At 40.7% G+C, this 72,089-nt stretch overlaps 1 pseudogene across 1 annotated transcript; it reads left to right on the top strand.

The window, feature by feature from the left end:
• The first annotated feature begins 47,064 nt into the window (after positions 1-47,064).
• Positions 47,065-48,745, top strand: LOC138834583 (WD repeat domain phosphoinositide-interacting protein 4 pseudogene; annotated as a pseudogene). Its single transcript, XR_011374209.1, has one exon. The product of XR_011374209.1 is annotated as a WD repeat domain phosphoinositide-interacting protein 4 pseudogene (transcript).
• The last annotated feature ends 23,344 nt before the right edge of the window (positions 48,746-72,089 follow it).

The following is a 72,089-nucleotide window of genomic DNA, read 5'->3' on the forward strand; positions in this document are numbered from 1 at the left end:
CCCTAGAATGCAGGAGAAATCACTAAATAAAAAGCACCTGCATACCCTCCTATCCTCCGGCGGTCACTTAAACATTTGTATGAGTAGTTCCTACTGAGCTTTTCCTAATGGACAGGTCAATTGTCTGGCACAGGACCAAGATGGCCACATTGCCAGAAACTGTTGGGGTAACAACTTGGCCACCACAGACTTGGAATGCCAGCCCCAGAGAAGAGACCATGGGCAAACACAGAGCAGGCCCAACTCTTTGCTTCCTCTTGGATCAGGGAAGCCATGACACCTAAGTGTTCTGTGGAAACCAAGGATCCCCAGTTAGAGCCAAAACAAGACAAATGTAACAGTAGAAATATGAATTAGTTTTGACCCACTCTGCATTTACTCATTTAACTATACCAGACAGATCTGTTAGAGGCCAGTTAGACTTAGCTAGGATTCTTAGGAGGCTAAAGAGTAAGCAACATCTGTGTTCCCTTTGCATGGGGCTCTCAGAATTTTAAATTAAATTACCAATTGGGGAAGTATTTATATAATAGAAAATAACAGTGTTGGTGGGGTTGCTTTGTTTGGTAGGGGAGTCCGATGTGGTGCTTCTGGGAGACTGATATTGTCCAAGGGCTGTCTTGGCAGAAGCCTGGGGAAATAGCAGAGCACTAGCTGGCATCCATCCAAACACTCAAAGTTACCCAAAACAAGGAAAGTCTGAGCTTTATGACAATCAAAATGTACCAAAGGAACATGACTTTTAAATGTTATGTAGTATACTAGCTGGTAACATGGGACTGAAAAAAGATATTAAGGGAAATAATAAAATATGACTGAAGTATACAGTTTGCTATTATTTTTAAATAGTTGTACAAGGACATTTTCATTCAACATGTCAATTTGAGTACAATGTATCTTGATCAATAACACCCCTTCCATTTTTCTCCAACCCCATCCATCCCTTCAATTTACCTACTACCATTTTCACATGTGTACATTAAATATTATGACTATATTTTCCCATCCTTCCTTTCTCCATTTGTCTGCCCTCCTCCTCTTGACCCCACCTCTAACACCCCAAGTACCAGCTTTCTGGTATTCATTTTGTTAAATATAGTTTACTATTAAAAATATCTACTGACCAAAATAAAAATCAGAGGCCTTAAGGAAAACACAAATAAGAATGAAGATACTAATAGATGACATTTGTGGAACATCTGACAGAAAGAACTTACATCAGGACTGTGATGAACAGGAATCTAAGATGGCCCTAAAGTGCCCAGGCCACAGGGGCCATGCCTCTTCACCAGTTAGTCACGCAGATGAATGTTCAAAGCACTGTTTCTAGTTGGTTCTGGAAGAGGATGCCACACATGTGGTCTACCTAGCTTGGAAGAAAGCCAGCACTCACACACTGAACTGCCTGTGGGAGTCAGATAATACGTCATTGCTTGTGAGCTCCTCAGGCAAGAGCCAACAACACAACACAAAGCTCCTGGTGGAACAACAGAGCACATCTTGCTAACAACCAGTGAGCCTGAAAGGGGACCCAGGACTCAACTGAGAACTGCTGACAGTGACAACAGCCTCCCCATCCTTGAGTTGATATCCCAGCCATCCCTACTGCCCTTCTGATGAGCAGAACCTGGGAGATAAGAAGTGAATAGCCATAGAACAAAGCCATCCAAAAAATGGCATTTCATAAAGGAGAAAGATACACATGGTTGATACATTTCTGAAAAATATATTTAGTCTATTTTCTAGTGCAAATTGTCATGATAAGGAACCCATCAGTACCAAGAACAGAAGATAATGTGAGTGAAGAATCTCTCATACATTGCATGTGGCAATGTAAGTTATTAACATACTCTTTTGGAAAACAATATAGAATTTGATTCTGTATTGGTTGGCTTTCCATTTCAGTGACAAAATACCCAAGAAAATCTGCTTAAAAGAAGAAAAGCTTCATTTTGGTTCAGTGTCAGTTTATGGCCAATTGGTTCCCGTTGTCTTTGACCCTGTGGTGAGGCAGAACATCAGAATACAGAGTCCGGGGTAGAGAAAAGTTTCTCAGCTAAAAATGATCAGGAAGTAAAGAGAGAGGAAGGGGAGGGTTTTCTCTACTCACTTAAAAGGCACACTTCAATGACTGAACTTCCTTCCATTAGGCCCACTTCTAGACTATAACACAAGAGCTTAGGAAGATATTTCACATTCACATTCAGATCCATATTACATCATCCCATGATGTTGTATATTCACATATTCCACTGTAACCAGGAAATTTTATTTCTGAGAAGCATCCCCAATAAGCACTTTTGAAAGTACATTAGGAAATGCATTTAAGTTTATAACAGCACTGGACACTAATGGCTCACTCCTGTAATTCTAGCTACTCAGGAGGCTAGGATCTAAGGATTGTCAACCTTGGTAGAAAAGTCTATGAGACTCTTATCTCTAATTTACCAGCAAAAAGCCAGAAGTAGAGCCATGGTTCAAATAGTAGAGTGCTAGCCTTGAGTTAAAAGCTCAGGAACAGTGCCCAAGCCCTGAGTTCAAGTCCAAGACCAAAACAAAAATAAATTATATTTTGTAATAGCATCAGAATGATAAAACAAATTTGGGAAGAGTAGTTTCCAAAGTGAAGGGACAAGCAGAAATTTGGGACAGAAAAGGAGAGGGGAAGATATACATGGCTAGGAGATACATGACTTAAGTAACCTCTAGGAAATTTCTAGAGAATAGAATCTCGAGTCTCCTTATGTCAGAAGCTTTTGTCTATTTTTTAGGCTCTCATTTTGCTCAACTCAAATTGCTTAGATGATATCCACACTAATATAAAAACATTTAAGGAAATGCATAAAGAAAAATAACCAATTACCCCACTACAAAAACAAAGTGATTAATTTTCTGATGGGTGTCTGTGTTCATCATATATCAATGAAGTTTTGCAGAGTTCAATTATGTCAGTAATTTACTGGCCATATTTTCACTCTCTTCATAATAATAATTTGCACAGAAATTGAGCCCACAGCCTCTGATGATTTACAGTGAGATGCTGGTTAGAGTAATGCAATATCATGCTGTGTATCAAATTCTTTGGAATAAATGACTTAGGAAATCATTGACTGTTTTGAATGAATCAATCTTGCAATCAAATTTAGATGATAGACACTGTTAGGTACTTTAATAATTTGTCAAAAGTAAATACAGAACATCGTATTTGTGTGTGTAAAGAGGTTTCATAAGTTACTTTGCATTTGTTCCAAAGAATTATAGCAAAGCTAACTGCAATAAATTGTACACGTTTAGGCTGACTGGGCCTCCAAAGACCAGGACTTCCTATGGACAAGTGAGAAACTGGTTTTGATGAGATGTATCTTCTTGGCATCTTCTTACGGTATCTCAGTATTATATAAGCTTGATAATGAAAATGAAGGCTTACAAGCAAACTAAAGCTTATTTGGAAATGGTTTTTACTTTACTTTTCAGGTTGAGGTGTGTGTGTGTGTGTGTGTGTGTGTGTGTGTGTGTGTGTGTGTGTGTGTGTGTGTGTGTACTTGAGCTTGAATTCAAGTCTTGGGCACTGTCCCTTAGTTTTTCACTCAAGACAAGTGCTCTACAGCCTGTGCCACAGCTCATCTTCTGGCTTGGGGGCTGGTTAATTGGAAATAAAAGTCTCACAGACTTTCCTGCCCAGGCTGGCTTCCAATTACAGTTCTCAGACCTCAGCTCCCTGAGAAGGTAGGATTACAGGCATGGATGACTAGCATCTGGCAGTCTGGTTTAATTTTTGTTGCTCAAAAAAAATAACACATTTAATATAAAAGGGAACAATGAAGCTTGTTGAAATTGATTTAAGAAGAAAGAAGGAGATGAGGGAAAGTGATGGAAGGGGTGTGTGTCTAATCAAGGTATATTGCATAAATACATAAACATGTCAAAGTGAAGCCAATTTGTACAACTGATGCTAATAAAACAATGCAAAAAAAGACATTTAATTCCAAACCAGTACTTTCTAGAGACAGAATATTATACATCACTACATATCAAAGTCTCATTATTATCTTTATTTTTGGTAGTGCCAGAGATTGAACAGGATCTCACTTATTTTCTTGCTCAGCTAATGGACATGGTCCACACCTCCAACCCGGCTTTTTGCTAGCTATTTTGGAATTTCATGGAATTTTCTTCCTGCACTGATGTCAGTGATCTTCCTGATCTCAGCATCCTGAATAGCTAGAATTTCAGGCATCAGCCAGTGGCCTCCAGCTCTTATGACATATTTTTAAATTGAAGAAAGAAAAGGTAAGCCAAACTAGAACACTAGATAGCTACAGAATGAGAGTTTATCCATTAGGAGAAAATATGTGGGAATATGCAAATAAGCAGCCTGCAAGAAAACTGGCTGAGCCCAGAGATACAGAAGATGTCTTCAAACATGTGCGATATTGTTAGAAGTAAGAGAAATCAAACTTTATGTGAACAGAGGCAGATCCAAATAAAGTGCAAGGATTCGATAGAAAAATTATGAATGCCTATTAATTATTTATTTAGTACCAGTACTGGGGCTTGAACTTAGGACCTCACAGTTTATGTTGGCCTTTTCTGCTCAAGGCTGGTTTTCTACCACTTGAGCTACAACCCTGCTTCTGGGTTTTTGCTAGTTAAGTGGAGATAAACGTCTTTCTAATTTGTCTACTGAGGGCTGGCTTCAAACCATAATCCTGAGATCTCAATCTCCTGCGTAGTTAGAATTATAGGCACAAGCCATCAGTGTTCAGCATGAATGTCAAAAAAAATTGACTCTTCAAAACATATAATTGCATTGTTATTATTAATTTTATTGTTATTGTCTTATTGTTATTATATTGTACAGATGGGTTATGATTTCATTTCATTTTAAAATTCTTCTTGGAAGCCAGGCACCAGTGGCTCATGCCTGTAATCCTAGCTACTCAGAAGGCTGAGATCTGAAGATAGCGGTTCAAAGCCAGCCCAAGCAGGAAAGTGTGAGACTCTTACCTACAATTAACCACCAGAAAACTGGAAGTGGAACTGTGGCTCAAATGGTAGAGCGCTAGTCTTGAGCTGAAGAGCTGAGAGACAATGCCCAGGCCCAGAGTTCAAGCCCACAACTGCCAAAAACAAACAAACAACAACAAAAATTCTTCTTGGACATTGTCACCTTTTTGCTTTCACCCAGGCTCCCTCTCCCATCCTTGCCCACAAGTTGCATAGTTCATTTATTGCATAGTGTATATTGAATACAGGACTGCATTTATTCACCCTTCTCTCTCCATTTTGACCCCTTCTCAAAAGGACAACAAAAATCCAAAAGCAAAAACAAACAACACAATAATACAAACAACAACAACAACAACAACCATGTTTCCATTTCCTGGAATTCATTTTGATAAATAGTATTTTAAATGTTCAAAGGAGTTATGCCTTTGAGTTCTTCCCCTAAGAGTATCTTCCTTTAGTCTGACTGTGTATAAATGCCTAGAGTCCTATATAGATCATCATGTCCAGTTGTATTTTAGGTCTAGCTTTCACATATGAAAAAAAAAATGTGTTGTCTCTTAATTTATTATCGTTAGGAAGCTGTACAAAGGAGTTACTATTCAACAAAGCAGTTTGTGAATAATGGTAAATAAATTTGTAAAAAGAATCCTTAAAACTAGTTCAAAAAAGCAACTCACTTCCCATGAAGCAAAGTAAGAGAAGATGCGTCATCATCAGAAATCGCAGAGAACTGTTTCACTAGAAAGGAGTGTGATGAGATGATCAGAGTTCCTTCTTATGCTAGGACTCACTTTTTTTTTCTGGTTGGAATACAGTCAAGTTAGAGAGAATATTTAACTTACCTTGCTTCTGCTTAAAAATTTAAAATATTACTATTTTTATAAAGGTGATGTGCACAGGGGTTACAGTTACATACGTCAGGTAATGAGTGCATCTCTTTTTAGACAATGTCACCCTTTCCATCACTCTCTCCTAGTTTTTTCCCTCCTGCCCCAACCCACAAGTTGTATAGTTCATTTTCAACATAGTGTCTAGGGAATATCACTGCTGCTGGGACATGATAAATTATACAGGTCTCTAGGCATCCACCTATAGTGAGACCAAAGGAGGATATTCTTAGGAAAAGAACACAAAAGCACAATACCTATGCACATCTGATCATATGAGATCATATTTATCAAAATGAACTCCAGGGAATGGAAACAAGAGAATTTTTTCTTTGTTACTGTTTTTGTTTTCTTTTCCTTTTGTCTTGCTTGTTCATTTATCTGTCTTCGGAGGGCAAGAAGGGACACAGACATGGTAGGACAAGGGTGAACTATTGTTCATTTTTTGAAGAACCTCCTACTATTTCACATATGGCCTTAGTATTTTACATTACTATGAGCAGGAAGAGGCAGCTAGCTTTCTTAGCCCTCATCAACATGTATCATCTTCTGTTTGGTTTTGTCTGTCTCTGTCTCTCTGTGTTTCTGTATCTTTAAGCTTCTGTATCTTTCTCTGTATATGTATATGTATATGTATAAGTTTATGGGCATGTGTGTATGTAAGCGAGTATATGTATTTATGTGTATGTGTGTCCTGTATACCTTTCCTCAGTGTACTGCAGTCTTCAGTCCATAATTCTTTTACCTTCATAGATAGGTTCAGTCCGAAGTATTTTGATGCTATGATAAGCAGACTTAATTCCTAATTTCTTCTCTAGAGTGTTCATTGTCTGGCTAGGACTTTTCAAGTACCATGTGGAATAAAAGTGATGACAGTGGGTATCCTCACCTCCTTCTTGCTCTGGAGAAAGTTCTTTACACTTTCATACTGTCTGTGTCACCTGAGGCTTTCCACACATGTCCTTCATTACATTGAAGAAGTTTGCTTATGTCTCTAATTTCTTCAGTGATTTCTGCTTGTTGTTTTGGCAGTATGGAGGCTCGAACTTCAAGTTTTCTTAGCTTGCTTGCTTAGCTGGTACTCTACCATTTCATTTACACTTCCAGCTCTGCTCTTTGCTGGTTAATTGACAATTGGAATCTCTTGGACTTTTCTGCCCAGGCTGGCCTCAAATTAATGATCTTTCAGATACTCAAAGTTATCCTATTTTCTCCATTTTTTGAAAGAATTTGATGATTTGAGTTAATTCTTCTTTAAATGTCTTATAGAATTCTCTAGTGAAGCCATCTATCTTTGGGATTTTCTTAGTTGCAAGTTTTTTTTTAAATTACTGAAGTCAATCTCCTCACTAGGCATAGTATTTTCAGATTTCCCATTTCTTCATAATTAAATTTTAGTAGATTGTATAACTCAAGAAATTTCTGCATTTCTTGTAAGTGGTCCAATTTGTTCATCTATACATTATTCATAGTAGTTTCTTACCATCTTTTTTACTTTGTGGCAGCAGTTGTAATGGTCCCTCTTGCATTTCTAATTTTACTTATTTGAATCTTTCTTTTTTCCTTTAGTTAACCTAGCTAAGAGATGTAAGTTTTTAAAAGCAGTGTTTCAAAAGCCTGATGCTGGTGGCTTGTGATTGTAATCCTATCCACTTGGGAAGTTCAAATCTGAGAAGTGTGGTTTGAAGCCAGCCAAGGAAGAAAAGTCCATGAGACTCTTACCTCCAATTAACCAAAAAGCCTAAAGTAAAGCTGCGGTTCAATTGTAAGAGCACTAGCCTTGAGTGAAAAAAACTAAGGGATGGCTCTCACATCCTGAGTGTAAGCCCCAGAATTAGCATACACACCAAAAAAATAAGTGTCAGGGTACCATAACTATTACCACCTTTAAACCTAACATAACAGGAAGACCAGGTGATTAGAAGCAATAAACAGTGTTTGAGAACAAAAGCCACTTTTGGTGGAAAAACTCAGTCTTCTTGAATGTTTCTTCACTTTTTTGAACAGCAGTGAAGAGAACCTAACCTTTTATTGGTCTGTCAGAACTGTGGAATGACCATCAATTGGGAGAGATCAAGCAGTGCTGGAGAAGAGAGCAGAAGACAGGTCGTGAATTGGGAACACTGAAAACCTTGGTAGGACATTTTTGACTAATTTCCTGTACAATATGTCAACTTGCCTTTTAAACTTGACATCTATTACAATTCCTCTGATTTCTCAGCTATTCTGATGGGAATTTTGTCCTTTTTTTCCTTCTCATTTGTTATTATTAAGCTGTCAAACATAATCTTTAGCTGGGCCCAGTGACACACATCTGCCATCCTCGTTACTTGGGAAGTTAAGATCAAGAGGATTGAAATTTGTGGCCAGTCTGAGCCTACTACATTCAAGATACCTTCTCAAAGAATAGCTGGGTGGGGTGGCATGTGCCTGTCATCTCAGCTACATAAGAAGTAGAAATCGGAGGATTGCAGTTCCAGGCCAGCCCAGGCAAAAAGTAAGAACCTATCTGAAAAACATTTAATAAAAAGAAAGGGCTGGGGGCATGACTCAAGTAGCAAGTCTAACAAGTAGGAAAGCCTTGAGTTCAAGCTTTAGTATTGACAAAATAATAAGTTAAATAAACTTAAAATGTGCTCGTCTTAGTCACCATAAAAGAGAGAATTGTGTTGAGTTTATTCAAGTTTTCTTATGAGTACAATTTGCTTGGTGCTTTCTTTTCCAAACTTGCTTTTGCAGAGAATCCTTGTGAGGTTAATTTAACATTTATCTCAACAGCTTTTGAAAGGTAGCACTCATTTTAAGACTTCCCACAATTCAGTTTTTAATTGCTCTTGCAAAGGCAGTACTGGAAAATCTTCCTAAGGCAAAGACCAAATGTGCTTCTGTGTGTGTGTGTGTTTCTGTGTGTGTGTCTGTCTGTCTGTCTGTCTGTCTGTCTGTCTGTCTGTCTGTCTGTCTGTCTGTCTGTCTGTCTGTCTCTCTCTCTCTCTCTCTCTCTCTCTCTCTCTTCTCACTGAAATTGAAGGCAGAAGGAACCCAGGATGAGGGAAATGCATGTTCAGATTTGCTAAATGATCATGCTCTTTAAGGAGACCTTAGAGTTGCTCTGTTTTCCCAACCCAAGTGTGTTCTTTCTGGTGGGTGAACTGGGCCTTCCTTTTAGTACCATCTTCATCTTCTCCATACCCTGCCATGAACATAAGCATTTTGAACATGATTTAGGTCTTCTTCACATTCATGAGACAAACAAGTAAAAATCTATGAAGGAAAAAGTAGCTCTCATATTTTGAATTCCTATAGCTGCCTTATTTGTACTCCTTCATTAATAGCAATGATAACAAAAGTTTTCAGTGGGGCACTGGTGCCCAGTAATTAGGATTGTAACTAGTTACTCAGCAGGATGAGATCTGAGGATCAGAGATAAAAGTTAGCCCAGGAAGAAAGTCTATGAGATTCTTTTTTTTTTTTTTGGTCGGTCCGTGGGGCTTGAACTCTGGGCTTGGGCTCTGTCCTGTGCTCTTCAGCTCAAGGCGAGCACTCTACCACTTGAGCCACAGTGCCACTTATGAGATTCTTACTTCATAAAATATACTGTCAATAATAGCATGGTGAACAGTTGTCTATTAGATTCAGTTGAGGATAAGAAAAATAAAAAAATTGCTTTACCTTTTATTTCTTCAATTGTTTTCCTTTCTTTATGCAGATAAAAGTCCTGACCTGTGTCATTTTTCTTCTCTCTAATGATTTTTCTCTTAACATTTCTTCCAAGATATGTTTTTAGTGGCATATTTTTCTCCGTTTTTCTTTGTCTGGGGAGACTTTTATTTCTCTCACTTAAAAAGTATCTTTTGTAGGATTGCAAAGGTATTTCAAGTGACTCTATCAGTTTATGAGCACACCACATCTTGATCAATGTCATGTCTTCCATCATTCTCTCTCATCTCTCCTTATGGTCCCAGTTCCCTCTCTCTCATTTTTGAAGGACAGCTGTCCTAGATAAGGAACTTCACAGACGAGATGCCTGTGTCTAGCACATAATACTAAATTTTGCCATCTTGTCACTTGCCTATGTTTCCAGTATCAATTTTCAATATGACCTGACTTAAATATTAATAAAAATGCAATGACTGCTGTTATTGTGCTTACATATTATCACATGTTCTCTTCTTAGTTTTAATATTTTCCCCACCAGAGACATTCTTACACAGTTCAAGCTCCAGCTCAAATAGTAACAATGTAGATGATTCTCTGGCCATCCATGCATCTGTAAGTGGAAAGTTTGGGTGGATGTTGAGCACGTAACTAAAGGGGAATGCTTAAAGAAAGGCTACTGGAGATGGAGAGAACAGGAAGCTTGTTTTCTGTATTGTTTTGAGAATATCTTTTCTGATTCCCCCAAGGGAAATTTATAACAGAATTGGTGTTGAAATGATTCTCTATTTATGTATCAATATTTTAAGAAAATAAAGTTTTCAGTTATCAGTTGCCTTTTTAGTAAAAATCAGTACTGGAGCTTGAACTCGGGGTCTTGTGCTCTCCATTCACTTTTTCATTCAAGGCTGGTATTCTACCCACTTGAACCACATTTGTACCCCCAAATTCTTGATGGTTGACGGGAGATAAAAGCCTCATGGACTTTCCTACCTGGGCTGGCTTCAAGCTTCTTCTGTAGATCTCAGCCTCCTAAGTAGCTAGGATTATAGGTGTGACCACCAGTACCACATAAATTATTTTTATACAGTAGTTTCACTCTTATTCACAAGGGATATATTCTAAACCCCTCAGTGAGTACCTGAAACTGCAGATAGATATGATATGTTTTTTTCTGTATATAAATATCTATGATACAAGTTTAATTTATTAAGTAGGTATACTAAGAGTTTACAATAATAACTAATACTAAAAGAGAAAAATAACAACACTAACTAAAATAAATGTTACTTGACTACCAGCCCTACAACAGTGACTATGATATAGATAATGAGAGGTAGCATATACAAATTGAATATATTGGACAGAGGAATTTTGCATCCCCTAGGCAAGACACAGAGAGATAGCTCATGGGTTCATCAAGTAGTTCAGAATGGTGGATTGAAACTAAACATAGAACTGTCCTATGATCCAGCAATACTATTCTTAGGCATTTATCCAAAAAATTATAAGTGAGGATACACTGAAGACACTTGTATACCCATGTTCATTGCTGCACTATTCATCATAGCCAAGTTATGGGAACAATCCAGATGTCCTAATAGAAAAGTAGACCAAGAAAATGTGAGATATAATAAATGGTATAACTCCTTTGAACAATTAACTGAAAATTTAACAGAATAAATAGCAGGAAGCTGAGATATGACTTATCTGAAAGAGCTAGAGTTTTAGAGGAAGGAGAAGACAAATGGAGAGAGAAAAGGTGGGCAACTTCAGTCATAATACTCAATATATATGTAAAAACGGAGCAAGGTAACTTGAGGGGTTGGATAGGGTTGGGAGAGATAGGAGAGATTGGTGGAAGGGGTGACATTGGTCAAGATGCATTGTACTCATAAAATGGCATGTTGAAATGAAATCTTTTTGCACAACCAGCTAAAGATAATAATTTAAACAAACAAATAAACAAAACCCTCTCAGCTGAGGGCCCATGGCTTATGCCTATAATCCTAGTTACTCAGAAGGCTGAGATCTAAGAATTATGTTTTGAAGCCAGCCTAGGCAGGAAAGTCCATCAGACTGTGATCTCCAATCACCCAGCAAAAAGCCAGAAATGGCACTGTGGCTCAAGTGATAGAGTGCTAGCTTTGAACACAAAAGCTTAGGAACAGTGCCCAGGCCCCAAGTTCTCTGCAAGACCATCATAAAACAACAAAAACAGAAAACAAAAAACAAAAACATAAACAATCTATGAATTGCTTGCTTCTGCAATTCTGCATTTCATATTGTCAGACTGCAAATGATCATGAATAACTGAGCCCATGGATGAGGGTAGAATGCACTGTATAAATCTCTTCCATTATAGGAAGAGCCCCATGTACTTTCTCAAGGCAGTTACTTGCATTTTTGCAATTCTAGCATCCTGTCAACTTAGACAGATGTTTTCTATACCTGATGAGTGGATGAGGAATCCATAGAATCTTGTCAGAGGCTTAAATTTATCCCCTTTGGAATGATGAAGGGTGGGCAGGAGACTCAAGTTCATGCTGTAGAGTGAGCACAGGACAAACACATAAATCAACAAGGAGGAGTCCAATGAAATCCTCTCAGAATTTGGTTTATATAGAACAGGGCTCCTCTTATATCTCCTCTCCAGGGCTTTGTACTGATTGCTCAATGGCTTGTACCTGCACCAACCAGGTTGTTTTTATTGGCTGAGCATAGACCCAGGGCCTTATGGGAAGAAGAAGCATTTGAGCAGGAGCCTGAGACACTATGGAAACAAGGAAGGCCATGATGAGACATGTTATCAGCCACATGTTATACCTACCACTTTTTTATCCTACTTACCTAGCATTCCCCATTAATCTCTCAATAGACTTTTTCTCTGATTCACTTTAACTAGCTTGGGGACCATTCCAGAGCAGGAGTGGCAAATCCCCTAGTTGCCTTTCCCAGACTGTACACATCTCCGGGCCTCTTGAATACTTAATGGAGGCATCTCCTATCAGCCTCTCTTTCCAATAGGCCTCCAGCCAGGAACTTAATGGTCTTCAAGGAATTAATTGATGACATGACCAGCTTTCAGAGTTTCCCCACGGCTACCAGGAGAGCCAAATTGCTTTCATTGTCTGCCACCCTGAATTTATAACCAGTGGCCTTTCTAAATCAAAAGAAATGATTTAGTGACAGCCCAGCCTGCAGCCGATATGAATCTGAATTTTACGCCATGCAACAGATGCCAAGGGAGCTGGGTTCATTTCCTCCTTGTCCAACCAATAATATGTTGTTGTGGAATGAAGGACAGAGGCTGGTGAGTTCCTCTCAGTTGCTGGGTTATGCAAGTTGTTTGAATACAGCAATAGCCATGAAACAATTATCTCAGAATCTGGACATTTTTCCTGACTTTTAGTGTCCACATTGAGGCAGGTTAGCTGTAGGAAAGAATACCAAAGTTGACCACATCTTCTAGGCATACTGAGGAGATACCCAGGAGTTTTTCCTCTTTCCTCTACACTTTCTTTTAAAATTAAAAGGGACCACTGGGGACAAGGGAGGTAGGCAAGCAGACAGTGAAATTCATTTTCCTTCTTCCCTTCCTTCCTTCCTCTTTCTCTCTCTTTCCCTTTCTCTCTTCCTCTCTTTCTCTCTTCCTCTTTCTCTGTCTCTTTCTTTTTCCTTCTTTCCCTCTCTCTATCCCTCCCTTCTCTTCTCCCTCTCCCTTTCTTTTCTTGTGCCAGACCTGGAACTTCAACTCAGGGCTTGGCACTGTCCTTGAATTTTTGTTTCCTCTAGGCTAGCACTCTATCACTTGAACCATAGTTCTACTTCCAGCTTTTTGCTTGTTAATAGGAGATCAGAGGCTCGTGGACTTTAGTGCCTGAGCTGGCTTCAAACCTCAAATCTCAAAATTCTCATATCTTAGCCTCCTAGGTAGCTAGGATTACAGGCATAAGTTACCAGTTCCAGGCTATAAAATTATATTAATTTAAATAAATATGAAAGGACAGAAAATTGGAACCAGGAAGCAATTACCTCTCCTCTATTTAAATGCTAAGTTACAAGGTCTGGGAGACCTATGCAGAACTAGCTTTCTCAACCTGCCTTCCCCTTTGAAAGGGTAACAATTTGACAACTCTCTGGGAATGGTTAAAGACTGTACAGGGAAAGGAAGTCCTAAGGCTTACCCATCTGCACTTATTGTGTTTTGGGTAGACCCAGAGACATCTCCATATTATAGAACACTAAATAGCACTCATACTGGCTACCAAGAATCATTGCCTTTGGGTTGGGGGTTGCTAGATGTGTATTTCCCCAACTCAGAGAGAAGGTAGCATGTAACAGCTGCCAGTTTTCAGTCTTTAACTTCCATTTCTTGCATGGGAAACAGGGAGTATTTCTTTCTCCCTACGTTAACCTTGTCAGGCTAAAATAAATCTTTGCTAAAACTTTCACTTTGTGAAATTCTCTTGTTAGATATCCTGTTTTTCCCCCTATTGATCTCAAGGACCTGTGGTTTTGTGTGGAAACTGGGAAACTGAGGAAAGCCCTCAAACATTCGTTAGTGATACATGCATCATGATAACTCAGGCAGGCCCACAGCTGTGTTGTGTGCACACTGTGCATGCCTGGTACACTTTTGGAATCTTTAAACTCTGACACTGGCAGGCTCCAATGTGATTGTGCATTCTCTCTCTCTCTCTATCTCTCTCTTTCTCTCTCTCTCTCAGTCTCTCTCTCACCTAGTCTTCTTCCTCCCCTCCCTGTCCTTTCCCCCTCTCCTTCCCCTCTCCTTCCTACTCCCCTTCCTGCTTTTCTTCCTCCTTCTCCCCTCCTCCCTCACCAGCTGTGTAACAGTTTCCCCACAAATTACATTAAGGAGATGGATTAGATGTGAGAGGCAGGTATTTAACCCTAGTTAGGCAGTTAGGGATAAAAGGCAGCTGGGACAAATTCCCACATAGCAGGAAATAAAGAAAGAACATAAAAGAAAGTTCCTGCCAGGGGCTGCAGGTTCTAAGTCATGGCATGGGTACTTAAAACAGACTTAAAAGCAGAAAACAGGCCATTTCTCCCAAAATAGGGTGGGTCCAACTGAACAAAAACTTATCTCCAATCAGAAAGGCCTTTGACAGTGAGTGACTACTACTTAACAAATCAATCCAAAGATATATCTCTCAAAAGGGAGGGGATTAGGGACCAAATATCTATTGGAAACAGACAAGGAAACCTTGAATTTTCCCTTACCCAGTGACAGAAAGATCCCTTCCCTCTCCAGGAGTCTGCTAATTCTTTCTACCGTCTTTGATGGCTCTCCTTTCACCTTCAAATAAATTTGCTGTGTTTACCTTAGACATTTTCCTGCCCTTTCATTTTTAAAGGGCAGAGAAAAAGACTGAACTGCCCCTAGAAAGTACTAGTTTCTAAATCCAGCTCTAATTCTGACATTTGATCATTGTAATCTGTTAATAATGTGGAGGATATTGTTCAACAAGAAAATGCATATTAGCTTTCTAACATATTTAGCTTTTTTTGGCTCTCTTTTCTAAATTTTTATGGTGCTGTCTCTAATAAAAAGCTGTCAATTCTGTTATCAATCCTGCTTTCAGTCTAGGGAAGAAAGAAAACTCTGGGCTTCATTTCTTTCCAATAAAATGTCGGTGGTGACATTTGAATGTCTGGATGTGTGGATATGTGTGTAAGACTTAGCATCTCAAGCTGAACAGGACTCTAGGTAGAGAACTAGGGACAAGGATCAAATTCATAAAATATTCAGCAATAAGTAATTAATATCAAGTGCAGGGTAGATTTTTAACTTTTTTTTTGTAGTTACCAGTACTGAAGCTTGAACTCAGAAACTTGAGCTTGCCTTTGGCTTTTTCAGTCAAGACTGGTGTTCTACCATTTCATCTACAGCTCTACTTCCATGTTTTGGTGGTTAATTGGAAATAAGAGTCTCCCAGACTTTCTTGCCCTGGCTGCCTTAGAATCATAATCCTCAGATCTCACCCTCCTGAGTAGCTAGGATTACAAGCACTTTCCACTGCACCTGGCTGGAATTTTAGACTTTCAAATAAATATAAAAAGAGATGAGACAACAAACCACATGGTTAACAATAATCATAAACACATCACACACTCATTTTGAACAGCTTGGAAGCCAAAATGATAGGCTGATTTTTTGGTTGATTTTCCTAGCTTCCCAATGGTGTTAACTTCATTCTATTGTGTAAAATCCATTTTGATGTGATTATAGTGTTGATTATTGGACCAATATACCTTTAATTTTTTATTGTTATTATAAATGTGATACACTGAGGTGTTAAGTTATATAACTCAGGTAAAGAGTACATTTATTTTTGGACATTGTCACCCCTTCCCTCTGTCTCTGAGTATTTCCCTGTCATCCCCACCTACCCACAAGTTGTAAAGTTCATTTTCAACATGGTATCCAGTACAATATAACTTTTCTCTATTTATATTATTTCCATACATGTTGCTGCATACCCTACCTATGCAAAACACTGTTGTGATGCACAAAACTCACCAAAATGACAAAGACAGGTCCATGTCTTCCATCAGAAAATTCCCTGTGAGCTTGAGGCACGGCTCGAATAGTAGGATGCCTGCCTAGTCAAATAAACAAACAATGCTTCTCATAGTCCCTGCCTCTATTTTTCATCTGTCTTTGCTCTAAACTGTACTTTCCTGCTATCACCTATAGCTGCTTAGATTTCAGGAAGGACAAGATGAATAGATTACATCTTCTGAGGTAAGTTGAATCTACTCTGTAAGCCAATGATTTTCTTATCGTATCCAGGCCCCTCTTTACCATTCCTGAGATAATAACTAACTAAATCATACCTCTGATGGGACTTTTTATTTGTTTTTAGATTTTTTTAAGTGTATATTTAGAATTAGCCAGCTGGACTTATTCCAAGTTTGTTGGCAATATCCAAAGCCTCATAATTAGGTGCCTATCAAAAGTAGTGTTTTCTTTCCATCAGGTCTGATCAGGGTATTGACCTTGGCCACATCACTCTAATAGAGGTTGTTCATAACATGTTTGCCCTAGTGCTGGTTGGCCTTCACCTTCACAATGAATACAAGTGAGTTGTTGTCCTCTATCTCCTTCATGGCTGACTCATTGGTCAGGAGGAACTTGATGATGGCATCATGGCTAAGCTTGTTTCTCCTCAGTTTACTCTTCCAAAGGATGAGGGAAGGGATAGTAGGGGGAAAACAATGCTAGATAGGAAATGGACTTATTACCTTACTCATGTAACTGTATCCCTTCTGTACAGAGGGGGAGAAAGTAAAACAAACAAATAAATAAATTCCACTCTGGAATAAGGCCAGAGGAGACTTCTTCTTCTCATTGCATAGCTTAAGGAAGATGAGATTCGTGCTTGGCCACCATTATAACAGGCAGTCATAGGTCATCCTAACCAAAGAAATTTCTGTGAAGAAGGAAGACAAACTCATTATTTTGATCTCAGTTGGGAATGAGAGAAGATCACATGGACACAACAGAAAGTGAGTTTAGTCCATCACTGTTCCATGGGTAATAGAGACTAATCAGGGTTGAAATTATGCAAAGAAAACTTAGTAGATTGAGGAGAATCATAGGAGTGGAGGGTGTATTACGTAAAGTGGTTGAAGAAACTGAATCAAGGTGACAGAGATGAAAGTTATAAAGTAGAGAAGTTCCATGACCGGGAAGTCTGAATGGTTTTGAAGAGTTGGAGTAGGGGTATTAGAAGGAATAAGGTAACTCTGCGGGTGGGGGCAGTGTTGAAGTTGGGACTTCGGAGCCAGAAAATCTAAATGTTTAATGAATTATTCATTAAACTTTAAAAGTATCAAGAATGATATTTTAAACTAGAGACCCTAGTATAGTACATTTACAGATGATTCATGGAAGGTCTACTTTTTTCAAATAATTTGTAAAACATTAATTACATAGGGCTGGAGTTTCTTTAAATCTTCTTCTGTTTCAATAGAAAATGTCTAATTACCCCCACATAAATATTGAATCTGCAGGTTATGTTTGTTGTGATTGTTCCTTTGCCCCATAAATGAGTTTCTCATTTAAATATGTGGCTAGAATTACATGTATTCTTCATCTTTATTGTGACACAAGCCATGATATTGATGTTGCTATGAACTTACTGACCACCATGAAAAAAAATGTGGAACTATTGCTATGATAGAAATAATAGCCACTGGAGACAAAGGGACAGCAAGAATAGGGCCTGGCCCTGAGTCAAGATCCCCATGATGGCTGTGTGACCTGAGAAATCCAGGCCAGATGGAGCATAGTTGTGAAGCTCCATCCTGATAGGGAGAAGAATCCTTTGGGTTGAAATCACAATTTAGCTTGCTGCTGGTGAGAATGAGGTAAAGAAAGAAGAGAAACAGCTCACATCCCTGGTACAAGTGCTGGTAAGTATTAGGAAGACTGATAGAAACCCAGATGGGTGTTTGGGAGATGAGGCTAGAAAGTACTTTGAGATCCGAGGTAGTTATACTTCATATGAAGACTGAGAAAAAACCCTAGCTGGGTTTTTCTCTAACTATTCAGAGCCTGAGATCTGGCAATCATGGTTCAGAGCCAACCCAGAACAAAATTCAAGAGACTTATTTCCAATTAACTGGTAAGAAGCCCAAGGTGGAGGTGTGATTCCAGAGGTAGAGCACCATCTTTGAGAAAAAGCCAGGAGACCCCAAGTTTGAGTCCTAATAATACTGGTGTGCATGCACACATACACACATGCATGCGCATGCACACACAGAATGAGGAGAACTAAACTTTTCTCTCCAGCACTAAGAGAAAGGTTATACTTCTCTGGCCAGGGTAGATGTATCAGATCATACATTTATGACTGCATCCTCCATTGGAGGAGGCAGTGAGCATATGTGATGAATTCTGACCCCTGTAGATGGATATTTACTTCAACCTATTTATTTACCTGTAAGGCTTAGAAGAAGAGAACACAAATAATGATGAAAGCTTGGGTATGATATCAGTTTGTTTAACATCTAGATGAAAATAGCACAGTAACACAAAATCCACATCTTCTGGCATCAGTGAGACATGCCTCTTTCTACTGAAATATAATAAAAACATTTCTTTTCAACAAAAGCACTCATGCTTTATGTAACTATGTTTTCGACAACATCCCTAATGCATGGTAAAGCAGAGTTTTTTCCTTCATTTAGGATTACTTTTTATGAATCACTGATTAAATATACCAATAAACTTTACAATGGGCAAAAGTTGGTATCATATAGAAAATCTTTTTTGAAGAACTGATACCTATTCCGTGCTTGGGAACTTGATTTTTTGGACATCTGAAATGCTCAGGAACAATCTAGCTATAGAGTACATGCCAATGCTAACCAGATGGTTAAAGAAATGTAATAAAAGTTCCTGGGAGTTCTCAGCTCTTAGTGCAATGAAAGCAGCCCTGTATTCTCAGTTTACTCCAACATTGCTAACTCATAGTTACATGTTTGCTTGCTTGTCAATGGCTCTGATTAATACCTAGAAACCCACTTACAACCAGACTCATGATCATATTTATTCTGATCAGGTTTTTAGCTCCCCTGGGAACAAGGACCTGACCCTAAAGTAATGAACAAATCCTTACTGAGTGAATAAGTTATAGGTTTCTAGAAGAGACTGTTCCTTTGAGTGAGCTTATCCTCACAAGTTCACCCAGGGATGAGGCTTTTTCTTCCCTCCTCCACACCACTCCCAGCCTCTTGTTTTATTCATGGCTGAGTTCTATAGGGTACCAGAAATCTCACTCATTCATGGTGAGACCGCACAACCCCACCAGCCTTCAGCAGAGATTTTTTTTCCTTTCATATTGCATAAATCCACCCCCAGAGAAATCCTAAAATATCAGGCAAGTTATATGCCATTTTCTTTTACTTAAAATCCATGTTATCAGGGATGGTGACAGGGGAAGTTTGTACTTTAGATGAGATTTGCCATCTCTAGAGACCAGCACTGAGGGCTTCCAGTGTCACCACTGTTTGCAACAGCAAACACGAAAGTGAAAACTTTCCTATTTCCAAACATTCAACTACTACAGTTCTCACGATAAAAGTTTGCTCTGTGTGTGTGTGTGTGTGTGTGTGTGTGTGTGTGTGTGTGTGTGTGTGTGTGTGTGTGTGTGTGTGTGTGTGTGTGTGTGTGTGTGTGTGTGTGTGCGCGCACGCCTGGGCTTGAATTCAGGGCCTGGGTGCTGATCCAAAGCGTTTTTTTAATCAGAAATGAATCTCTGCCAGACACTAGTGGCTCACTCCTGTAATCCTAGCTACTCAGGAGATCTGAGGATCACTGTTCAAAGCCAGCCTGGGCAAGAAAGTCCGTGAGACTCTTGTCTCCAATAAACTATTCAGAACACTGGAAGTGGCAATGTGGCTCAAGTGGTAGAGTGCTGGCCCTGAGCTGAAGAACTGAGGGACAGCGCCCAGGCCTAGAGTTCAAGCCCCACGACCAACCAAAAAAAAAGAACAAAGAAATGAGTCTCTTGGATCTTTCTGCTGGAACTGGTTTTGAACTGTGATCCCTGGATCTTAATCTCCTTGAGTAGCTAAGATTACACAGTGAGCTACCAATGCCATGAGGTGCTATTTTCTCTCTCTCTCTCTCCCTCTCCCCCTCTCTCTCTCTCTCTCTCTCTCTCTCTCTCTCTCTCTCTCTCTCTCTCTCTCTCTCTCTCTCTCTCTCTCTCTCTCTCTTTATTTTATTTATTTATTTATTTTTTGTCAGTCGTGGGGCCTGAACTCTGGGCCTGGGGGCTGTCCCTAGCTCTTCAGCTCAAGGCTAACAACACCCTACCTCTTGAGTCATAGTACCACTTCCGGCTTTTTTCTGCTTATGTGGTGCTGAGGAACTGAACCCAGGGCCTCATGCATGTGAAGCAAGTGCTCTACCACTGAGCCACCTTCCCAGCCCAGGCCCCACTCTCTTGCTGGGCTTTTTCACTTCAGTTTGGCACTATTCCACTTGAGCCACATCTCCATTTCTGGCTTTTTACTGGCTAATTGGAGATAAGAGTCTCATGGATTATTTTTGCCCAGTCTGGTATTGATCCTTAATCCTCATATTTTAGCCTCCTGAGTATCTCGGATTACAGGCTTGAGCCACTAGTGCTGACACTCTCTGAAGATTTTTTCAGTACAGCCAATGTTTATATATGCTTATCCTACTTGTGGCAGTAAGAAAATTAAAACTCACAGAAATAAAATATATTTTTCCCAATCCAAAGATTTGCAAGTGACAGAAGATTTTAAACATTTGCTGTCTGATTCCAGTATATAGGCCTTAAAGTTGGCCTGGACATTGGAATCATCTCATCCAAACTATCTCCCTGGCTCCCAGTACTCTGGAACATTCTACCTAAATCACTGTAGGATTTTGCTGACATGGATTGCACTCTGCAAGTTTAAGTCTGACAGTTCTAATGTCAAGTGCAAGAAAGACCTGGCTGCCTTTGAGCATTCATCATGCAGCTCTAATGATGCCCAGTATCAATCAGTGACAGCAAACTTTCCATGCAGCGCTCTCGTGACAGCAGCCACGTGACATGGAAGTGAAGCGAGTCTCTTCTTTGTTCCACACCAGAGCTCAGAGACCTGGGATCATGATTCAGTTCACACTGATGTCCATCCATCCAAGTGTCTTAGGGAGATGAATTATCTGGTCTTGGCAAGCATAGCCTCTCACTATACCATGAGCTGATTCTGACTTCCTATCTCCTAGTGAGAGCAGAAAAAAGAGCTCACCTAGGCAATCAGGGCAAAGCCACTCTCTCCCCACCCCCCAGAGTTTCCACATCCCTCACCACAGCTTTGAGCAGTCCCATATGCAGGGGACCTAGACATCGCCATGGCTTTCAGTAGTCACACAGCCCCCCTAGACCCTGTGTCATGGTCCATTGCCCCTGGATGACTTGCCTGTGAACAACAGGCTGACTGGACACCAGAGGTGTCCCCAGGAACAGGTATCCAGTCACAGAGGCTAAACAACACATGGAGACCTCATGCAGATTGCATGGAGTCTCTGATTGGGTTTGGACATCAATATGGCCTGCAAACTGTCCAGTGATATCGACAGTCACATAGCTCTCTCCTAGAGACATCTTATTTATCATTGCACATGTACCCTCCCTTGGGATGCCTCCTGCTTAGTGGGAGCTCAACTCATCTTTTTCTTCAACAAATCTTTGCTGTTTGACTATGTTCATGGACTCATGATGACAGCAAAAGATCTGATACAGGGGCTGGGAAGGTGGCTCAGTGGTAGAGCGCTTGCCTTGCGTGCTCAAGGCCCTGGGTTCAATTCCTCAGCACCATATAAGCAAAAAGAAAAAAGCCGGAAGTGGTGCTGTGACTCAAGTGGTAGAGCGCTAGCCTTGAGGTGAAGAGCTGAGGTACAGCGCCCAGACCCAGAGTTCAGGCCCCACAACCGGACCCAAAAAAAAAAAAAAAAAAAAAAAAGGATCTGAAACAGGCATTGTTTTGTGACTTCTCATTTGGGATGATCCAAGTGAAATTCCCACCTATCGTAGTGGAAGTTGTTTGTTTTTAAATTTCGCACATGTGCCTATGAGTGTGTGTGTGTATGTGTGTGTGTGTGTGTGTGTGTGTGTGTGTGTGTGTGTGTTGGTCTTAGGCTTGAACTTAGGGCCTGGTTATTGACCTTGAGCCTTTCTGCTCAAGGCTCGAATTCTGCCACTTGAGTTACACCTCCACTATCAGCTTTCTTTTCTTTTTTGAGTACTCAGGACCTCCCATTCACTAGGCTTGCTTGCTCACAGCTGGTATTCTACCACTTGAGCCACAACTCCAGCCTGGATTTCTGCTGATTAGTTTGAGATAGAGTTTCAAAGACTTTTCTGCAGGGCTGGCTTCAAAGCTCAATCCTCCAGATCTCAAATCTCCTGAGAAGCTAGGACTAAAGGAATGAACCAACAGCTCTAGGCAAGTATCATTCTATTCTTAAGGAAGGTAGGCTTTTTGTTCTGGGAAGGATGTGAGGCAAAGACATGCTTTATTTTGATGTAATGAATGTAGTGCTAATATATATATATATATATATATATAAAACATATATATATATATAACATATATATTTACATATATTTTACATTTTTGTAACCCCATTTTCTTTTTAAAAAATTTTTAATGTAAAGATGATAGAGGGATAATAAGGGATAATAGTTATAAAAATTAGATATTGAATACATTTCTTTTTGAACAGCATCACTTCTTCCCTCCTATTCTACCAGATTATTCCCTCCTGACCCCTTCCCACACAAGTTGTATAGTGTCCCAACCCGCAGGACTTCAATGAGGGCAATGAACCTAAACGAGAAGCAATGAAGGGACAAGAGACATGAAGAATGACAGCAAGACAAGGATTCTGATCAAGCTGCAAATTTTTATTTTTCACACAGGGGTATTTATATGCTTGGAATAAGGAAGCTTTTTCATTGGCCGTTAAAAGGAAGCTTTTTCATTGGCCGTAGCAGCTGCAGGATGTTTCTTAGGGCAGGGTGAAAAGGTTGTGGTTAGCAGCTGCAGGGTGTTTGCTTAGGGCAGGGTGAAAAGGTCGGATTCTGTAAACTCAGCCTCAAGATGTTCCAGTGAGATAGTCAAGCCTATTGGCTCCGGACAGTATAGCTCATTTTTAACAGAGTAGTGAGTATCACAGATGAATTAGTTCACCCTTTATCCCACCATTTCTGTGCTTCCCCTTTTCCTCCCCAAATCAGATGAACTTATATACAAAACAAAAGGTACAGAAGTCAAAAACAGTGGCAAAAGGGGGACAAAAATAAATAAAAAGTAAAATTTAAAAACCTCTTGTTTCCATTTCTTGGAGTTCATTTCTATAAGCCTCATTTTATAGATCATATGTACATAGCTATTGAACCCTGTCCTAAGAATATTGGTCTTACTGTGTGAATGTTTAGAGTCCTGTTTCATTTATGATGTTCAAATGTAATTTTTTGTCTCTTACTATCCATTGAGTAACTCCATTTTCCGAGATGTCTTATGACTCCCTTCCTATATAGAAAATAAGAATCTAAATTCAGAGAGCTTATATACTAATTATAATTTTAAAAATTTTTTGGTACAGTGTTAGCCTCCATCATACCGGCTAAGCTTATATACTAAAAGTTTAGAGAACAAACTAGGTGCTAGTGGCTCACAGCTGTAATCTTAGCTGTAGAAAGATTGTAGAAAGATCTGAGGATTGTGGTTCAAAATCAGCTTGAACAAAAAAGCCAAATGAGAGCTCACAGCTCTGCATTCAAGCCCCAGAATGGGCAATCAACCAATCAATAAGTGTAAAGAAAACAAAAGTTATGGGCAGTTATGTGTTAAAAGTTATTGATTCTATCTGGCTCTGGCAGCTCATGCCTATAATCCTTCCTACTGAGAAGGATGAGATCTAAGGATCCTCATTCAAAGCCAGCCTGGATAGGGAAAGTCTGTGAGATTCTTAACTCTAATAACTCAAAAAAATAATGGAAGTGGAGTTGTGGCTAAAGTGCTAGAGTGTAAGCCTTAAGTAAATACACTAAGAAAGAGCACAAGGTCCTGAGTTCAATACTGGGGCACGCACATGTACAAATGTATGAATTTATTTTGAAGTGAGTATAAATATCAGTTTAAAAACCTAGCTCTGCGGTAAATAAAACTTTATTTGCTTTTTAATAAATAGCTCAACTTAAATTTCTATTTCAACGTAAAGTGTTGTCAGGATGTGGGAATTCAGATTTGGCCTCCTTCTGGTTTGTTGGCTCCCTCTCAGGTCTTTTCGGGTTCAGTTTCCTCCTGAGACTGAGTCCCTATTGCCTCACAGTGTTGACTCACTCCCACTCCCTAGCCATTCTTGGGGCAGGACCCCTCTGAATGATGCTCCCAGTGCACCTGCTTCCAGAACCTCAGAGATGAAACACACAAGTCCTTTCTGCTGGTGTGGCAGGACTAGGTCTCCTCTGCTTTCTTCACCCCAGTGCTATCCCTATGCCCTCAGAACCCTGAATAGGGGAGTTAACATTTCCTTCACCCAAATGGCTGCCAGGAGATGTATTAAATCTCACTACTCTGAGCATGGCATAGCCACCCACTCATTCATCTAATAAACAACTTCTGAGGGTCTAATAGTTTACAACTGTTTTTTTTTAAAAAATAAAATTTATATTCTAATAAGGGGAAAAAGTATGGTGAACCAGTGTGAAAGTAGTAAAATAAGACTGCAATAAACACTATGGTAAGAGTAATAGTCATTTGATAAAAGCTTCTATAATCTTTATTGATTTTGCATAAATAATGTTGAAAACATCAGGAGTGTGTAGCCTAATACATTTTCTTTTTTTTTTATGTCTGTCTCAGACTCAATGGTCCTAAAGCTGACTCAACCTTGATTTAGAGGTAAGAAAAGAGGGTAATAGGAAAACCATAAGCTATTACCCCCAGTGACATCCATACTAGAAACAACTTTGTCAAGGTAACAAAAACAATCTAAATGTAAATAGGCATTCCATTTTCAAAGTGCTGACTTACAATTGTAAGTGGAGACTTAGCTTAATATTTTTTATCCTAAAATAATTTTTGGAACCTTTCAACTTCTCAGTAACTCTTACTCTCCATTGCCATGCAGACTGATTCCCTAAATAGGTATTTTCTCAAACTACTTCTAGCTTTCTATTCTTCAATTGTTCACCAGGATACTTCAAGTAGGCTACTAATTTCACCTCCCAGCTGACAAAAAATCCTGTGTGTGTGTGTGTGTGTGTGTGTGTGTGTGTGTGTGTGTGTGTGTGAATACTGGGGTTTGAACTGAAGAGTCTCAAGCTCTCCGATGACTTTCTTGCTCTATACTGCAGCTCTACCACTTGAGCCATAACTCTATTTTCAACTTTTTACTAATTCATTAAGAGATAATAGGCTCAAAGCCGGGCGCTGGTGGCTCACGCCTGTAATCCTAGCTACTCAGGAGGCTGAGATCTGAGGATCGCGATTCAAAGCCAGCCCGGGCAGGAGAGACCGTGAGACTCCTATCTCCAATAAAACCACCAGAAAACCGGAAGTGGTGCTGTAGCTCAAGTGGTAGAGCGCTCGCCTTGAGCTGAAGAGCTGAGGGACAGCGGCCAGGCCCAGAGTTCAAGCCCCACGGCCGACAAAAAAAAAAAAAAAAAAAAAAGAGATAATAGGCTCAAGACTTATCTTCCCCAATTGGCTTCAAACTGGGATTCTTAGATCTCAGGATTACAGGTATAAGTACCAGAGCTGGCTGGCTAAGAAATCACTCCTATCCGAAGTACAAATAATACCTGTGTTGTTGAATACAATGTGACCTGCCCTATTTGATTTTATTTGATGCTCATCAGCCCTTGTCACACCCTCTTCTCAAGAACTTTCCTGTGATATCGAGAAGCTAGCAGTTCAAAGGTATCTGCTTTCCTCAACTCCCTTGACATAGTATGGAAACCTGTATCCTTAGAACAAATCCTGTTTGTTAAACAAAAACATATTTCTTGATACATCTTAAAACATTTTATTTTCTTTTGTTCTGTGTTATGATGAGTATATCATTATCTTGAGATGCCTTCTACTGCATGAATTTCATCTATGTAACATATGTTCTTTGACCATCTTAAGGATAGTGTATACATCCATGGATGCTGAGTTTCAGTCTGAATTGAAATCCTGTCTTCTTCAGTTCCTGGACATAAGAACTTGGATTCACTTCAATTTCTCTTCATATGATAAAAGGAACAAATTCTGTGTCCTAAGGTTGCTTGGAAAATTAAATGAATTTATGCACATTAAGAATCTGTAACTGGTGTGTGGCCAAATGTGAGCACTGTGGTTATTCTCAGTGTGTCTCAGCAACTTTATGACAGTAATTGATTTAGTGCCAAGCTCTGTTGGTTTCATTAAGCCAACAGCTGGGGGTTGTATAAGGATTGTTTTTCTCCATTTGAACTTGGTTCCAAAAACTTAGGAAAGTAAAAGAAAGGCTTCAATTTACTCAGTTCTTGAAAAGCTCAGTCAACAAGGAAGGGAAAATGATGGCTAGGTGGGTATCATCAATCATTTGTGCACATACGCAGCTCCAGGTGTTTGAAGGAGTAAAACCACACAAATATCCAGACCTTCAGGGAAACAGTCTTCCATGTATACCAGATCCAGCCAGTAGACTATGTCACTCACTGTCTTTGGCTATACAGGGAAAGTTTATTTGCTGCAAACATCACAAAATGCTGAAATAAGAATACAGGATGACCTATTGTAACAACAAGATGTATAATACACAATTGAAAATGAACTTTACAACTTTGAGGGTGGAGGGTAGGGGGAGGGAGGAGTTGGGGAGATGGGGAGGAAAGGGATGGTAGGGGAAAAACAAAGGAGGGGGTAACAATGCTCAATAGGAAATGGACTCATTACCTTGCTCATGTAACTGTAATACCTCTGTACAGTATCTTTACAATAAAAAAATTTAAAAATCCAATTTTTAACAAAGCTACAAAAAAACGATCTTCTTGTATTTTGATAACAAATTGGTAAAATATACTGACACTGCATGTATAACTAATAGAATCTTCCACAACCCCCACAGATACTAAAACCCAAGGATCATCCACCTCCTTCCATAAAAAGGTGTTTATTCAGAACCTTTACACATCCTCCTGTATAATTTAAATCATATCTCGATTTCTACTAATACCTACCACTATGTAAACATTATGTGAATAGCTGAAGATTGCATTGCTTAGGAATAATGACAAGGAAAAAAGGACTACAAATTCCTTATAGTGAGAACCATTGTGGACCAAATTTCCTTTTCGATTCATGGGTGGTTGAACTCATTGCTGTGGAATGGGCAGAAATGGAGAGCCCACTAGATGGATAAATGTGAGAATGGAGCAGAATGTGTGCAGGACAGAGCTGGCTGTAATGAATACTCTCTCTCTTTGTAGTTGATGATTTGTATCAAGTTGAGAATTCTGTGGTAAGAAGAAATAGCAGAAGCATTTCCCAGGCTGTCAGCCACCAAGGTCTCAATGTAATTATTCTAATGGGAAGTCCAACAGTTCCCATTTGCTGATATCCTCCTCTCTGCATTCTGCTTGTCAGGGGGAATTCTGTTAAACAAATGAAGTCATAGAGAACACAAAGGACACATTTCATACTTGTGCTGGAGAAAGAATTTTTTTGGATTAAAAAAATAAAAGATCGATAGTAGGAGAAAAACAAAAGAGGGGGGTAACAATGCTCGGCAAGAAATGTACTCATTACCTTACTCAGGTAACTGAAACCCCTCTGTACAGCATCTTTACAAAATTTAAAAACAAAATTTAAAAAATAGAGGATTTAATAATAAAATTCAGTGAAAATAGCTCTACTTCCAGAAGACCCTGAAAGCTATGCTATTATTCATTCATAGATAGCTTGTATCAAAATACTTTGTGTGGGGCAAGAGAGATATAGGGCTCCAGGCCTGGGCTCTGTTCCTGAGCTTTTCTGCTCAAGGCTAGCACTATACCACTTCGAACCACACCTCTACTTTGGTTTTGAGGTGGTTAATTGTAGGTAAGAGTCTCACAGACTTTCTTGTCAGGGCTGGCTTTGAACTGTGACACTCAGATCTCAGCCTCTGAATAGTCAGGATTACAAGCGTGAGCCACCATTACCTGGCTACCATTTTCTTTAGTTAAAAAGTCATGTATACTATATTGTTAGACAAGAGGAAAAACGTTGTTTTGCGTGCTCTGAAGTCACAATGAATGATCACCCTCTGAAAGCTTTCCTCCATCATTCACAACAGTTCTTACATGTCAACCCTGGAGGAAGAAAAAGCCAAATGAACATGTAGCACATTGATTTTCAGGACGAGGAGAGACAGTGCATTTGTGTGTGTGTGTGTGTGTGTGTGTGTGTGTGTGTGTGTGTGTGTGTGTGCATGCGTGCGTGTGCTCACCAATAGCAGGGTTTGAACTCAGGGCCTTTCTCTGTTACTTAGGTTTTTATTGCTTGGGTATGCTGTTCTGGGTCTTGAACCCAAGGAATGGGTACTGTCCCTGAGCTTTTCTGATCAAAGCTAGCATCTACCACTTGATCCATAGCTCCACTTCTGGGATTTTGGTGGTTAATTGAAGATAAGAGTTACATAGACTTTCCTGCCCTGCCTGGCTTTGAACTATGATCCTCAGATCTCAGCTTCCAGAGTATCTAGGATTATAGGCATGAACCACCAACAGTTGACCTGCTTAGCCTTTTCACTCTACCACTTCAGTCACATTTCTACTTCTGGCTTTTTTGTTGGGTAATTGGAAATAAGAGTCTTGAAGTTATCTGCCCAGGCTGGCTTCAAACCAGGATTCTCAGATCTGACCTTCTGAGTAGCTAAGATTACAGGCATAAGTCGCCAGCACCCAGATAGACAGTACATTATTAATGCTACTCACTTTCAGGCCTCACAAAATCTAGATCCTCTCCATAAGACTCAGATTTTGCAGCAGCTCCACGAAAGCTCTGAGCAGGGGCCTAACACCATTGCTATAGCTTTGATGTTACAGATAACTCTCCATACAACAAGTAGGCTTCCTGCCAAACAATCTATGCACAAATATTAGTATTATTTGTAAAAATAACTGCAATAACAATAGTGATATCTAATCCATAAAAAGATAAAAGTAATGGAAAAAGAAGGAATTATTCCAGTTGTCTTGGAAACAAGTCTAACATTCCTATGCTTCAGGAGTTTAGACATTTATACCTGACATAATTTCAAAATTTTGTACTATAAGGTATAAAAAAAAGTGTTTCTACTTCCAAATGAGAAAAGAGAAAAACAAAGGCAAAACCACTATATTGGTTGCATTAAAAATTTAATAGTTAAGGGCTGGGAAGGTGGCTCAGTGGTAGAGCGCTTGCCTTGCATGCCTGAGGCCCTGAGTTCGATTCCTCAGCACCACATAAGCAAAAACAAAAAAGCCGGAAGTGGCGCTGTGGCTCAAGTGGTAGAGCGCTAGCCTTGAGCTGAAGAGCTGAGGGACAGCGCCCAGGCCCAGAGTTCAGGCCCCACGACTGGACCCCAAAAATAAATAAATAAAATTAAAAAAAATAAAAAAAATTTAATAGTTAAAACATTAAAAAAAAAACCTTTCAAACAGTTGAGTGCTGGTGGCTCACATCTGTACTAGGTGTTCAGGAGCCTGAGATCAGTAGGATCACAGTTCAAAGCCAGCTTCTGCAAAAATGTCCATGAAGTTCCATTTCCAGCCAGCAAAATGCTGGGTTGAAGATGTGGCTTAAGTGGTAGACTACTAACAGAGCAAGTTTAAGACCCTGAGGTCAAACCTTGACACCAGCACAAAAGAAATAAAAATCTTGCAAACATGTAGTAAATAATGTAATATTATGATACTGAGGTAAAAGATAGCTTGATAAACAAGCTACCAATAATATAAAATACTAATAAAATTGATTAAAATTCAATTTACAATTTATCTCCTTAACACATGCTGGACACATTATGTTCAATAATCATAATGTCACAAATGATGAGAAACTGTTAATATCTATAGCATTTAAAGGAATTAATATGGTGCAGTAAGAAAAGGAGAAAACCCAGAAAAAGAAAAAATGATGAGTGATTTCACATGAAAATGTAGCTGAATGTCAAGGAACACATCAAAGGACTTTATCTTATTCTTCATCACAGTCTCACTAGAGTCCTGGGGAGAGCCTTTTCTCATCCATCATGGCAGCCAGTAAAAACCAGCTGGTAAGTCTGGGAAATACTTGGACCCAGCTGCTAGAAATTAAAAGACATGGTCCCTTTGGAAAACCATTTGGGTTACATAATAGCTTCCCTTGCACTTTGATATCAAGCTAAAGTACAAAAATGCTCGGCTATCTGCACATATGCTGAAGAAAAAAAGGATCTGCTCTGGGTAATTTTGGTGCAAAGGGAATAAGAATATTGTGAAGGTAAAGGAACTGAAGAAAAAGTCTTCAGAATGAGTGTAAGTTTACATGCTCCCAGAAGAGAGAGAGACAGAGACAGACAGAGGGAGGGAGGGAGGGTGAGAGAGAGAGAGAGACATGTACTGCAGAACTCAAGAGGCTGCAGCAAACATTCCAGGATCAGCTGAGGCCAAAGCTGGGCCTCCTCCCACCAGCTCCAGAGCCACGGGATCAGACAAAGGACCAAACCTCTGCAGCACCCCCAACCTCCATGAGGACAGCAAGGCCAAGCCTGTGGAAAGGCAGGACACAAAGACACTTCCCTAGTCCACTTTTTAATGGAAGACTCTGTGTGTGTGTATCTGTGTGTGTGTGTGTGTGTGTGTGTCTGTGTGTCTGTGTGTGTCTGTGTGTCTGTGTCTGTGTCTGTGTCTGTTAAATCTAGGGTATGTTGCTCCTGCCCTGAGGTTGACTGCAAATGGCATTTGTAGAAAACAAAGCTAGCAATGCAGGAAACTTACAACACATGGAAAAGAAAAAAATGTCATTAACAACAACATTAACAGAATGAAAAAAAACAAAACCTATACACAGAAGGGAATTTCCCTCACCCTGAGAAGGGGTATCCACATAGAACGCTCAAAGATTGTCCTTAGCAGTACAGACCTCCCTTTGGAACCAGGAAAGAGCACTGGCTGCTATGGCTGTCATTGTACTGGGAGCTCTAGTCACTGCAATAAATAAAGCCAGAAACAAAACAAAACACAAAGATAAAAAGACTGAAAAGGAAGAAGTGAATAATGTTCCTGTCTACAAATGGCACCATGAGCACCTAAAAAAATTCTAATAGAAATCTCAGGGCAATGGTTAGAAATAATAAGCAAATTTATCAAGGTTGCCAGGATATATAATCTCCATATATATCATAATTACATTCCTACCTACTAGCAACAAGTGACTAGAATTGAAATCTTAAGAAATACTATTCACAATAACAACAAACCTGAGAGTAAACTTAAAATATCTCCAAGATCTATAAAATGAAAAACTATGGTAAGTAGCAGAGAGAAATTAAAGAGAAATAAATTGAAAGATATATCATATTTCTATTTTGGAAGGTAAAACATTGGTAAGGTTTCAGATACCTCAAATTAATCTATAGTTGCCTCACAGTTCATTTTGTTTTGCTAAATTCACAAATGGATCTATGCTTTTTAAAATTACATATAGTCTAAAGTAGACAAGGCAATCTTGAAAAGCATAAACTTAAAAAATATATATTACCTGATTTCAAACTTACTCTGATGATAAAGCACTCATGACAGAGTGACATTGGTAAACAAACATGTAAGAAGGTAAATAAGACAGAAAACAAGATATATACTGGTAACCAAACAGCTTTGAAGACAAAGGCAGCATGTAAAAATGACTTTTATAACAATATTTGTTACAAATATATTGCATATCTACTTATGATAAAAATAATGTATGTGAATAGATTGCATTATACTTTTTAAGTCTGCATATATACATTATTTGATTTTTAGCAATATACCAAAATAACTTAATGAATAAAAAGTTTTCAAGAATTAATTGGATGTGCAAAACTAACAAACTTTGAACTGAAAGCAGAAGTTAACTGAAAATCAATCACAGGCTAAATGTTAAAATAAAAATTTGGAGGTACTAAAAAATTTATTTGTAATATGGTTGGGAATGTGGCTTAGTGGTAGAGTTCTTGCCTAGCACACATGAAGCCCTGGGTTTGATTCCTCAGTACCACATACACAACAACAACAACAAAGCAGAAGTGGTGCTGTGGCTCAAGTGATAGAGTGCTAGCCTTGAGCAAAAGAAGAGTTCAAGCACAAGGACCAGCAAAAAGAAAAGAAAGAAGGAAAGGAAGGAAGGAAGGGAGTGAGGGAGGGAGGAAGGAAAAGGAAAGGACAGATGGATTTAAATGAAACTAAAACTACTACTCATCAAAAGCCACCATTTAGAAAATGAAAATCAAAAGCAAAGACATGGAAAAAATATTTTCAATACATAACATAAATGCTCTAGGACTTGTATCCAATAAGCAGACAGACTCTTGTAAAGAAATAACTGAATACAAGAAAGTCTATTTAAAAAGGAAGAGGATGGGCTGGGAAGGTGGCTCAGTGGTAGAGCGCTTGCCTTGCATGCATGAGGCCCTGGGTTTGATTCCTCAGCACCACATTAGCAAAAAGAAAAAAGCCAGAAGTGGCACTGTGGCTCAAGTGGTAGAGCGCTAGTCTTGAGCTGAAGAGCAGAGGGACAGCGCCCAAGCCCAGAGTTCAGGCCCCACAACCGGACCCCCCCCCAAAAAAGGAGGAGGAGCCCAGTGTTGATGGCTCATATTCAGGAGGCTGGCTGACATTTGGAGGATAATGGTTCCATGCCAGTCCAAGCAGAAAAGACTTTGAGACTCCATCCTCAATTAGCTAGCAAAAACAGGATTTGAGGCATGGCTCACATAGAGCACCAGCCCTGAAGGAACATAGTGAAAGTGTAAGGCCTTGAGTTCAAGCCCCTGTATTAGAACAAGGGGGGAGAGGAATGGAGGGAACGAGAGGAAGAGGAGGAGGAGGAGGAGGAGGAGGAGGAGGAGGAGGAGGAGGAGGAGGAGGAGGAGGAGGAGGAGGAGGAGGAGGAGGAGGAGGAGGAGGAGGAGGAGGAGGAGGAGGAGGACAGAGAGAGAGAGAGGAGTTAAAGGTTTTGTGAAACTTGAAAACATGATAAATAAAAATCAAATCAAAATTAACAGAGACTGAGATCTTCGGAGAGTTGGAGCCAACCCAGGCAGGAAAGTATGTGAGATTCTAATTTCCAATTAACCTCCAAACGCCCAAAGTAAAGTTGTGGCTCAAGCTATAAAGTGTTGTTTGTCTTGAGCGAAAAAGCTCAGGGACAGTGCCCATGCCCTGAATTCAAGCCCTAGGACTGGCACTAAAGAGAAAAGAAAACAAACACCACTTTATAAGATGATTAATATTACTAGTTATCAATAAAACAATTTTAAAAAATCACATAAATTACTTTCAAACTTATAAGAATGTCTAAACTTTGCATGATTGACAACCTCAAGAATTGAGCTGCAAAGATGGAATTTGTAGCCAGTAAAATGCAGCTCACACACTGCTGGTAGATCCCACAATCATGAGGAAGGTACTCATATGGGGGCTGGGAAGGTGGCTCAGTGATAGAGCGCTTGCCTTGCATGCATGAGGCCCTGGGTTCGATTCCTCAGCACCACAAAAGCAAAAAGAAAAAACTTGGAAGTGGCACTGTGGCTCAAGTGGTAGAGCGCTAGCCTTGAGCTGAAGAGCTGAGGGACAGTGCCCAGGCCCAGAGTTCAGGCCCCACGATGGGACACAAAAAATAAATAAATAAATAAATAAATAAAGAGACATATGCTAACCCATGGCCATGGGACTATAGCATGCAGAGAACACAGTGGGAAACCACACCAGAACCATCACCCAGAACACTAAAGAATTCACCAAGAAAATACTATTAAAGTGAAAACATTTAGGTATAAACTAATTAATAAATATCTTATAGAGCTTCCACACAGTTTTAACTCAGCTACAGAAGTCATAATTGAAAGATTTAATGTCTAAAGAATAAACTACCAAAAAATGCACAAAAGAAAACAAAAAAAGGTGTGCCTGAAATTATTTCCCAACAATCATAGCACCAGCAACACAGACCAACAAATCCCCATGCTTGCATTGGACAGTGCCTGTATTAAGAAGTTGCAGAGCTAGCCACTGGTGGCTCACACCTGTAATGCTAGCTACTCAGCAGGCTGCAATCTGAGAATCATGGTTTGAAGCCCGCCCAGGCAGGAAAGTCTGTGAGACTCTTATCTCCAATAAAATACTCAGAAAAGGCTGGAAGTGGTGCTGTGGCTCAAATGATAGAGTGCTAGCTTTGAGCAAAAGAAGCTCAGGGACAGCACCCAGGCCCTGAGTTCAAGCCCCAGTACTGCAAAAAAAAAAAAAAAAAAAAAGTTGCAGATTCACAGTAACTTAGGTCCACAAAAGGAAAAGATAGGCCATAATGCATAGCAATAACTAATAACTTAGTACCTTTTAAGCATCTCAGATAATGACCTAGAGGAGAATGAGCATACATGTAATATTACTAACAACTACTTTGTTTTCTATCACCTACTATATATATGTGTGTGTATATATATATGGGGGGCGGGGTCCGGTCATGGGCCTGAACTCTGGGCCTGGGCTCTGTCCCTGAGCTCTTCACCTCAAGGCTAGCGTTCTACCACTTGAGCCACAGCGCCATTTCCTGCTTTTTTTTTCCTGCTTATTTGGTGCTGCAGAATCGAACCCAGGGCCTCATGCATGCAAGGCAAGCACTCTACCATTGAGCCACCTTCCCAGCCGATGAGTACATTTCTTTTAAACACTGTTACCCCCTCTCTCATTTTCTCCCACTTACCCCTGCTTATTCCCCTCCCAAGTTGTATAGTTCATTTCCAACATAGTGTCAAGTGAGTATCAATGTTGCATTAGTTCATCCTTTGTCCTACTGTTTCTGTGATTCCCTTTCCCTTCCTTGGATCACATAAACTTATATACAAGACAAAGTGTACAGAAAACTAAAAGAGAAAAAAAATAAATAACTACATACAAAATGTAATAAGATCCTCTTGTTTCCAATTCTTGGGCTTGTGCTGATACATTTCATTATATATAGTCCTATGCACTTAACAATTGGTCTATTGAGATCCCCTGTTAAGTATATTATAGACATATTCTTTTATTACAAATTAGGGAAACCATGCAACCTACTTTTCTTTGGGCCTGGCTTACTTCACTTAATCACCCACTTTTAATGTAAATTGAATGACAAACACCCATATGTTCAGGATACTTAATGATACCCACTGGGGTAGAGGACAGGTAGACTGGCATCCAAACTTGACACAGTTAAGGCACTATACTAGCTGCATACCCCAAGTATGAGACGACCATGCAACTTTGCTGTGATTGCTAGAGTGACATCAGTGGGAAATATCCCAGGCCTCAGGGGAAACAGCAAAAAAAAAATCAAGAATATCTACAGCCTGGCGCCAGGAACTCACTTGTTTAATCCTAGCTATAAAACACAAGAGGGTGAGATCTGAGGATTGAGGTTCAAAACCAGTCTGAGCAGGAAAGTCCATGAGATTCTTATCTCCATTAACCACCAAAAACCTAGAAGGAGAGCTGTGGTTCCAATGGTTGAGCACTAGCCTTAAACAAACAAAAAAAGCTCAGGAATAGCACCAGGCCCTGAATTCAAGCTCTCATATTGGCACCAAAAAGAAAAAAGAGTATCTCCAGTCTCATAGATATTGACATAGATATCTGGAGACACATTCAGAATAAAGCTGATGTCTTTTCCAGAACTGGGGCTTTACTGAGTATGCCCAAGGCTGAACAGGAATTTCGAGTGCCTGGGCACATTCAATTCTAAAGTGAGATACTCAAAACACAATGTCATTATGAAAATATGAATTTGGATATAGATTAAAGTATAAGCATACCATAGTGACATCAAGATAAGGATAAATTTTAAAGCATCTGGATGTGGGTCTAAATCCCAGTGATACAGCATAATATTCCCTTAGCACCAAGAGCCTAAGAGTTTGTGATTCAGGACTAGTCGCTCAATCACAAGTGCAAATGCAGAGCCTCATCTCTTCTAATGCCTGAATAGTAAATTATGGCCCTGATGAGTTTCTTGTATAAAGAGCATCAGAGCCAAGGGGGTGTCCTGGGCGGACCACCACAGAAACCGCCAATAAATAAAAGCATGGTTCAAAGAGGCAAGTGAATGACTGTCTACCAGCTGCCCCCATTCAAGCCATCTCTATTCCTTTTTGACAATAAAAAATATATATATGTGTTTCAAAGCCAGGTGCTGGTGACTCACGCCTGTAATCCTAGCTGCTCAGAAGGCTAAGATCTGAGGATCACAGTTCAAAGCCAACCCCGGGCAGGAAAGTTTGTGAGACTTGTCTGTGAAACAAGAAGTGGCACTGTGATAGAGCATGCGCCTTGAGCTGAAGAGCTCAGACACAGTGGCCAGGCCTAGCATTCAAGCCCCAAGACCAACAACAACAACAACAACAACAAATATATGTGTGTGTGTATATATATATGTATATGTATGTATACACACACACACACACATACACACACGTATGTGTGTTTCAGTGCATTTATTTAAAAGGACAAATAAATTGTTGCAGATATCACCTCTAATCTAGCTTTGTTTGAGACCACATTTGTACTTTACCACCTGTCCAACGGAGGCTGACATGGCCCACCTTTCCAAAAGGAAGCGAAACTCATAGTCTGCAAAAGCAGGGGCTTTATAAAGCCTCTCTAAAAGTGAGAATTACATCTTAAGAGAAATGATTGGAAAGCATATCTATTATGTATGTATGTATATCTATTATATATACACATGTGAATATATTTATTTATTTATACACATTGAAGTGACCTCCTTGGGCATATTTTGTTTTTAGAATTGCTCTACTGCATTCCAAACATTTAGTAAGTTGTCTCCCAAGCTATCTGATTGCACCCAATTGCCTTATGCTTATGGAAGAGCAAGATCTCTAGGTAGAGAAAAGTGAACATTTGACTTGTATTCACATTTCATCAAACTCAATGACAGGATACAAAGTCCTTTCAAGTTCACTGCTAGTAGGAATTATTTAGTATGCTTAAAAAAAAACATTTTGGAAGTTACAGGCTAGAGGGAAAGGAGAGTCTTGGACATGAGTCAAAGTGATGTCATCATCAAAAGACTACTAGAAGATGAAAGCATCTGAGCCCAAGGGAAAAGAGCCCAACGAGAAAAGAAAGATGAAAGGAAAACAGGGAGCAGAAGTCAGCATTTGGGACCATCCTGAAAGCAGCTGAGAGTGCAAACGTGTGCATATACATGGGCGTGTGAGCTGTGTCAAATTTCAACAGCCAGATATAGGACAGGATGTTGCTGAGTGTCTCCACATCGAATACACTGGCATCATTTGCTCTGATTCTTCCAAAGAGAAAGCAATCTTTTTATGACAAGGATGTCTGAATCAGAGAAGTGGGGAGTGGCAGGCAGTCGCAATGACAGGATGTCAGCCACAGAACAAGCAGTGAGGGGGAACAGAAGCTCTCCAGGGGAGACAAGGCTGACATGTGTGACCTCAGAGCAGGGTAAAGGAGGATGTAAAAGACCCAGCACGAGTGGAGTTCCATGGAGAATCACATGTGGTGGGGGGGGGGGAATGTGGCGGGGGGGGCACTCCCAGCCATGGGAGCCAAGACTTCAACCTTACATCTGTCTGCCTTATGCTGCTTGAACTCTGTTTGCATAACAGTGAACATCTATTTGTCCTTACTTGCACCTACCTTTGGGATTTGGGCTGCCAAATACTGTAAATAAAAAGGCCAGCATGATTCTGCTAGTGACTAACATTCTCAAGGCAGGGAGGAAGAAGGAAAAGCACAAATTAAGATTGGATGGCAAATGACCCCCATTTTAATACTTTGAGGTCACAATCTTTTTATACCAGACATTTACTGAACCTGGAAAATTCATCTTGGAGAGTAGGCAGTCCAGTCTCCCATGGTGAGAACGACACTGGCTCCAAACCAGAGTCAGAAATTCCTGAAATGCCCCATGGCTCTGACACACCCTGGCCTGTGCTTCTCAGACGCTACCCAGAGGACTGAATTAAGGATACTGTGTCTAACCAGTGCAATCTTGGCCACATGGTGGTGCATAGGAAATTGGGTTTAACGGGCACCATCTGGTCTTCATGGTAGAAGCAGGAAAGTCCCACCCGCAGGTGATGGGTATGCATGAATTCCTAAAGGCAGGGGTGGGGACTTGGACAATAGGTGACTGACCTGTCAGTCCTATGCTTTGAACTCACCAGACTCTTGTGTTTCCTGTGACCCTGCTCCTTGACCCAGATGCTATTTAGGCCTGGACCAGCTGAGACACCATTTATGCCACGCCTTGTGTCTCATGTTTTCTGGCCCTTCTCTGGTCACCATGGCATCACACTTCCGCTCACCACTGAAGTTGATCTGGTTTATTGTTAGTGATTGTCTTCTCTTTCTTTCCTGTCCTGTTCTCATGGTGCAGTTTTCTAATAGTGTGAAGTGTATTCAAGGAGCTGCAGGTCTTTGTGATAAGAGTCTACCTGTAGATTCCAGCTCCCCAATAAAGACTCCCAATTCAATCTCTCAAAATATAGCTTCTCTGTTCTCTTATGACTGAATTTCCATACAACAAGACGATGCCAACTGAATAGTTGAAATCTGTTCTCTAAAAGTGCATGACAAGGCTGCCTAAATTGTCCCTTTCTTCTTCTTCTTCTCCTCAAGATCCAAAGACCAAAATTATTTAGCCTAAAGATGTTCCTTAGTTCTCAGAACTCTTCAGAAATAGGATAAATTAGTCCAGGATGGAAATTTTATTCAGTATGTGTGTGTTCTATGTCTATGAGGGTATAATACACACACACACACACACACACACACACACATACACACATGCACACACACACACATACACACACATACATAGTCTTGAACTCAAGGCCTGGGCACTCTTGGCTTTTTCATGTAAGGCTGACACTCTACCACTTGCTCCTTTCACTTTTTGATTTTTGATTTTTTTTGATTAATTGGAGAAAAGACTCTCACAGACTTTTCTGTTCCTATTGGCTTCAAACATCAATCCTCAGATCTCAGCCTCCTGAGTATCTAGGATTATTGACATGAGCCAGCATCCAGTCTTCAGTTTTCTTTTTTTCTTCTTCTTCACTAACTGCAAGCAAAACATTTGATCAATTCTTTTGCCAGTGGATTGTCCCCCCCTATTTATTCCTCTTTCAAGTCCTCCTCCTTCATTATCTAATGCTATTTCTGTGTGTAAACCACATTCAGAACCTCCAGTGGAGCTTCTGTTTGCAAAAGGTTCCCTTGCAAACATACAGTACAATTTCTACACCCCTCTTTTAGAATTGGACTTTCCTGCTGGGTGCTGATGGCTTACACTTGCAATTTTAGGTACTCAGAGGGCAAGATCATAGTTCAAAGCCAGCTAAGGCAGAAAAGTCTGTGAGATACTTATCTCCAATTGTTCAGCAAAAAGTTCAAAGCAGAGGTATGGCTCAAATGGTAGAGCATCAACCTTGAGTGGAAAAGCTAAGGAACAGCACCTAGACCCTGAGTTCAATCCCTAATATTGGGCACATAAAAGGAAAAGAAATGCATTTTCTTGCTTCTACTCTTCCAAAATTATATGCATGATGAACTGAAGTTTTCCAGATGCCAGAGATACCCTTTGATTTTAATTACTTCTCTGAGTTAATAAGTGTATTTTACTTTATTACAGCACACTCAACATTGGTACCTAGACAAGTAACACCAACCTAACCTGTTGGTCCATGTGCCTGTAGGCTTTCTATTGAAGACTATTGATAAATGAAATGAGAAAATTAAAAACTAATAATTGAAGCTGGGCACTGGGGGCTCACACCTTTAATCCTAGCTACTAAAGAAGCTGAAATCTGAGGATTATAGTTTGAAGCCAGCAGGGACAGTAGTGAAACTCATATCTCCAATTAACTATCCTCAAAACGCTGGAAGTAAAGCTATGGCTCAAGAGGCAGAGCACTAACCTTGGGGTAGGGGGAGGGGACAGGAAGAAACAATTCAGAGACAGCATCCAGGCCCTGACTTCAAGCTCCAGAACCAGCACCAAAAATATATTTTAAAAAACGTTGACAGCAACAGTCTCAAGAGGAAAATTATAAGACCAACTTTCCCCAAATGTCCACATAAAGTCCCAAAAATGAGAGTCTCAATCTCATGGCAATATGTTTTTCTGATTTTGTGATATATGTAACTCCCTCTGGACTGGTGAACTGAATATCAGAAAATGAATTCTATTCTATAAAATACAGTAGCTCTGGAGTCACTTCCTACATCCTTCTTTTACTAATCCCAAAACAAGAATTCTCATTTCAAAATGTCTATTCCTAGTGAGATTTTTTTAACTTCTATAAACTTTATATATTGTTACTATTGTGTTTATTTCCACAGAAATGCACAGAATTGAGTTCTTAGGATTTTTTCCCCTGTTTGTCAATGAGAATGTAGAGATGTTGGGGACATTTTTAAGGAGAAACATAATAAAGCATCCAGCTGTTCATGCCAGGGCTCTGAAGGAACAAGAACACAATTTTCTCCCTGTGGAAGCATTTAACAGCCAAAGAAGTGGGTCTCCAATTGTGTTAGAGAAACTTTAGGCACCTATTATCATTTCAGTGCATGGTTTTATATGACAACATATAATACATTACAATAAGTTTGCTAAGAAGATTTTGTCTGGAGCAGGGGCTTGGGACAGAAGGAAAATGTATTAGAGAACTTTCATATCAGGACAAGGCAACATATAAATGAGCAGTTCAAATAGAAAAAAATAAAATTCGTGTCTTTTAAAGTATCTCATTTCTAGCTTTGCCTCTAAAACCATGGAGCAACTTCGAATTAGTGGTGCACATCTGTCATCCTAATTACTCAGGAGGCTGAGATCTGAGGATCAAGGTCAAAAATTAGAAAAATCCAAGAGATTCCTAGTTCCAATTTACCGATGGAAAACTGGAAATGGAACTGTGGTACAAGTGGTAGAGCACCCATTTTGAGTGGTAGAGCATTAGTCATGAACAAGGGAGGATGAGGCCCTGAGTTCAAGACCCAGTATCAGCATAAAAACAAAATATAGAAAATAATAAGTAATAAAACAATGGTGCTCAGGGAATATTGTTTGTTTGCCCAAAAGGGAAACAATAACTGCTAGGAAAAGGCTGTTTTAGTAGTAGACAAAGTTGAGCCTAGACATATTTTGTTAGCAGAAATGAGTTGATGGACAGTGCAAGAATGTACAAAATTTTTCTGTCCCCATCTTTTAATCCAATGAGCAATGAAAGGAAACTGTTGATTTCAGTAAAAATCTAAGCCTTGAATAAGATTTTTTGTGTGTGTGCCAGTCTCAGGGCTTGAACTCGGGACCTGGGTGTTGTCTTTGAGCTTTTATGCTTAAAGGTAGCACTCTACCACTTGAGCCACTACTCCATTTACAGATTTTTGCTGGTTAATTGGAGATAAGAGTCTCATGGACTTTCTTTTTTTTTGTTTGTTTTTTTGGGTCCGGTCGTGGGGCCTGAACTCTGGGCCTGGGTGCTGTCCCTCAGCTCTTCAGCTCAAGGCTAGCACTCTACCACTTGAGCCACAGCGCCACTTCCGGCTTTTTTCTTTTTGCTTATGTGGTGCTGAGGAATTGAACCCAGGGCCTCAGGCATGCAAGGCAAGCGCTCTACCACTGAGCCACCTTCCCAGCCCCTCATGGACTTTCTTGCTCAAGCTGGCTTTGAACCACGATGTTCAGAACTCAGCCTCCTGAGCAGCTAATATTACAAGCATCAGTCACTAGCACCTGGCATAATTTTATTTTTTTTAGAGACCAACTACTATGAGAAACTCTAAAGGGCAGATGCAGAAGAGTTTCTAATTTATAGAACTATTGCATACAGCAAAAACTCCTTATGCATATTACCGTATATTTTTAATAAATGGAAAAATCCATCAATGCAAATCAATCAATAGATTTATTGCACTCTTTTCAAGGTCTATGTGCATGAGGGTAGATTATGCTGCAGTAACAAAGAGTCCCCAAAGTTTCCATGGGGTTAAAGTATTTCTTTTCATATGCCAGTCCCAGGTAGGGTTCAGGTCAATTCTCTTCTACATGGTTATATTCACCCAGGTACCAATCCCAGGTGGGACTCTGTTCCTAGTCAGGGCTTTCAGATAGTTTGCAACTACCTTCTTTAAGAACACTGTTACCAATTGCCACCTATGTGGTAGCTCATGCTACTGGGTACTTGCTCCAATCAACCAGCAAAAAGCTAGAAGTGGAGGTATAGCTCAAGTAGTATTGCTCCAGTTATGAGCAGAACAGTTGAGTGAGAGTATAAGACTCTGAGTTCAAGCCCCAGTACTGGTACAAAAGAAAAATAAGAATGATAGAAATACGATGCTTGGTATGTGGTTCAATTAGTAGGAAAAAAATTACTGGAGTCATTTCTAGCCTGATGTGGGCTTTTGTGGGTGAGGAGGTTTTTTTGGGGGGAGGGACCAATCCTGGGGCTTGAACTCAGGGTTTGGATGCTGTCCCTGTGCTTTTTTTTTTGCTTTTACCACTTGAGCCACAGCTCCAATTGAAACTTTTTGCTGGTTAATTGGAAAAAAAGAGTCTCATGGACTTTTCTGTCCAGGCTGGCTTTGAACCATGATGCTTAGATCACAGCTTCCTGAATAGCTAGGACTGGCATCCAACTAGCCTGATTCTTTTTATTTCAACATACATCTTTTAGGGGCTCCAACTCCTTGTTAGTTCTGTTTTCTGTCTTCTGAGGTCTTCACTCCTCTAATTACTTCAACTATCACCAACAAAGCCATTTAATGCTTGAAGAGACCAAGCAGGATAAAGTTGGGAACTAGCAAAACAGCTTATTTCTGCTCTCAGCTAAGCTCTAGCTAGCAGTTCCTGAGACTAGCTATCCAACTTTCTTCTAAAATATTTATGAACTTGTAGAAGTGAAAATTTACAGCATTGCAAAATGAGCCCAGTGGGTAATATTTTGTCAGAACCTGGCAGGTGTTTCTACTAAGTCAGGTGCCAGTATTTTTCCACTTGGCAACAAATCAGAGTCTCAGGAGAGATTTTAAACACTGGTCATCCACAGATGGTTCTGATTTGCAGCTGAGTAAGATGCACAGCCCAGGATTTGAGGAATACAAACAGCGGGTTATAGTTGCACATCACCAGCTCAAAACAACTTGAGGTAAATCCTTCTTTCTTCCAGGAGACGTAGAACAACACAAAGTCCCCTCCATACCACTCACATTACTGGCTTCCCTTCAGAAGGCAGGCTGCTGCTCAGCAACACTCACCTGCTTTCTCCATGTCTGTCAGCCAAATACTCCCTGTAGTCTAGAACAGGCAGGTGGATGGGAAGTGAAGACATCTGCAGAGGTGAAATGGTGCCCTAGGAACTTGGTATATACCGTAGAGGTCCCCCAGAGCTCTTCCTATCAGAGGAAGAGATGACTCAGTATATGAAGAACAACTCTAAGCTAGGCACTGGAAGTACATTCCTATAATCCTAGCTACTCAGGAGTCTGAGATCTAAGGATCACAGTTTAGAACCCAGCCTGGACAGGAAAACAGGAAAGTTCATAAGATTCTTTTTTTTTTTTTTTTGGGGGGGGGGTCTGGTCATAGGGCCTGAACTCTGGGCCTGGGCGCTGTCCCTCAGCTCTTCACCTCAAGACTAGCGCTCTACCACTTGAGCCACAGTGCCACTTCTGGCTTTTTTCTTTTTGCTAATGTGGTGCTGAGGAATCAAACCCAGGGCCTCATGCATGCAAGGCAAGCGCTCTACCACTGAGCCACCTTCCCAGCCCCAAAAGTTTGTAAGATTCTTATCTCAAATTAACCGCCCCCCAAACCTGAAATGGAGCTGTGGCTCAAGTGGTAGAGTATTATCCTTGAGCGATAAAGCTAAGGGACAACACCTAGGCCCTGAAACACACACACACACACACACACAATAAATACCTAAATAAAACCTTCAACTCTAATCCTTTATGCAAATTGTTCCCAGACATATTAGGACACAATAGCATGAGAAGTAAAATTTGTACTTTTATCTTTTTTTTTTTTCAGAAAAGTGACTATCACTACTATAGTGATACCAGGAAGTGACCTGGATGCCAGCCTGGCATTAGACAGGGAGGAGGAGAAGCCTATTACTATTAGGTGACCAAAGCAATATCTTCAATGACAACAAATCATTTGGAAGAAAAATCAAAGGTGAGGGACACAGGTAGATATCGTGCAAATTAACATAGTACGAAGAATCTGAAAATTATTTTAGAACTCATGAATAAACCTGAGAAAGTAATATTTTAAACATTAGAGTCATAAAGTTAGGATTGGCTAATATAACATAGGAGATGACAAACAAAGCTAGGACTAAGGAAGACACACTAACCTAACTAAAAGGCCTTGCTTAGCCAAGCACCATCAGCTTACTCCTGTAATTGTAGCTACTCAGGAGGCTGAGATCTGAAGACCCATTTAAAGCCAGCCAGGACAGGAAAATCCATGAGAATCTTAGAATTAGCTACCAAAAAAGATGGAAGCAGAGGTGTGGCTCAAGTGTTAGAGTGTCAGCCTTGAGTGAAAAAGCTAAGGGACAGTGCTCAGGCCCTGCATTCAAAATAAATAAATCCATCCTATGATTATTAAAGTCTGAATTGATAGTGCAGAATGTGGTATCAGTGATTCAGGAAAATAGTGTCGAGTTTCTTGGAACAGAACACCCCTTTCCTATGCAAACCATTCAGGACCCAGGACCCGGGACCTTCCATAGCCACATTGGTCTCCAGGTCACATGGTTTCTGTTCTCATGATCACAAAACATCTGCAATACTCCTCTGAGCTTTTGCTTTCAAAACCCAAGACAGAAGAATGATAATGAATGAAACTGTTTTAATCCCTCAAAGAGATACAGTGCTATGTGATTGCATGAGAAGGGCTGACTCTACCTTTTGAGAAACTCTTTTTGAGCAAAAAGTTAAAACACTGTGGGTTTTGTTTTGCGTTTTGTGAAGATGAAATTAGTTGAGTTCTTCCTAGCTTTCTCCAGTCCCTCTGAAATATCCAGGCAGGGGACCTGGGAGATCAGCCAAAAGACTGAATTCCCCCTGAAATATCACCATGTATTCAGAGCAGTGTCTCTGCCAGCCCTGTGAGGCTCACAAGAGCTAGGCACTTCCCATCCTTCAGATCTGGAGTCAGCCCCCCTACATTTACCCCTAACCTTGTGGTTGATGACCCTAACCTGTAGTTAGGACTTAGGTTCCACATAATGTTCATTTGTTTCTATTTTGCAATTGCAATTATTGTTTTTAATTTTTTATTTTTATTTAATGAAACTTTGAAATTCAAGCCAAGGAATGATTTTTTTGGGACATTTTATAAAACGAATGGTGCTTTTCAAAATATGGAGTAGATGCATGTTTCCTGATTCATCTCCTTGGTACAGAGAAAGCTTCTTCGTGTGTAAAATAGACACAGAAGGCTGGGAAGGAAAGAGAATAGGGGATCTGGTGGTGAAGTCCCTGAATGCTATTTTTGCTTAATAACTCCTACCTTAGGTAACAGAGAACCCAGCAACATGGGAACACTAACAGGTTCAGGGAAGCCTACACTCAAGCCTACTCTTTGTAAACAGAGAAGAGAGACCATCAATAAGGAAAATTTGAGGTAGAAATTTCTCTACTACAATTACACATACACACACACAAATTAATTTTTTAAGCAAGCAAAACCTGCTCCTTGTAGGAAAAAAATGGAAAAAGCACACACCTAAGAGGGAAATTTGAGGTGAGAATCTCTCTACTCCAGTGAGACACGTGCACACACCTGAACACACAGAGATACACACACGAAAAGGACTTGGAAGGAAAGAATAAAACCATCCCTATCTGCAATGAATGACATGATACATGAAAATCTGAAGGGACCAAAAAATAAACTTCATAGATGAATGTACATGTTTATCAAAGTTTTAAAAGATAAATATGTGTGTGTGTGTGTGTGTGTGTATTTTTTTTTTAAATCCAACTGCTTTTCTATATGCTAACAGTGAATGCAATGGACATCAAAATGGAAACGAATCTGATTTACTGCAGCTGGCTGTGTGGATGGCTCACACCTGTAATCTGGGGTGGGGGGGGATGGGGGGGTAAGTGGAGATGAGATCTGGAAGACTGTGATTCAATTCCAGTCAGAGAAGACAAGCCTGAGAGAGTCCATCTTCAATTAACTATCCAAAAAAAAAGCTGGTCTGCGCCTGGGCCTTGGGGGAAGCGGAGCCCCTCTCCCCTCTCCCTCCCCCCCGGGGGGGGAAATACCCTGATGCTCCTCGGGATGCTCCAAAGACTCTCCCACGGCTCAGGGTCAGGCCAGGAGAGGCTGGAGGGGATTTGGGGCCCTGATGAGTCACTTCCGCTCTCAGATCCCCTCCTCCGGAAGCAGGGCCTGATGTAAACACCGGAGCCCCGGCTGCCAGGCCCCGGGACCGTCAGAAAACCAGGCTGCCCCAGGTGCTGACTGCAGAGATCGGTTCGAGAGGGGTCCGTAGAGCCAGCGGAGGAAGGTGAGAAGCAGCCACAGCACGATCCCAGGCCCTGGACAGGAAGTTAGCCGAGAAGGAAAGGAGGAAAACACCTGTGGACAGAAGTTTCTAGAATTTGGAGAGTCTTCTCAACTGTAGCCCGTTTGTGGCGGGGGGGTGGGGAGGGGGGCGCAGCAATCCTGGATCATGTCTCAGCAGCCGCTTCGAGGGGTGACGGGCCTGCGTTTCAACCAAGACCAGAGCTGCTTTTGCTGCGCCATGGAGACAGGTGTGCTGGTCTACAGCGTGGAGCCACTGAAGGCCAGGAGGCGCCTGGACCACCAACAGGTGGGCAGCATTGGCCTGGTAGAGATGCTGCACTGCTCCAACCTGTTGGCCCTGGTGGGCGGTGGTCGTAGCCCCAAGTTCTCAGCCATCTCCGTGCTGATCTGGGACGATGCCCAGGAGGGCAGAGACTCCAAGGACAAACTGGTGCTGGAGTTCACCTTCCCCCAGCCAGTGCTGACCGTACGCATGCGCCACGACAAGATCGTGATGGTGCTGAGAAACCGCATCTATGTGTACTCCTTTCCAGACAGTCCTCGGAAGCTGTTTGAGTTTGACACCCGAGACAATCCCAGAGGACTTTGTGAACTCTGCCCCAGCCTGGAGAAGCAATTGCTCGTGTTCCCGGGACACAAGTGTGGAAGTCTACAACTTGTGGAGCTGGCAAGCCCCAAGCCTGGCACTTCATCCGCCCCATTTACCATCAATGCCCATCAGAGTGATGTGGCCTGTGTGTCTCTGAATCCGCCGGGCACGGTGGTGGCCTCGGCCTCTCAGAAAGGTACTCTTATCCGTCTTTTTGACACCCAGTCCAAGGAGAAACTGGTGGAGCTGCGCCGAGGCATTGACCCTGCCACCCTCTACTGCATTAACTTCAGCCACGACTCCTCCTTCCTCTGCGCTTCCAGTGATAAGGGCACTGTCCATATCTTTGCTCTCAAGGATACCCGCCTCAACCGCCGCTCTGCGCTGGCTCGTGTGGGCAGGGTCGGCCCTATGATTGGGCAGTACGTCGGCCCTATGATCGGGCAGTACGTGGACTCCCAGTGGAGTCTGGCCAGCTTTACTGTGTCTGCTGAGTCGGCTTGCATCTGCGCCTTTGGTCGCAGTACGTCCCAGAATGTCAACTCTGTAATTGCCATCTGCGTAGATGGGACCTTCCACAAGTATGTCTTCACTCCTGACGGGAAGTGCAACAGAGAGGCTTTTGACGTGTACCTTGACGCCTGTGATGATGACTTTTAAGGACCCCAGGAGCTGTGCGAAGAGCCTATAGTAGCACACTTTCAGAGCCTGAGCTCACGGGCAGGGAAGTCCTGTGGGAGCTACCAGCCAGTAAGCATTAATAAGGCCTGGACCCACTCTCCACTCAAGCTGAGCTATGTCTAAATTAATAGCTCACTGCCCTGGAGCACATTTTTAGCACTGTGTGCCCGAAGGACCAGACGAGGAAAACGGGAGACAGCTGATTCCCTGGAGCTGCCAAGCCTGGAGAAGACTGCCAAGGGCTCAAAGAAAATGTCCGTCATCCAACCTGGGAATTTTAAAGTTTACCAGGTGTGGTGAAATGAGTAAAAGGCCCTTAAGGGCAAAAAGCTGGTCTGGAGCCATGGTTCAAGTGGTAGAATGCCAGTTGAGCAAGCAAACCAAACAAGAGCACCAGGTTTTGAGTTCAAACTCTACACCTCCAAGAAAGACAAAAAGACAAAAGGAAGGAAGACAGAAAAAGGAAGAGAAAAGGAAGGAAGCAAGGAAGGAAAGAAGGAGGCAAGGAAGAGAGAAAGAAAAACAAATAAACTAAGAAGGAAAAGAAACAAAGAAAAAGAAAAGAAGAAGAGGAGGAGGTGGGAGGAGGAGGAAGGAAGGGAGGGAGGGAGGGAGGAAGGAAGGAAGGAAGGAAGGAAAGAACATTGCCTTTGGTACCTGGTGCTATGTTGCTGGATTAGTAATTTCATTTTACACAGTGTGAGTGCACATAACATGCTCATGTAGGTGTGTGTGTGCACACATGTGCACGTATTAATTCTTGCTTATAGTCACGAGTGACATTCTAACTAGTCCACAGAGATTATTACCAAGAAGTAAGGCAATGAGAAGAAAAATACCAGAGGAAGGATACAGGCAGCAACTAATTTATTCATTAGACCTAATAGTCACAGAGCCTAGGGCCCACAATAATTTCAGAGGCTCATGATTACATTTAAATTTTATTTTTTTCTGAAAATAAGAAGAGAAATTAATACATAACATTGAATTTATCCTAAAATAATTTGCCTTTACATTAGCATAGTTCAATGTTTAATTATTTTTCCCATGAAGAAAAGAGCTCATGAAACCAACAGGGCCAGAGGCCTAGGGAAATTACAAAGCGATCCTTCATGAAGGAATCTGCTAATGAGGTCTCATATCTTATTAAATATAGGGGTGGAGGACCTGTGGATTGAGTGCCAGGGCATTTAACTTGGATAGCACGTGGACCAGGATGCAATTTCCAGGGTTAAGTGCAGTAGCAGGTAAGAGATTGGAGTATAGTAGCAAGTAAGAGAGTGGAAGAAATGAGCTTGCTCTGGAGCCCTCTGAAGATTCCATACCAGAGCAAGGGCACAGTTGAAAGAGAGAGAGAGTCCGGTGATCAGTGGGTATTTGCTCCAAGGTGGCCTGAGTGTCTTTCTGATTTCCCCACCTGCTAAAAAAATAAAAAATAAAAACATTCCATTGACTCTGGTCATTGAAAAGAAAGAGATGAGTTTTATACTACCCTACCCCAACTCTAGCATCCATTGAGGAGGGAGGGGAAGGGTCAGAGAATAATTTTAGGTGGGAAAAAAATATAACACAATTCAAGTCCTGATTAGGAAGCCGGGTGCAAGTGGCTCATACCTGTGATCCTAGCTGCTCCGGAGGCTGAAATCTGAGGAGTACATGTTAAAGCCAGCCAGGACAGAAATATTTGTAAGACTTATCTCAAATTAACAACTAAAAAGCTGGAAGTGGAAGTTTGTCTCAAGCCTTGAGTGAAAAAAGCTAAGACATTGAGTCTAGGCCCTGAGTTCAAGCACCAGTACCAGCACCAAATAAACCTTGTTAGGAAGTGAAGAGATGGGTTAGTATTATGTGCCAGGAAAGGATGATGGCAGAGTCTATCCTATAAGTCCAATCAAAGTCTGTCTACTTCGAGATTTCCATGACATTACAAAGTAGCAGCTCCTACAAAAGTGATATTTCTGTTACAGTGATTTAAGTCTGAACCCATTCAACATGGAGACATGTAGTCTGTAGAACATTTGAGTTCTTCCCATGTTGTCCTCTGTGCTGAGCTTCCCAGGCTTGCTCTTCACCAAAACTGGTGAGGACCTTTTGGTGCCCTTAGTATGTGTACTGGGTCCAGGAACGGGCTCTGGAGACAGCAGGACTGACTGAGCTAGTTATCAGATCACTACTCACAAATTGCCATAGTGTGTAAAATATTCTGTCCACGAAATTCTATCTATATGACACTGAAAGGGTGCCACCAACTGTTGCAGAAAAAGTGGTATTTTAAATTAATTTTTATTGTTATTATACAAGTAATGGATATAGGAGTTACACTTACATAAGTCAGGTAAAGAGTACATTTCTTTTTGGACAATGTCACCCCTTCCCTTGCTCTCTTCTAGTACCTCTTTAATTTATAAATCCTGTATTTTCCCCCCTCACTTCCTATCTCCTGCTCCTTTATTTCTGGCACTGGTGATCAAACTCAGGGCCTCATGGATGCAACCACTGAGATACATTACTATAGAAGTAAAAAGTGATGTTTTTTAAAGCTAAATTTCTATTGAAGTACCCCTAGTACTTCAAATGATAACAATCACTCCCCTTAAAAGAAAATTAATGTCACCACTGACATCTGTCTTACTCTGACAGCAAGTAGAGATGGAGTAGTCAAAGGCAGAACAAACTTTCTCCTGGCCCTGATGTCAGTTCCCTCTAATACCTTTCTCCCTTTGCCAAAAGCACGCTGATCTGAGATATGAACTTTGAATTCTGTGTGTTAACCAATTTGCTCTGTGTGTGTGTGTGTGTGTGTGTGTGTGTGTGTGTGTGTGTGTGTGTGTGTGTGTGTGTGTGTGCGTGCGCGCACACCAGTACTGGGGATTGAACTCAGGGCCTGAGCACTGTGCCTTAGATTTTTCTGCTCAAGGATAGGGCTCTTATATTGGGATATTTGCCTTTTTTTCTGACAATATGCGTAATTTACAAACATGTATTTAGCCTTTTTTTAAAAAAATCTGCTTTATCTGTCCTTACAAACATGAAGTTCTCACTGGCAATAGTAGCTCAATCTGATAATCATAGCTACTCAGGAGGCTGAGATATGAGGATCGTGGTTCAACAACAGTCTCATGAAACTCATATCTAAAGTTAACTAGCAAAAAGCTGGATGTAGAAGTGTGGATCAAGTGGTAGAGTGCTAGTCTTGGATGAAAAAGCTAATGGACAACACCCAGTTTGAACTCTAATACCAGCATGCACACAAGCATGCACACGCACACACACACACACACACACACACACACACACACACACACACACACACACAAAATGAGGCTTTCCAGCATCAATGAGGCAAAGGTTTTTTTTAGCCTCCCTCTCACCTTCTCTCCTACCCTACCTGGAAACCTTTCATCACTTCTCTACTTTTCTCTCTTGGCGAGTGAGGGTCTGGACACAGTACTCTTTTCTTAGTAGGGGTACCTGCCAGCTAGCACACTGTAGGAAGCTCTCCCTTGCTCCACAGGCAGCCGCTGTGACTTTCAAATTGATTTAAGTCTTGACTTACACCCAAGCAAGAGATTTGTTTTAACTAAAGAGTTACAGAGATCATATTTGTGTAGGGGGTGTGTATGTGTGTGTTGTATGGCAGTACTGAGTCTTGGATTGAGGATTTCATGCTCTCCCTTGGATTTGTTTTTTCTCAAGGCTGTTGCTGTACACCTTGACCCACAACTGCACATCCAGCTTGTTTGGCTGGTTAATTAGAAATAAGAGTCTAATGGTTCCCTACCAGAGCTGACTTTGAACTACCATCCTTAGATCTCAGCTCCTGAGTAGCCAGGATTACAGGTCTTGACTAGTGTTCATATTTTTACTAGACTCAGTTGAGACAACTAAAATTTAGGAACAATGTCTACTCCTTGGTAGAGGAGCATTTAAACAAAAGTAGTGAAGGGATTGCACATGTAAGTGAATAATTTTGTGATTATCTCCTGCTTCTTAGGAGCATACATATTTCCTAGTTAGAAAGTTTACAAGTAGTATGGATGGTTTTCTACCCACTCTCATTTCATTTTATTCACCAATGGCTTAACCACTCGATTTCTGCTAGACTTGCTTAGAAAATGAAGAGGAAGTATTTGGCAATGAACTGAGTTTCATAGCACATTAGCATATGATTTTCTATATTGAACCATTTGATAAATAGTGAGACACTGCATAATTAATGCAAGTGGAAAGGAAGCATAAGCCCAAAATCAGCATTTTGTTTTTAGAAGTTGAGTGTCTCAGGTAATTTGTCACAGTTCTAGAAAACTGACAGACAAAGGTGGATTTGTTTTGTCTACCACAAATTGCCATGGTCTGGTATTACAGCTTCACTGTAATATCATTTGTGTTTCATGAGAATCTCAATTAGTCCACTGTGATTCTCTCCTTCCTTCCTTGATTTAAAGGGAGATGAAAGACAAAGATTTACTTTCCCAGAGAGCTCAGTACTAAGGAGCTTCCTGGAATGACTGCAGGTGTACTGAGCTTCTACCACCCCAGTGGCTACATTGTTGACTCTAGCTTGCCCTTTGAGGCTGGCCAGTGGTTGACGTACTATCCATCCCGCCAATAATGTCAATAGGAATACCCATAGTTTTTCTGGCCATGCAGCTGCATCATTTGCAGCTTTGAGGAACAAAAGTGTATCAAAAAAGAAAGAAAGATGTATCAGATTCTTTGGGGACAGAAGCAAACAGAAACACCAACAACAATACCAGCCTCCTTGCTTCTTCCCTAAGTCTACATTATTAGATAAAATCAGCCTAAGAGTAAGCAAACATGCCTGCTGCATCTTGAGTTCCACCAAGGAGAATTCTAAGAGAATACAACCAGTGGCCAGCATCAACTCTTTCTGTGTCAACACCTTGATTATTGTGTACTGATAGGTTCTCAGAGATTCATCCTATGCTATTTTGTATATTCATTTGTATATTTGTATATTTTGTATACATTCATTTGTATATTTTTTATTTTCATAAATCATAGAGAGACTAGGCATCAGAGGCTCACATGGATAATCCTAGCTACTCTGGAGGTTAAGATCTGAAGATCACAATTTAAAGCTAGCCTGAGTTCAATAGTCCATGAGACTCTTATCTCCAATTAACCAGCAAAAGGCCAGAAATAAAGGTATGGTTCAAGTTATAAGGGCACTAGCCTTGAAAGAAAAAGCTAAGGGAAAACACCCAGACCCTGAGTTTAAGCCTCAGTATTAGCAAACACACAAAAATAAAATCCCAGTGAGACAGTCCAACTTCTCAGTTTGTAGTGATGGGTTTAGAGGGAAACCAAGGGAGCCAAGACCTGTGGGAGGTTTGTATTATTGGAGATCTGTATGTGTTAGGAATAGGAAGTGATCAGTTCAGATGGCCAGGGCTGTGTGAGAGTGAGAGAATGTCTACAAACCTTTATCCTGGGTGTCTGGAGCGCTTGAGTGCTGTCAGATAGCACAGGTCTGGATAGATAAGAGGGCCAGAAGTCATCTGAAATAGATTTCATTTAGAAATAACTAGATTAACTTAGTACTATTTTTAATTTAGGAATAACCTAAATTAGGAGCCAAGGAGCTTCCAAGAACGACTGAAGACCTACAGACCCAGGGGTATAGTTTAGAGGACATGAGGAAAAGGCACATGCAAGGAAACCCTAAAGGCAACTTCCAAACCTGCAGAGCAGTGCCTTTGCCTTTTCTCTCCTGGATGACCCACGCAGACCCATGGCTAATCCGTATCCTTTTGTCTAGGGGAATCTGGGTACTTCTAGGGGAAGGACAAAGGATGCTTTTGCTTTTGATCATGGTTCACCATTGATAATTAATATTGTCCTGGCCAGAGGCCTCTCACAGCACAGCAACATTTCCAAGTGATCTTAAATGAGAAAACAACCCCTTGCACAGTATCTGTGTGTGTGTGCATGTGCACGTGCATGTATGTATATGTGAGAACACTGAGCTTAAACTCAGGACCTAGGCACTGTCCTTTAGCTTTTTCACTCAAGGTGGGTAGTCTACTACTTCTGGCTTTTTGGTAATTAATTGGAGATAAGTTTCACAGACTTTCCTACCTGGGCTGGCTTAGAACCACAAACCTCAGATCTCAGTCTCCTGAGTAGCTAGTATTACAGGTGTGAGCCACTGGTGCCATACCCAAATGTGGTTTTAATCAGTATCACAGTCAAAGGAGAAACTCATTACAGATGCAGCTTCATAGGATTCCAGTCTTGTTCTTTACAGCGTCAGATTCTCCATGGCTGGTAGACTGTCCATTACATTTCAGTTTGGAGTCCAATGAACTACATATAGGCCCTGCCTTTAGCTTTATCCTTAATTCACTATGTGACTTAGTGCCTTGTCCAATCAGAAAATATAATTAGTAGGATAATTTATATTCTGGCTATTGGTTAAAATAAAGGGGAATTTCTTCCTAAACTTGAAAGATTGTTGTTCATTTCCATTGGACTATGATGAGTTTTTATGTCCTCTAGCTGAACATATTGCCAGTACATCAGAGTTGATGTACTAAAGGCACTGATACTCTTATACAGTGAGTTGATGTACTGAAGGCTGGCATTCCATGGCAAAAGCTGCAAGACTTACTATAACAGCTCTCTGAGAATGCATTCTTGTCTCTGAGATAGTTGGTAGAGTGCAGTCAGGCACTGGGGAGGTCTGGGAGGCCATCTGGGTAAGATGTTCTCTGGACAGATGTGGACTGCAGCATTCAACCAGGAAGGGTTTGGGGAAATTAACATATGCAAATATAGGGGCAGCCATTCCAAGGCTCCCTGAGGAAGATGAATATGTTTCAAGTGCAAAAGCAATTGACAACCTAAGAAGGTTGTCAATTCTAATAAAAGCTTAGCTGAAGAAAGTAGCATTTTCTTTAGCTCCCTGCCAGAAAGGGTACATGATAGAAAAACAAATCAGAAGAGTCGAGCACAGGGGCTCACACCTGTAATCGTAGGTACTCAGGAGGCTGACACCTAGAGGATCAAAGTTCAAGGCCAGCCTGAACAGAAAAGTCTATGAGACTCCAATTCCAAATAACCAGCAAATACTATGCTGGAGGCATGGCTCAAGTGGGAGAGCACCAGCTGAGTGAGAGTTTGAGGCCCTGAATTCAAGCTTGTGTACTAGAAAGAAAAGAAAAGGAAATGTATCAGAAGGAAATGATATACTGGAGGGAGTGGTTTTCTACTAGCATCTTTTAGGGTTTTTTAATCTTTATTTTTTATTACCTATAAGTAGTTGTCCAAAGGGGTTCGAACCTATCGTATCAGTTCATAAGAACAAGGCATCTTGATCAATATTACCTCTCCCATCATTCTCCCCCATCTCTCCCAACCCAACCCACCCATCTGCTCAAGTTACCTGGTTCCATTTTCTCATCTATTGAATATGCATTTTCATATAAATCATCTATTTATGGGTGTATTTGCTCACCCTTTCTTCATTCATCTGGAGATTAAAAAGTCTCATGGGGACTTTTCTGTCCCCAACACATTATCCATCCACACAACCCTGAGGCACCTGCCCCCTGTAGATTTTTTTATTCCTGGAAAGCTAGAGTTGCAGATGGTCTGTAATAGGTCCTTTCACAGCCAGGTGAATACATTCCTTGTCCTCAGAAAGAAAAGGGAAGTGGTGTTGTCCACTTTGTGGAAGCACCAGCATCCTGACAGTGATGAGAGAATTAATCCTGCACTGAGGTCAGTTTCCATACATGCCTCCTGACAAATGCTTTTCCTGTGAAAAAATGAAAATAATATGCATAAATACTATTTCGCTTCCTCCAGGAATTGAATTACAAGTTAACCAATATCACTTAAAAGTGTATGCCTGCCTAGCGCAGTTGACTCATACCTGTAATCCTCGCTACCCAGGAGGCTGAGATTTGAGGATCACTGTCCCATGAGATTCTTATCTCCAGTTAACCACCAAAAAATCCAGAAGTGGAGTGTGGCTCAAGTGGTACAGTATCAGCCTTGAGGGAGAAAGCCACATGAAAACAGGAGGCCTTGAGTTCAAGCTCCAGTACTGGCACAAAAATAACAAAAAAATATGCATGCCTAAATGTTGCAGAGAAAAGATATCAGCTTGCTTTAAGCACATTCAAAGGTTCTACACTAGTGGTTAATGTTGATGATGTGCATGACTCTTTAGATGTAGGACTATAAACCTAGCATGATGATATGGCTGCTTCATATGAAAGTGTGTCCTATTAAGCTGTCCATATACAATGGACAATGAATAAACTCTGCAGAGTTCTGAGGCCATCCTCAGGACTGTGTTGTATCTTCCTGAAATAATAACACACTGGCTTATTATCTTAATTCTCTATTTTATATCCCTAAATATTACCTTCTAAAAGTATCCTGAGGATAGATTTCTAGAGGAATTTTTAAAACATTTATTAATTTATTTTTATTATCTTTAGGTCATTGTATGGAGGGGTTTCAATTCGACATGTCAGTTTATGAGTACAATGCATCTTGGTCGGTGTCATTCCCCTTCATCTCTGCCAACCCCACCCATCTCCTCAAGATACATGGTTCCATTTTCACATGTAATCATTGAATATTATAACTATATTCAAGCTAGAGGAATTTCAGTAGCCATGAATGAGCCAAAAGTAAAGTGGTGAAACACCCCAAAACTATTACTTTCCTACAAGTAATCCATTTATTGTCTTGCAATCAGTACATGCACTTCTATGGAACTAGCATATACTATATCTCTTTGTGTTGATATTTGTCTTGTTAATCTTGATTCAAGTGTTTCCCTTCTTTTTTTGGGGGGGGGGTGGGGTGTGGTCCGGTCATGGGGCCTGAACTCTGGGCCTGGGCACTGTCCCTCAGCTCTTCAGCTCAAGGCTAGCATTCTATCACTTGAGCCACATGCCACTTCTGGCTTTTTTCTTTTTTGCTTATGTGGTGCTGAGGAATTGAACCCAGGGCCTCATTCATGCAAGGCAAGCGCTTTACCACTGAGCCACCTTCCCAGCCCAAGTGTTTCCCTTCTTTTAAAAGTCTTATTCTTTAAAAGTCTTGCAAGAAATTGGTAGAGATTGAACCTCTCCAGTTAAATAATTTCTCAGCTACGTAGAAGGATTAGGACACCTTTTAAGAGAAATGTCAAATTTTGAGGCCTTTGTTTTGCTAATAACTGTCTGAGGCAGGTATGTGTTCTCTGGAAGTTAGGATGACTCTTATAAAATGTACATTGATGCTGGTGGCCACTGTTTATAATCCTGACTGACACTCAGGAGGCTGAAATTGGACAAATGTGGTTTGAAGCCTGCCTGGGGACAAAATCATGAGAATCTTATGTCTAATGAGCCAGGAAAAAGCTAAAGGTGGAACCATGGTTCAAATGACAAAGCATCAGCCTTAAAGTAAAAAGATAAGTAAGAGGGCAAAACCCTGAATACAAGCTCTAGTACTGCTGCTCCCAGGAAAAAAAGAAAGTAAAAAGAAAAAAATCTAATCCAATATGTGGAACATAAGGTTGGGAAGGATCTATTTCTTCATATATCTTAATAGTTGATAGGCATCTTTTTCATTCAATGACCAAATTCTTTATTGTAGGGTCCCTAGAAGTGGAACCCAGAGTCTCCAACGTACATGCTACCACTGAGCTAAAAAACTTCAACCCCAAGAGAAAAAAAATGTAATGACTAATCCTTTTGAGGGGAAGGCAGGGGGTGGGAAGAGCAGTTGACAAGAATAACATGTTTAGGTCATTAAACTAGATTTGTTATCATGTTGTTATTATTTCTGAAACCCCAGGAGTAGGCGAAAGTCTGTACTGTACTGCATTGCCTATGTTGAAATCCCCACTTCCATCTGGGGTCTAATCCCAAAAAGTATGCAAAGGAGAATTAATAAGTAGCTGCTCATGGGTTAATAATGTGAAGTAAGACAGCATCCATGCCCACGTGGGAGCTCATGGTCAAGTAACTGGAGAGAGAAGACTAGAGCTGGAATCCTGCTTTACTTTTCCAGGGGGGTTAAGCTAACAGCCCCGTTTAGCTTAGCCCAGTAAGTGGAAACTTGCCAGGGCCCAACTGCACTTCCCTTCTTTGAATCCGCAGAATTGTTATTGACTTAATGGGTGCATGACAGCATGTTCCTGATTCATTGAAGTACCTAATTTTCCAAGTGTTTACAACATTCTCTGATTTTTATTTAAGAATTGACTGCTGTTGTTAATGTCATTGTGAACATTTGACTTTGATCTTCAACTTTTCTACTGCACCAAAGCAAGACTCTTACCTTTACTCACAGAGTGCAGAACAGACAGTCTAGTGTTTTACTCTTAAATCAATAGTTTTCACTGTATTTGGTGTTGGTATAATTTGGGGAGGGGAAGGGAAAAAACAAAATGTTTAAATAGGGATACAGGTTGACCCATTTCAACAATGAAATGTAGAAGACACTATGTTGAAAGAACTTTACAATTTAGGCGGGGAGCAGGGCAGGGAGAGGGGCACGGGAGGTGGGGGGGGGAGTATAGTCGTGGAAGTGAGAGGGAAGGAATGGTAAGGGAAAAACAAAGGAGGAAGCAACCATGTTTGATAAGAAATGGACTCATTACCTTGCTCATGTAACTGTAACCCCACTGTACAGTATTTCCACAATAAAAAACATTTAAATAAAAGAGAATCTCCAGAGCTTCAGGATACCATGAACAAAACTTGTTTTCTTTTTAAATTAATTGACTTTATTATTCTTATTATAGAGGTGGTGTACAGAGAGATTACAATTACAGAGCCAGGGGATGAGTACATTTCCTTTCATACAATATCTTCTGTTCCTTCACTCTGTCCCAGTCCCTCCCTGCCATCTCTACCCACAAGTTGTAGAGTTCACTTTCATCAGTGTCCAGTGTGCTCCACTGCTACACTTTTTTGCTCTCAAGTTCTGTGCCCTCCCTTCACCCTCTTGAAGACATACGCGTGAACAAAACTTCTACAAAAATGTGGATACAAAAGAAGAGAGATCATATAGTGGTCCAAAGAAAACTTCTAATTAGCTATCATCTGTATTCCTGACAATGGCAAAATAATCATCTACATACATATGCACACTTATACATACATATATGCATATGAAGTAATATATGGATGCGGTAATAAACATGGGAGCCAAGAAAAAAGGGAATCCCAGCATGCAATTGAGTTGATGTTAAGGATTCTATCTTTGTATATGGTTCAGAGAGGAGCCAGCAAACTTCAGAGAAAGAAACTGGAGTTGTAAAAGGACTGTCTTTTAGAAAAGAAAAAGAAAAGAAAGAGGAAAAGAAAATAGGAAAAACAATTACTCAGTGTTCTTAACTCTGTTTCTACAGTTTGATCAGAGGGTTTAGGTAAGGCAGACTTGTTAGGTTAGAAAGAGGAAAAGAAAATAGGAAAAACAATTACTCAATGTTCTTGACTCCGTTTCTACAGTTTGATCAGAGGGTTTAGGTAAGGCAGACTTGTTAGGTGCTTCCTTTACCCATCACTGTATATTAAGCACCAACACTACAAGTCCTCCTGGGAGCTGGCTACCAGGGGAAGAAGCAAGGAGAGAGAGTGAGTTGATCTGGTGAAAGAGGGTGATGATGGTCAAAGTACTTTACATTCATACGTGAAATTTCAAAAAATGAAATCTGTTGAAATTGTTTTAAGAAGAGGAAAAGGGATGAAGGAGAATGACAGAGGAAGTGAATTTAATCAAGAGATATTGTATGCATGTGTGGAAATATCACAATGAAAGCTCCTTGCATAACTAATATATGCTAATAAAATGATTTCAAAAAATTGAAATGGAAATTTCTCTCTGCAGGTCCCGTGATTTGATGTAACTCAGCAGTGCCCCCTGGAGGACCCTTCCTGCCATTACAGTCAGATATGAGTAAGGCTGAGTCACTGGAATGCTCAGGGGCTCAACATACAAATGGCTTTTCACTCAGGGAAGACAGGTTTCGTGGTCATCCCTCTAGCCACAGGCATTTCAGCATGTTCATAATTTTTCCACAGCAAAATCTCCCCCGGGAAAATATTAAGAAACCCAGGTTAATGCTGCAAACTCCTCGTGATCTACCCTTAGAAGCTTCAGAATGGCTCTTCCTTCTTTGATCCCAGAGGAGAGAGCCCCCTCAGGGTAGGAAAACTGAGAGGCATAGCTTCTCAGCAGCATGGTCGCCAGTGTCCTCTAACATTAACCAAGTGAACTAACACAGTTGCCCATAGAAGTAATGCAGAATAAGACAAACCAGGCAGACACAGTTGCATAGATACTGAACTTTACCTGTAACTAGCACTAATTATTGTTAAGTGCTGTTGGCTCACACCTGTCATTCTAGCTACTCAAGAGGCTGAAGCCAGGAGATTTTCATGGCTCAAAGTGATCCCAGGTAGAAAATTCTGCAAGGCTCCATCTCCAACTAACTGGCACTATAATGGAGGCACAACCCAAATTGTACTGCATCCAATGTGAACAAGAAAGCTAAGAGAGGACAAAGACCTGAGTTTAAGCCCCAATGCTGGCACACACATAAAAGAAAAATAGCCAAACCCTTCTTGAGAATAATGACCCTCCATTTCTGGAAGATATACCTTACTAGGAGAATAATAATTTCCAAAAACAAACAACTGTGAGCACAAGTACCTCAAAAGAGCTGTAGGCAGTACTCAAAAAAGAAAAAATTCTGCGTAAAAGAATATAATGTCCCTCACAAATTCCAATTAAATGTATTCCTTTAAGATGACAGCAATTGTGGATATATTTCTCTTGCTAAAGAAAGAGGGAACATTTCCTAAACTTGCTGAAGAGAATTCCCTTTGCTGTGACCAAATGCTTGCGATGAATCAATTGCTGATTAATAATAAATTCAGGAAACAGGAAGCTTGCCCATCCATCTCACATTCTTAGATTCAACATTTGCTTGGTTTGTCAAATGGTACCAAAAAGTCCTGTGGGATGTTTAACTTTTGATTGATGTTTTCAAGAGTCACAAAGGGAGCTTAGGTACCATGGTTCACACCTATGATGCTAACTACTCAGAAGCCGAGATCTGAGAATCATGGTTTGAAGCCAGCATGGGCAGGAAAGTCCATGAAATTCTTACCTTCAATTAGCCAGCACTTGGGGCATCCTTCAAGTTGAATGTCAGACTTGAGAGAAAAAGCTAATGGTGAGTGTCCAGATCCTGAGTTCAAGCCCTAGTTCCAGCACACAAATTAATTAATCAATCAATTAATTAAAAACAGTAGGGGAAGAGCAAAGCCTTTCCTGAGTCATTTCACCCTATGAAAGTGTATCATCTTGAAAGAGGATTGTCAATCACCAGTTGTAATTTGTTAATAGCAGAGCCAAACTGAAACTTTCTCCACTCACTTCACAAAGTCACATAAACCTGTTCCTGCCTGAAATCTCAGAGACTTCAAGGAAATGCAACATCCCCAAACTACAAGATTGTATCATTTATCTGTTTGTCCTTATTGTCAAGGGGGACACACTTCCCAAGACATATAAACAAATGTTATACAGGAGCCTACATCTGCCTAGCTTGAACATCTGTGTAATCTGTTCACAAACTCTGAGAAGTTTTGATTCCAAGGTTCATGTGGTTTTGATTCATAGAGGGGAATCCGTTTCCTTTCTCACAAATCCATTAAAACACAATATGGTTTGTGACCTTGGAAAAGATGGAGTAGACACATCCACTCTATCTGTCCTATTGAACACAAGTGAAAATGAGGACATGGTGTGGTGGGCAGCTAGGAGAACACTTAAAAATAAATAGTATCACCTCAGGTCAGCCATTGTCAAAAGAAGAGAATAAGCATGATTGATGAGGACCTAAAGAAATGAGAATCCTCGCCTCTGATGTTGTAACTTGAAAAGATTCCCTCCCACTATACAAAACACTATTTCTCAAAATAGCAAAAATAGAATTCAGCAGGCAGTGTTAGCTCATGCTTGTAATCCTAGCTACTCAGGAGGCTGAGATCTGAGGATTATACTTCAAAGCCAGCCCTGGCAAGAGAGTCAGGGAGACTCTTATTGGAGAATTAACCACCAAAAAAATTGCTGGAAAGAGTGCTGTGTCTCATGTGGTAAAATGTCAGCCATGAGCAGAAAAGGCCAAGTAAGAGTCAAGTGAGAACCAAGCCCTGAGTTCCAGTCCCAGTACCAGCACACAAACACACACACACAACAACAATAATAATAATAATAATAATAATAACTAGAATAAACATACAACTCAGCAATCTCACTTCTGGGTATATGCCCAAAAGAATTAAACAGATGCTATGAAAAGGCTAAGTTCATAGACATATTACTGAGTATAGCCAAGAGATGGAAGCCAGTCAGGCACTCACTGATAAATAAATAATGAAAATATATACATGATAAAATGTTGTTAGAATAATGAATAAAATATTCAGTTTTGGAATGATAGGATGTTCTTGGAGCATGCTCTGACATAGAGGCACTGTGATCAGAGAAATAATCCAACACTAAATCAGAAAAATACTATTTCATGTATACAGACTAGTCACGTCCAGGGAGACTGGAAGTAGATGGTTGTTTCCTGGGGCTAGACGTGAGGAGTGGGTGTCTGATTGGCACAGAGCTTCAAATCTACAAGATGAATGAGTCCTGGAGATCAGACCACCATTTAAATATGATATCACATTTATATAAAATATAATGTATAATGAGTGTAAATGTATTCAGTGCTATTACAAACTCAATCACAGTTTAGGTGGTAAATACAATACTATGTGCTTTTGCTAAAATAAATTTAGAAAAAACAATTGGTAGGTAGCAGATGGGGGAGAGGGGGGATCAAGGTCCAAAGTTCACCAAGCCAGTGGCTAGTTCTCCATTTTTTTTCTTTAATATTTACTGGGCCTAAAAAACCCAGAGTGCCACCTAAAAGTAAGAGCTCAGGGAAGTATCATAACTGAAATCCAAGCTCCAAGGCCAGAGCATGAAAAAGGTAATTTTGGAAGCTAAATGGCTGGATAAGACCCCTCCCTGCCCAGTTCATTTGGCCTCTGTTGAAAACTTCATGACAGAAGATGTCACAGTGAGAGAAGATCACAGGCAGAAGTGGTCCTGTGGTCAGACAGGGAGCAAGAGAATGGAGAGGGAGGCTAGTCTTGATTGCTATGACTACCCATTTTCAAGAGAACCAACTAGGGACCCAGAAGAACTCTCTCAGTCATTTCTAGAGTTATACCTCTAATCATCTGGTTATCTGGGCACTTCAACCCCTTTTCTTATTTATTTATTTATTTATTTATTTATTTATTTATTTATTTATTTATTTATTTATTTATTTATTTTTGTTGGTCGTGGGGCCTGAACTCTGGGCCTGGGTGCTGTCCCTCAGCTCTTCAGCTGTAGACCACTTGAGCCTCAGCCCCACTTCCAGCTTTTTCTGCTTATGTGGTACTGAGGAATCGAACCCAGGGCCTCATGCATGCGAGGCAAGCACTCTACCACTGAGCCACCTTCCCAGCCCCTCAACCCCTTTTCTAACAGGTCCCTGCACCTCAATAAGCCACAGTGGGGACAAGGCTTCCAACACACAAACCTCCACCAGACCTACACTGTCTCCACATCACTGGCAATTGCCCTTAAGACAGGTGAATGTGTTCGCATGACTTAAATGAGCCAGACAATCCTGGTCCTGTATTTGTGATACTGCTTAGCAAAAAAACAAATCAAACAAAAAAAAAAAAACCAGAGAGCAATACTGCTCTCTATTTTTAAGCACGTATTTATAAATCATCCTTCCCTTGCAAACTTGTGAGCTCTTGAATGAAAGAACAATTTCTTTCTTACTTTTTTTTTGATCTCCTGATTTACTGGTGATCGATCAATCAAGAAATATAATGAACAATTTGTTCTTCAAACATGGACTGTGTATAATAAGTATGCATGGGTGTAATGTACAACATGTACCTTTAAGAAATGGAATATTATCAATAAGGTACAATCACCAACAGATTCATCTTGAGGCTGCTTGATTTCCTCCTTTTACGTCATAAACCCTCAGGTAGTCAGTGTGGTTGAAACAGAACCCCAGCCCTGACATCCAATGTGTGCTCTTTTGAGAAAGGAAGAGCTAAAAAAAGCCACCAGCTTCCCCAAAGTGAGGAAAGCTGAGGATCTTTCCACTAACATTTTCTTTATTCCAGCCTCAGATTGGTATCTCCTGAGCACGGAAGATTATACTTCCCTTAAAAGAAGCACAGGGAGCCAGGCAGCCAGGATCTATGTGGTTGAGGTGCTGAGCCCTCAGAGCAGAATGCACGCTTGCTAAAGCCTTCGCATCTGCCATCACACAACTGCTGTCATCCTCACATGGATGAGAAGCTTTCCAGCTTAGAGCTGGAATGCAGCTGCACGTGGACCCTTAGCCCCTCTTAGGCACCCAGGTTTTTGTTTGTTTTGTTTTGGTTGGTTTGCCAGTCTGGGGGGGGTTGAACTCAGTCTGGGGGGCTTGGATACTGCCCCTGAGCTTTTGTGCTTAGGGCTTAGGGCTCTACCACTTGAGTCACAGCTCCACTTCCAGGATTTTTGGTGATTCATTGGAGATAAGGGTCTCACAGACTTACTTTCTCTGGGCTGTCTTCAAACCTGGATCCTCAGATTTTAGCCTTTTGATTAAGATTCCAGGCGTGAGCCACGAACACCTAGCATTTGGGATATTTTAAGGTTTCTTTTTGGGGGAGGGGGATGGGATGGGGGGACAGTTGACAGTCATTGTATTTGGTTTGGGTTTTTAAAAATCTTATTTTATTATTCTTATTCTTAAGTAGTTGTACAAAGGGATTACAATTCCTGTTATGAGTACAATGTCATCCCTTCCTTCCTTCATTTTCCCTTCTTTCATGTTCCCTCAGTTTCCCTTATTTTCCTCCTCCTGTCCCTAGCCTCAAGTTATGGCACTCAGGTTTTAAAATCCGTTCTTTGGGACCTCGGAGTCACTCTGAAAACATTACAGGTTGGAATAGGAGAAACCCTAGGTCTTGTTGGCACAGGCCAAAATTTTCTTAATAGAGACCCAGAAACACAACAAATCAAAGAAAGGTTGGACAAATGGGATTGCATGAAATTGCAGAGCTTCTGCATGACAAAGGACATAGCTAGCAAGATCAACAGAAAGCCCACGGATTGGGAGAAGATCTTCACTAGCCATACAACAGACAAGGGTCTCATATCTAAAATATACCTGGAACTCAAAAAATTAAATCCCCCTACAACAAATCTTCAAAGAAACAACTGCCCAATAAATAAGTGGGTTAAAGACTTAAAGAGAAACTTCTCTGAAGAGGAAAGAAGGATGGCCAATAGACACATGAAGAAATGCTCAACCTCCGTAGCCATAAAAGAAATACAAATCAAAACAACATTGAGATACCACCTCACCCCAGTTAGAATGGCTATAATCAAGAACTCTAATAACAACAGATGCTAGAGGAGATGTGAACAGAAGGGAACCTTACTGCATTGTTGGTGGGAGTATAAACTTGTTCAACCACTTTGGAAAGCAGTATGGAGGTTCCTCAAAAGACTCCACATAAAGCTCCCCTATGACCCAGCAATCCCACTTTTGGGCATTTACCCAAATGTTTACAAACAAGACCACACTAAAGCTACCAGCACAACTATGTTTATTGCAGCATTATTTACTATAGCTAAGATATGGAACCAACCCAGATGCCCCTCAGTAGATGAATGGATCAAGAAAATGTGGTATATATACACAATGGAATTCTATACCTCCATCACAAAGAATGACATTGCTCCATTTGTTAGGAAATGGAAAGGCTTGGAAAAAATTATATTAAGTGAAGTAAGCCAAGCCCAAAGAAACATAGGTCCCATGGTTTCCCTTATTTGCAATATCTAGTATATGTCTGAGTCAAGTAGAAAAGGTCAGATAAGTTGATGTTAGGGAAATGAACCCTAAGATATGTATTCAAATGTTTTTTTTTCTTTCATGCGATTGTTTCTAACGCATTTATAAGATTATTTCTTTGTTGCTTTGTATGTCCCTCCCCCACAATATACCCCCTGCTTTCACTGTATTTGATGTTGGTATAATTTGTGGAGGGAAAGGGGAAAAACAAATTGTTTAAATAGGGATACAGGTGGACCCATTGCAACAATGAGATGTACAAGTCGTTATGTTGAAAACGAACTTTACAACTTTGGTGGGGGGAGGGGGGAGGGGAGAAAGAGGGGAAGACTGGGTGGGGGTGGGGGGAGGATGGGAAGGGATGGGAAGGGGAAACAAAGGAGGAGGCTACATTGCTTGATAAGAAATGTACTCATTATCTTGCCCATGTAATTGTAACCCCTCTGTACAGTATTTTCATAATAAAAAAAAATCAGTTCTTTGGACACTTCTTTGTTTGCGATCTGCTAGAACAAAATCAGTTTTAAAGGATGAAAAATGCATTATTGTACTGCCTTGGAAATCAATCCAATTGGATCATTCAGCAACTCATTAGGAATAATAATGCAGACTCTCCATTCCTAAAGTTAGTTCTATTTTTAAATTGACAAAAAAGTGTGTTGGTGTATGTTTGTGCATGTGTGTCTCTGTGTATTAGTCATCTTTCCATCACTGTAACCAGTATTTGAGGCAATCCACTTACAAAGAGAAAAGGTTTCCTTTGGTGTACTGCTTTGTATGTTCAAGCTCATGATTAATTGGCCCATTGTTTTGGAAATCTGGAGAGGCAATATGTCAGGGCAGAAGTACATGATAAAAAGATGCTCCCTGTAAGGTAAATTAAATAGGTAGTTTTAATTAGGTAGCCAATGAAGACACCACCACACAGTATTCAGGCAGGAAAGAGAAGTTTATTTTATTACTGAACTGCCACCCCTGCTGTGCATGGTAGAGAGGACATGGCCAAAAGGGGTGAGCCACCCCCAGGCCAGGACTTATCTAGGCCAGGGCCAAGGAGAAGGTGCAGCCACGTGTGGCCAGGTGGGGAAAAGGTGTGGCCACACTGGATGCAGTTGATGAGACCTCAGGGCCTGGGACCCTCCCACAGTCCCTTGGGGGGCAGCCCCAGATGTGACCTCAGAGGAGGGGGTGGTGACTGCTTCCAGGTGCGCCAGTTACCTAGGTGATGCAGGTTCTGGGTAGAAACTTAACCAAGAGGAGAGAGGAGACTGTCCTGTTTTCCCAGGATGAACCTTATACTCACCTCTTGGATGGAAAGGGACAGAAAGAAAGTCAAAGAAATTGAGGTAAAAGATTCCCCTTAAGGACATGATCTCAATGACCTGAAGACCTCACATTGGTCTCTGCCTCTTAAAGGTTCCACTATCTTCTAACAGGGTCATTGGCTGTGGATCAAGCGTTTAACACGTTACTATGCTATTCACACTCATACACACACACAAACACACACACACACACACACACACACACTGTGGAACGATTAGACCAAATTAGCATAATTATTACCTGACATTCCTGCCTTCTTAGTGGTGAGAACAGTTAGAATGTTTTTCAGTTAAACAGTTAAAATGATTTTCAAGTAGACAGTGTTCTTCTTTTAAAGTTAATAGTTGAGCTGCTTCCTACTATGTAATTAAAATATTGTATCGTTTAACAAACATTTGCTCCATTTCCTTGTCCCCTGGAATTCTTGTAATTAATATTTGTAATTACTATTTTTATTTTTTCTGTGGAATAAAGTTATTAGAGATATGCATTCAGATCGTGTTAGATACTCCAGAAGTAAATCTTAGTCTCTGATAATGCAACCCAGTAAAAGTGAATAGACTTTAACAGCTAAGATAGAAAAGCCTGTGGATAAGGGATAGAGCTAGATAATAGACCTACTGGCAGACAGTGGATGCACTTATGTAATTAGTAAGGGAGTTATTTAAAATCTGAGAAGGAAGATAAAGTAGAGAAAATCCATTCCAGATCATATCCTTAAACATGCATCTGCTCAGATAGGAATAGGTAATCTTCAAACAAGTTCCCCAAATATCCTCTTATTTATTACTTAAGTTAGCCAAATGACGAAGGGCAATCAATATATTTACTGTTACATTTAGAGATTTACTTTTCATTGTACTGGGGTCACATTGGGTGAGTTCTATATACTAAATCGCAGTATCTGTCCTTCCAATGTGACATATTGAATAATATCCTTTCTGCACCATTCGCTACTACTCCTCTCTTTAACTGGCATACTGTGATGACATCTGAGCCTATTCTGATGGGACTCTCATTCCCTATTTACAGATTCATTTGTAGGCAACAGTTCATAATCTGTAACCTTATAACCATCAGCAAAGGTGAAATAAATGATATGAGGCACATCAAAATTTTAAATTTAAATTTAGTGAAGGGAATATTCAACATTGCCTGTTGTGACATTGTTAAATGTATGCATGCATAAATGAATGGTGTCTCTCCCCTAAAGAACTAAGATATTAAAATGACTAGAGCCAAGAATATCATCTTATTTGGAAAAAGGAATTGTTTTTTTGGTCATGGGGGGTGCCTGGGCGCTGTCCCTCAGCTCTTCAGCTCAAGGTTAGCACTCTACCACTTGAGCCACAGCGCCACTTCCAGTTTTCTGGTGGTTTATTCTCCAATAAAGAGTGTCACGGTGGGGCTGGGAAGGTGGCTCAGTGGTAGAGTGCTTGCTTTGCATGCATGAGGCCCTGGGTTCGATTCCTCAGCACCACATAAGCAAAAAGAAAAAAAGCCAGAAATGGCGCTGTGGCTCAAGTGGTAGAGCGCTAGCCTTGAACTGAAGAGCTGAGAGACAGCACCCAGGCCCAGAGTTCAGGCCCCACGACGAGACCCCCCCCCGACCCCCCAAAAAAAGAGTCACATGAACTTTCCTGCCTGGGCTGCCTTTGAACCACAGTCCTCAGATCTCAGCCTCCTGAGTAGCAAGGATTACAGGCGTGAGCCACCAGTGCCTGGTGGGAAAATGATATTTTGAGGAAATGCAATTATGGAACTGGAGATAATCTTGGATTTTCTAGTAACTCCCTAAACCCAATGACAAGTGTCTAAGAGAAATTGGAAAGAGAAATGGGGGGGGAAGGAGGGAGAGAGAGAAAGAGAGAGAGAAAGCATTAAGGAAAGCAAGAGCCAGACACAAGAGGCTCAAACTCAGGAGTCTAAATTCTGTAGGGTCAAACATTGGAGGCTAGCCAGGGCAGAAAAGTCTGACTATAGCTTCAACTATTCAACTAAAGGGCAAATTGGGAGCTATGGCTCAAGTGCTAGAGTGCCCCAGCTGTAAGAAGAAACATGAAATCCCTGAATTGGAAAGAAAAAGTAAAAGAGGTGGTAGGGGCAGAGGTGGAGGGAAGAGGGGAAGAGGAAAGAAAAGGGAGAAAGGGAAAAGAGAGGGGAAGGAAATAATTACATTTTTTTTTTTGCAAACACATCTCAGGAAGGAAGTAGATGAATATCAGAGTCTCCAGGCTTTCCCTAAAACAAAACTCTTATTGTTGTTACACCTAGATGTAGAGTATTTTGTAATGGTTACTGTCTCCCTAAGAAGGCAGGTGGAGGAGAGGCTCCTGCTGAATCCCAGTTAGAGCGTTTAGAGAACCTGCAGGGAAAGCTGGGCCCATGGCTGAGCGTTCGTTCCTCTGCGAAGCTCACTGAGTGTGGATATGCGTCACCGAGGTGCAGGTCTGTCTCCTCCCAAAACGAGTGTGCTTAAAGCACAGTATTTTGTTTTTCTTTTATTTTTATTTCATGCCAGTAATTTTAAAAAATTATTCAACTATTGTCTCTTTTTTAAATGGATTGTAAGCCACTGAAAGTGCACTAAACCTGTTCGGGTGTCTTCAAGGAGTTTTGTTGTGTCAAAACTTTAGGGGAAGACGGGCGCTGATGGCTCACGCCTGTAATCCTAGCTACTCAGGAGGCTGAGATCTGAGGATCACGGTTCAAAGCCAGCCCAGGCAGGTGAGACCGTGAGACTCCTATCTCCAATAAACCACCAGAAAACCAGAAGTGGCACTATAGCTCAAGTGGTAGAGCGCTCGCCTTGAGCTGAAGAGCTGAGGGACAGCGCCCAGGCCCAGAGTTCAAGCCCACGACTGACAAAAAAAAAAAACTTTAGGGGAGAATATTGCAAGTACCTAAGAATTTATAGTATGTGTTTATTACTTTATTTTGATTTCTGTAATTTCAAAGAGTCCAGTTCAACATAATATGTGCAAATAAACACAATGTTTTTCAAAAAATGATTACTATTGTATTAGAAAGAGTACAATTGTCCTGAATTTTTCCTTTGCTTTACCTTCTTTCCTTCCTTCCTTCCTTTCTTCTTTTCTTTCTTCCCCCTCCTCTTCTTCCCCCTTCTCCTCCTCCCCCCTTCTCCTCTTCCCCCCTCTCCCTCCTCCTCCTTCTTCTCTTCTTCTTTCTCATCTTCCTCTTCTTCTGTGTCAATCCTGGAGCTTGAACTCAGCACCTGGGGTCTGTTCCTCAGCTTTTTCTCTCAAGGCTAGAACTCTACCACTTGAGCAACAGCTCCACATCTGGCTTTTTGCTAGTTAACTGGGGAAAAAAAGAGTCTCATGGACTTTCCTGTTCAAGCTGGCTTCAAACTGTTATCCTCATATCTCAACCACCTGAGCAGCTAGGATTACAGGTATGAGCCATCAACATCCAGTTCTAGATTTTCTTAGCATAATGAAGCTCTTCATGGTCAGGTTTAGGAGAACAAGGAGAGAGAGAGAGAGAGAGAGAGAGAGAGAGAGAGAGAGAGAGAGAGAGAGAGAGAGAGAGAGAGAGAGAGAGAGAATCTGAGTTTGCAGCTGTGACTGGAAAGGAGCTCCTGATTATTCTCAGGCTCCTCAAAGGAAGGTGCTGAAATTCTTCAGTAAACTGGCAAACATATTATACAACAGGCCAGCATTCAACACGTTCAAATTTCTAGACTCACATAGACTCCTGCTAAACCCCAGATATTACATTTTCCTTATCTTGCTCATCTATACCGCCATGTTTCAGCAACTTCTTTAGATACTTGCCATGAAATGAATCATCCTTCTAGAAACCTTAACAGGAAACATTAGCAACTTCATTTATCACCATTTTAATTCCAATGGTACCATCTGCTGGACATTTAAAAATTGCTCAGATTGATTTATAGTCAAGAGAAATCTATTTGGTTCAGTACACAAACCTCTGCCCAGGAATTTGGCAGATCTATTTCACTATGATATGCTGGGAAGTAAAGTCTAGAAAGTAATGTTCTTTCATGTGGAAAAGATTTGGCAGGAGGACAAGGAGGGGTCTGTTCAGAGCACTGTGCGTCCAGTGCATAAACCAAAAAATACCCATTTCTTTTAACACCAAGACTCAATTCTGTGTCCTTAAAAGGACCAGCTATGTAGGCAGACATCTATGTAGTTGGTCATTTAACTTTGGTTTGTTTGTAAGAGTCTATGCCTATGGATAGAGACATAGATAGATCCACGTACATTATACAACCATTACCTTCTGTCGTGTATGCCATAACAAGGGCTTGAATTTGAGGCCAGGGTGCTCTTCCTAAGGTTTTTCACTCAAGGCTGGTGTTCTACCCCTTGAGCTACATCTCCACTTCCAGCTTTTTGGTAGTCAGTTAGAAATAGTCTCACAGACTTTTCTGCCTGGGCTAGTTTTGAGCTTCTATTTTCAGATCTCAGCCTTCTGTGTAGCTAACAATACAGGCAGAATTGTCAAGCACCCAGATCATTAACATTTTTATTGCATTCATATACCAAATTATCACACTAATGGCTCATAAATGTGTGCAAAATCACATATCTATTCAAAATAAATTTGAAGAACACAG

This window comes from Dipodomys merriami, unplaced genomic scaffold (genome assembly GCF_024711535.1).
Source record: "Dipodomys merriami isolate MVZ:Mamm:240054 unplaced genomic scaffold, mDipMer1.0.p SCAF_22, whole genome shotgun sequence".
Lineage (NCBI taxonomy): Eukaryota > Metazoa > Chordata > Mammalia > Rodentia > Heteromyidae > Dipodomys > Dipodomys merriami.